The following is a 72,089-nucleotide window of genomic DNA, read 5'->3' as shown; positions in this document are numbered from 1 at the left end:
ACTTGCAACTAGCACCTGGCAACACCACAAGTATATGCTTGCCGGTGGATTTCATTTTTGTTAGTCTATCATCATTAAATTACAATATAACATGTGAGTGTGTGTGTATGTGTGTATAGTCTTCTCTAGTTGTTTTTTTAAAGTACATTTTCTCTAACAGATATCTTCTCACCACTTCCCTCCTTTTCTGCTGGAGAAAAGCACTTTAAAAATAACAAACTGGATAACACCAAAGCAATTTAAAAATACACAGAGACAGCTACTATATGCAATTTGGCAACACTTAGTCAAAATTTATTCCTTATGGCCAATAAAATCAGTAATTAGCATCAGTAGTTTGTTAGGGAGTGAGGCCTAAGAAGGCACCATCTTTGCTGCTTTTAGTGACTGGGTTCCATCTGAAGCCTTGGAGTCATCACTGTGATCACCTTGGTGCCAGTGTGCCTCCCGTGGTGCCCTCAAAAGGTCTCCTCAAAATCCTCAGTGCACAAGAGACTGTTCTTCCTCCTCAGTTCCTGTTTACACTGACTTGCCCTCTCTTACATTGAACCCAGTGCCGGATTTACTTATAAGCTACACAAGCTATAACTTATGGCCCCACTCTCTTGGGCCCCCCAAAAAAAATTTAAGGAAAAAAAGTGGTTGTACATTTCCAAAATATAAGATAAAAAAACAAATAAAACAAAACCAACATACAGCAACAGTTTTGTGTTGTGTAGGCTCCTATGATGTAAGTAATGGGCCCCAACGCCCTAAAATATCACTGGTTTGCTCATTTCTATATACAGTGGACCCTCCGGATATGAATTAAATTTGTTCCAGAGGGCCGTCTTCATCCTGAAAAGTCTGTAGGCAGAGGCACCACTTCTGCGCATACGCGCGCGGCGAAGCCCAGAAGTATACACTTCCGGGTTTGCCGCGTTTGTAACCTGAAAGTTACGTATCCAGAGTGGTACATAATACATTCTGCATGGACTGGTTGCAGGGCAACATGTGCAAATGGCTTGAGATACCTATTAGGTCCATAAATTGCCATATAGCATATATTCAACAAAAAAACAGTGACAATTTGTTGTTGACAAAGGACAGCTGGACATATAAAGGGGCCCATTACCTTCAGTACCTGAGGGCCTCATCAAACCTAAATCTGGCCCTGATTGAACCCTCAGGTATGTCCACATTTCATTGGCTGCCAGGACCAGATACCCTCCATCCATTTCATTCTGAAGAGAGGAGAGCTGCTAAAGGGTTGGTGCATTTCATACCCTGCAACAATTTGAAGCCAAAATATGGAATGCCATCTTCCTGGAAAACCCCTTCCAATTTTTTATCGTAAGAGCACGGAGGCCATGATCTCATATGAGTGGGACCTATGGCACATTCACTAAATTCCAAATCTGGGCACTGGCTTCCAAATATTGGTGCATTTTGGAGGAGAGTTTTTTGGGAAATAATTTTTATTTTTTTTTAAACTGAATTGCAGAGAATAACTAAAATGAGACAACTGGGCAGAGGGCAGGGAAATTATTTACACTCTGAAGCACTTGCTATACCCACCCACCCACCACTTTTTTCCTGAGTGCTCAAAACATTCCCTATATTGTCTCAGTAATCTTACTTAGGTGATCATATAATAGTCCTGCAGTAAAACAACGGGGGGAAGAAGAGGAAAAGGAGCTAATACATAAATAATGGCCAGCCAGCAAGTTTGTGGCTAAAGTATGATTTAATTGGGGACACTCTGGTTTCTAGCACACACTCTCAACCATACCTCTATACTAGCCCATTGAAGGCAATGGAAACTGGTGGAACCCAACCTCAAAATCTCATCTGTGAGTAAATCCTATTGAAAGCAACGAAACCCACTTAGAAATAATTTTACTACAGACTGAGGCCTTGACATCTCTGCAAACACGTACAGAGTGTTAACCCTTTTAAAAGAAACATGAAAATGAATCCCGTGGAAAAAGGGGGAGAGGGAAACAGAACCGCATATTACATGAATATATTTATAGCACTCGACTGCGAGGCCTTTAAGAGGCCTGCGTTGTTCTTGTCATTACAGATGCAATCAGAAGCAAAGTGAAGGATTGTTGAGGATGATTAAGGGTGTTTTATTTTAGATTGATAACTGTAAAGATGGGGCTAAGGAGTGGGAGGGAGAGCAGGGAATCATTGTGTGTGCTTGCTTGACATCACTGACTTAACGTTTGCATTTTCGACCCTCTCCTGCCTAATAACATCATGTAGTAAAATAAAGGGTCCGTTCTGGAGGTAATTGTTATGTGGGGGAATATAAACAAGCCCCATTCTGCTGTATATTTACCATGGCGCATATTTACGAGTGGGGCTTAATTAAAAGTCGGGAACACTGGAGCTATTTTTTAACTAGATGCCTATTATCTGGTGTCAAATGCTTGGTTTTAATCACGCATTTTATATCATCGTGACCCAGATCACTGCCTGTGACATACGAGATAGCGTGTTGCCTTTCCAGAGAAGACGTAGCTGAGCTTGATGGATGTTTTCTCATTCCTAACCTCATTACTACTGGCTTCCCATCCATCTAATAAAATGCTATGATAGAGAGTGGGAAGGTGCTATAAATCATAATATTCCAGCCGCTTCCAGCAGATTCATTAGAAATGCTGACTATATATCTCGCAAACAGAAAGTCAACACACAAAGTAGGTTGCTGTGGCTGCTTGCCTGTGCCAGAGTCACCCTCCCTGCCTCCAATTGAGTTTGGATTTGTTTTTTAATGGTAAAGATGCTATTTAATGAAGTTCTGGGTGATGGGCTACTTTGACCTGATTAACCCAGTAAATTGCCAGGAAACTGTTGGTTTTAAGCTGTGTTACAGCCTGTTATTATCTTAGTTTACCATAGAAACAATATCATTGTTACCTGAAACCTCCCTACCACCACCCGCTGCCTCGTGGGACATTTCCTATTCCCCCTCTTTATCAAGAAAGGAAGAAAGAAAAAAAGAAAGAAACTTATTTCCCATTGAACATTGTCAGGGTAGTAGCAGGGCTTATGGGTAAAGGGAAGCTTTCAGTTGTGCTCCCTTTGTTCTGTGAAGTCAAAAGCAAAGAGCCTATCAAAGGGTAAAGTATTCCAGACCTGTGTCTGAAGCTGGAGGACCAAGCCAGCTGTGATGCCTGAAGCACAGCCTCTAAATCAGCTCCGGGGTCAAGTCGTGTTTCCTCTCTTGGGTTTGCTTTGGAGGAGCGGGGGAGTGTTCACATGCTATAAAAAGGTAACAAGAGCTGTGATCTTTAGAAAAGGTAGAGGTCAAAAGGGGAAGATGGAACATAAAGAAGAGAGAAAAACGAGAAGCAAGAGCTCTCTCTTGCTCTCTCCACCCCGCTCCACACTGCAAAATGCAATGGCCTATGAGTGATACCATCCCAGGTGTTTTTAGAAGACTCCATGCTTCTGCTCGCGTTGCACAAAGCTGCTGGATGAACAGTTGCTGACTGGGAAACTTAATCAGCCCTGCGAAATTGAAAAGTCAACAGCTTTAGAAAGAATATCCCCCGAAATAGAGGAAGCCCTTGGCCTCTTACTCTGGCACCCAGAGAACCTGGATGGTCCAATCTTCCATTTATTATATGTTATTACATTTCACATGTACACTGCAAAACATCATAATTTTTTCTTTGGTTTTCTTCAACTCCCCCCCCCCCGTTTTCCATGGTGTTTTTATTTTCTCCCCCTTATCTTCTGTCTCTTTTATCATAACCACCATACAATAATCTCTAATTCCTTCCGTTGCTCATAGTTCAAATCCTGCTCACAAATTCATCATATTATAATATTTCTTTAAATATTTAGAAAAAGGTTTCCATTGTTCCACAAAGCAATCCTTGCGAGGTTCTCTTATTTTTGCTGTTGTTTTGCCAGTTCCACATAGTCCATCACTTTATTTATCCATTCTTCTTTGGGGGGTACGGACTTCTTCTTCCTTCCATTTTTGTGCATAGAAAATCCTAGCTGCTGTCATTAAATACATAAACTGTTTAATCATCTTTTTTAGAACTTCTGTCCCTATAATTCCTAAGAGAAAAGCTTCACGGGTTTTTTCTGTTGTTTTTTGAACATCTTTTTTATCTCACCATATATCATATCCCCAAATACCCTCGCTTTCTTACAAGTCCACCACCTGGATGTGTCCAGTCAAGGTTTTGGTGCCCCATATCAATGCTCCACCTGGACAAGTGAAAAATGCCAATCTCACAGGCTGCACCATGTGGCTGACTGCCCATTTAAATGGGGCTCTTGGGTACTAACTACACTAATAGCAGGGCAAAGAACCCTGCTGGTATCCTAATGTGTGTAACACCTGGGGCTCAGTTGAAACATGAAACCAGGGCTTCAAATGCCACATTGGGAGGCATGTTCAGATTCACCCCAGAAGTAAGCTTATACTGAGCCTTGGTGTCTACTTTTGAGACTGTTCCAGGACCAGGACCCTTGTGAATGTACGACTTTCTGGGAAATGCTGAGAGCAGGCTGTCTTTGCTTCTCTCTCTCTCTCTCTCTCTCTGTGTGTGTGTGTTTGTGTTTCTGTGCCTCAGTTCCTAATTCTAAGTCTGTGATAGGGATGTGGCAATGCAGAAGACTTTAAACACATGCTATACTGCTCTTGGGACGCGGGTGGCGCTGTGGGTAAAAGCCTCAGCGCCTAGGGTTTGCCGATCGAAAGGTCGGTGGTTCGAATCCCCGCGGCGGGGTGCGCTCCCGTTGCTCGGTCCCAGCGCCTGCCAACCTAGCAGTTCAAAAGCACCCCCGGGCGCAAGTAGATAAATAGGGACCGCTTACTGGCGGGAAGGTAAACGGCGTTTCCGTGTGCTGCGCTGGCTTGCCAGATGTAGCTTTGTCACGCTGGCCACGTAACCCGGAAGTGTCTCCGGACAGCACTGGCCCCCGGCCTCTTGAGTGAGATGGGCGCACAACCCTAGAGTCTGTCAAGACTGGCCCGTACGGGCAGGGGTACCTTTACTTTTACCTTTATACTGCTCTTAAGCTACTCTGTACTCTTTATCTGAAGCTACTTTGTACCTCGGAGCATGTGATTTGGGAGAAGAGAACTGAGGACATTTTAATTAAGCCGAACACAAGAAAGAAGACCTGCCAGTTAAGGATTTCCTAGATAATCATGGCCAGCTGTGTGAATGTGCTTCAATATGTCTCAATTCCCCTTTAATAGGAAGTGCCCCCATACCGTTTCTTACTGGATAGTGTAACTATTGGGCAGCTCTTTGTCAGGAACTCTATCTGGTAGCTGTGAGCTGTGAGCTTACTTGCCTGGTGCACTCTCTGGTGTGCTTGCTTGCCCCACTGAATGTCTTCAGACTTCTCATTTCCATCTGTTTTGGGCAACCATTCTTTAAGGCTTATGATGTCAGGTGATAGACAGGTGGGCAGCCCTACTCTCCTGCCAAAGTTGGCCTGTGGAGTAAGGACTCAGCCTGCTGGATGGACCCAATTCCCCATCTCTCCTTTAAGTTCAGGCACAGTGGTATCTCTTGACTATTTGGCATTGGGATGCAGAAGCTATTTGGAGTTTGGAGAAGAGTGGGGAAGACTATCTTATGTCTGAAGCAGTGCTTTTCTTCTAGAAAAAAAAGATGCTGGTAGAGTAAGTGCCACACTTTTAACTAGTGCTTTTCTTCTAGAAAAATATATATGTCAGTACTATGCACCCTTGAGTACCCCTAGAAGAAAGCATTGGTATTAAAGCTGTGGGCCATATGGGGGGTAAAATCTAAGATACGGCTTTGGCGATAACATCTCTTCTCTTCGATATAGAACTACATGTTTTAACACACCATTTCTGTCAAAAGCAAGATGAGAAGCAGTCCTTGCTATGGTAATCACTATGATAATTGGTAATACGGTATAATCAAATCCTTCAAGGAAACATTCTAGTGATGATATGGTTCATAATAAGCTCTGTTCTTGCTGCATATGCAGAGAGGCTGTGACAAGCTATATTTTCCATATTGGGCTGTCAGATCCAGCATCCCAAAATATTATTTGCATATATTTGCATGTTATCTATTTAGCGTTTGTGCAAACTGCTCTTTCTCACTGAATAGTTTTCACATTTTTAAATTTGCAATATGTTTGTGTGTAAGAATAAATGTGGTGAGAAACTTTACACGAAAGTCTTATGACACTATGGCAGGATTGTAGATTTGGGCCACAAACCAGAGAGCAACCTTAGAGACAACAGTGGTTCCTTGGGCACACAGTGAGACTTTGAAATTTCTTCTTGAACAAGGAGCCTTCGTCCTCACTCCTTGTTGCAATGGAAATTGCACTCAAAGTTTGTCAAAAATTGGCTTCCCAAACCTAGCTGCTGACGAGAAAGAAATCAAATCAGATGCTCCATTGGGCATATGGAGTTTGTTGCATGGTCTGGATTGTGGTCATTATCTAATTCACAAACTTGTGCTGTGTTTATAGACGTGTGTGTGTGTGTGTGTGTGTGTGTGTAAAAGCAGAACTGGGTAACCTGTGGTCCTCGAGAAGTTGCCAGGCTACAACTCGCATCAACTCTGACCATTGGCTATGCTGGCTGGTGTTGATGGGATTCAGAGCCCAGTGACATCTAGAGGGCCACAGGTAAGCTACTCCTGCCATAAAGGAACAAATGTCAGTTATATTTAAGCATATAAATCTTGGCTGCAATGAACAGACTATTTACTCCAGAGTATCCTAAGGAATGGGATGCAGGTGGTGCTGTGGTCTAAACCACAGAGTCTAGGGCTTGCCGATCAGAAGGTCTGCGGTTCGAATCCCCGCAACTGGGTGAGCTCCTGTTGTTCAATCCCGGCTCCTGCCCACCTAGCAGTTCAAAAGCACACCCAAAAAGTGCAAGTAGATAAATAGGTACCGCTGTGGCGGGAAGGTAAACGGCATTTCTGTGTGCTGCTCTGGTTGGCCAGAAGCGGCTTTGTCATGCTCGCCCCATGAGCCGGAAGCTGTCTGCGGACAAACGCCAGCTCCCTCGGCCAGTAAAGTGAGATGAGCGCCGCAACCCCAGAGTCATCCGCGACGGGACCTAACGGTTAGGGGTCCCTTTACCTTTATCCTAAGGAATGTAAATGGTGCTCCTGTGCACTTAAGTCAAGGATGGGTTGCAGCTTTGAAAATACAAATCCAGTTGAATTAAGACTGTATTGCATAAGTTGGATAACTTGGGAAGCAATGGATTACATCTGTAGATTGTGGCCATTTTCCCTGTCTGAAGGCAGTCCAAGCCATTAGGGTACATGAGTCTTGGCCCTGCCCAAGCATTTTCCTGTTACTTAGCCACCACAATACATTTCTCAGATTTGGGGAAATGACTTTTGGGGCCACAGCTAAAGTGCCTACTGTATGTATGACTAGTGGCAGGCTGTTGGGTAAGCCTCCTCAGGGCTGATTATTAGCACAAACATCTCATTCATCAACTGGATAGGCTGGTCATGGCTGGTTGCAGTGTACTGAAAGAGATCTTTAAAAACTATAGATAATTTCTACATCATGAGATGTATGGAAGAGAGAGCGCTTCTCTTCTATGTTTGCAGAATGAAAATGAAATCAGTTGTAAAAGGCCAGGCAGAAAAGCTTCTACTGAGGCTGCATTGTATTCCAATTTCCTGGTTGTGGCAGAGATTTATTAAAAAATAAAAACCTGTTGCATTAAAATAGTATTTTGCATAAACTGTAAGATATGGGTGTCTCTGGAAACATGACATGTTATGAGCTTTTAGGGTGATGTGCAGTATTCTAGAGTGTAGTATCATGACCAGCAACCATATAATATATTCTAAAAGATTCAATAGTGTATTAAAATAAAGTAACACCAGGTACAACCCATTAGTGGTTATCGTTTGTCCATAAAAATATCTGCTAAGTACTTGTTTGATACTGTTAGTTTGATTCAAAGTGCGGGCGAATACAGTGTGCCAAGAATGCTTTACTGTTTAAAAAGCGTGCTTTAAAAAGTGAGGAAGTTGGGTTTATTGAATACGAAGTATACTGTACAGTTTTGCTGAATTTCTTAACCAAGAGTTGAAAATGGATTTTTGTATATTTAACAACAAAAATGTGTAATAAGGCAAAGATTTGGAACCTTTTCCAGTCCAAGCTATCCAATCTCTTCTGGGGACCACATGCCACTGATGGACAGGGCCAGAGATAAAAGTGGTTGTGTCCAGACCTACCTTTCAGGCAATGCAAAAGTACACGCACACTCCCATTCTGGAGAAATCCAGGAAAGCAAGGGGGCAGTATTACAACTCAAGGACGCATCAGAGCCAGGCAAAAGCATTTGATGAGGGGAAAGGGAGTCTGTATGACCTAGAATGCTGGGTTAGGTTCATAGCTTTGGTCCTTAAATAAAGTGAACAAACTGAAAGTTTTGTTCACGAGGGCTGCCTGAACCCCTGGATAAGTTTTTGGGAGGGGCGTATGTAGCTGTTTACCATGACGTGATTGAAATACTAAAAGAAGAAGCTTTATAACATAGGGGAACAACTTGAGAAATTCCAGGTACCTTCTGACACACATTTCACTTTCATGTCCATCATTACTCACAGGCTGTCAGGGACTGGGCAGGGAGGAGGAAGAGGATAGATTTACAACAGGGCTTTGAGGGAGGTTGCAGCTCAGCGGTAGATGAGGGGGAAAGCTGGGAAATCATGGGAGAGCCAGGACAACACCCAGCTGCCACGTTGTCATTAGAAAGCATCCCAGACCCTCCATCTCCCAGAACCTGGCAAGCCTTAAAAGTAGGAGAGCAAAGAACTCAAAGACAGAGGGCACGTAGCAACACCCATAGAAGTGGCAAATGAGGACGTGGAGATTCACTCGGGACAATGCCATTATCCAAGAGGCTGGGTTCTATAGCCTCTCTCTGTAAATAATGAAATAAAAAAAGGACAGTAAAAAATTTTTCCCTTGTCTTTATACTTTCCTGGGCAACCAGCCGGGAGCCGCTGACAGCATCCTGACAGGCTGTAGGGACAGCTCACATTTGACAGGTGAGCCTTGTGACGTGGTGGCAATACTTAAGAGTTCCATGGTGTTTTTAGCTAAAAGAGTTAATCTGGGACCCAGATTCAAATCCCCAAGTTGGAACCCTTGTGAAGCTCACTGGGTAACTTGTGTCTCTCATTTTAACCTACTTTACATGACTCTTGTGACAGAAACAGAGAAATGTTGAATGCCACTCTTGAGTATGCTGGGGAAAGGTGGGAGATAAAATAGGGTTACCAGTTTTTTTTCAATGAATCTGGATCCGGGGACACCTCCCCCCCTTTTTTTTTTTGAAGCTGAGTAGCAACAGATAGTCAGTAGTGGTGATGGTGAGGCAAAAAACCCTGGGCCCAAGCACACATACATATTGTATAAAGGTACAAAGCCCTTCTTTCGCACCCTGTGAAACATAAATACACAGAGTTTTTTAAAAACTGGGCAACGGCCGCCTGCCCGCGACTCCTGAGCCTCCCCCGATCAGTCAAAACAAAGGGGGAAGGGGGCAGGAGATCACACAAGATATATCATATGCACACAAGACACATCATATGGGGACTTCCGGCGAGGAAAATGGCGGGTGCCACGGCAGCGAGCAGCTCCTGAAGCCAGCCAGAGCCAACTGTGCTACCAGGCTGGCTCCGGGCTGCTGAGGCTGCCGCCACCATGTTTCCTGGGGACAGATTTGCAAATCTGGGGACATTCCGGGGACGGAATTTGTCCGGGGACAGATTTGCAAATCCGGGGACTGTGCCCAGGAACCGGGGACATCTGGTAACCCTAAGTTAAAACATGTGATAATTAGACTGGGGTAACAACAAATATGCCTGTTGTCTTTGTCCATGGAGTTTTCTTGGCAGGGATACTAGAGTGGCTTGCCGGTTCCTGCTCCAGGTGGATGGGAAAGATGTTGGGAAAGATTGAGGGCACAAGGAGAAGGGGACGACAGAGGATGAGATGGTTGGACAGTGTTCTTGAAGCTACCAGGATGAGTGTGACCAAACTGCGGGAGGCAGTGGAAGACAGAAGTCCACTGAATGCACACCGACACTCTACCTCAGTATCATCCTACCCACCCATAAGTTCTTGTGCTTCAGCCACATGGTATAAGAGGCTAATATGAAATTGAGTTTGGGAATCAGTCTTTGAGGGATTTAGGGAGGGGAAGGGTTTGCTTTTCAAAGATCTGAGCATATGGGTAATCAGAATTCTCCTTATTTGCATGCTTTCCCCATTCACTCCTGCCCTGTAAATTTCCCCTGAGTTCCTCAGGCTTTGTTTCCTTATAACTTTTTATGTCCCTGCTAGGAATTTCTACTCCAGAAAGCACCAGGGATTTCCTCTGAATTCACCAAACTGGGATCTTTTGATACAGTTCCTCTATAGCAGAGGTCAGCAAACATTTTCAGCAGGGGGCTGGTCCACAGTGCCTCAGACCTTGTGGGGGGCTGGACTATTTTTTGGGGGGGGGGGAGAATGATGCAAGAGCACTAGGAGCCCTGATGGCTGCTTACCTGTGCTTTGTGAGCAGTAGGGGCTGGCGGCGGCGGAGGAGGAACGATGAGTGGCACGCGAAAGGGCTCCAGAGAGGGGCTGCTTAAAATGGTGGCCGCTTGAGTGCTGCTGCTGCTGCTGGCACCAACAAAGCCCAGCCCCCTTCCTCCTCTAGGCAGGGCAGGGAGAAGCCAGGAGGAGGGAGGGAGAAGGCGCCACCGCCGTGTGAGGGAGAGGGAATGAACGTGCATGCTGGTGATCCATGTGGTGATTCCTGAACCGTCCGTGGGCCGGATCCCAAAGGCAATTGGGCCTGATCCAGCCTGCGGGCCTTAGTTTGCTGACACGTGCTCTATAGCATAAGCGCTGACTGTCAATTTGATCAATTACTTAGATGATCTTGATCTTCCAGGTGATAACAGCACAAATGTCGGCAAAATCTGCCCAGCCACAGCATTGCAAGCTCTCTTTGCCCATTGCAGGACTTGTTTTGGATGTGCAAAGCCAGAAAATAAGCTCTTCTGAAACTCTTCCATTTTTCAGGAGCACTGGAACCCCTTCTGACTACTCATCTCTTCTAAACCCGATTCCTTACCAAATGCAAAAGTGACAGCACGAGGATCGTCCAGCACTATTGACAACCTGGAAGGGTGTTCAAGTGCACCTTCAAAGTGGCTTTAATGACCTGTAGCCAAAAGGGTCCCCTCGTCACTTCCAGCTTGGAGAAGTGAAATCCATTATCTGAATACAGCTCTGATTACCGTATTTTTCACCCCATAGGACGCACTTTTTCCCCTCCAAAAATTAAGGGGAAATGTGTGTGCATCCTATGGGGCGAATGCAGGCTTTCGCTGAAGCCTGGAGAGCGAGAGGCGTCACTGAAGCCTGGAGAGTGCGAGGCTTCAGGAAGCTATCCGCAAGCCTTGCAAGCCCGGCGGGAGTGCTTCGGGCGAGTGTCCGCAAGGCTTGGGGAGGCAGCTGCGGCTGGGGGGGGGGATAATTTTTTTTATTCATCCCCCCCCAAAAAACCGAGGTGCATCCTATGGGCCGGTGCGCCCTATAGGACGAAAAATACGGTAGTTGCTTGTGATGGTGATGTATTAGACACATGCATTCCCAGCTGTATCCATGGAAAACTACAATGTCTTGCTGGCTCCTTCTGTGTGACCTATTGGTTCTTGCTATACATCCCTTTCAACAATCTCCATCCATAGCATTTTAACGCCTGGAAAGTTCTGGAAGCACCATTTCAAGTTCCACTTGATTTGACTGTTGATCCACTCACAGATTATTCTCAACAACAAGATAGATTACAATACAATGATGTCTGAGAATTGTCTTTTGAGAGATGAGTGGGAAGACTTGAGACAACTGCAAGCAATATGTACTTACCAAACTGATCAATGCACCCCAGGCTGCTGATTCCCAGACCCTCTCCTCAAAGCTCTTCTGGGTCTTCCATCTCCTCCAAACCCTTCATGGCAGAATTGACTGGAATATAATCGTTGTGGTCAGTTTTTTCTCAGGCAAGATTCTTTTATCAGACAACCATACCCTGCCCTCCAGCCAAGACAGAGATTAGCAACATTTAAGACAGGTGAAATTAATAATGCCCCCCTTTTCATTCCTATGGCATCTCCTCAAATGCCTCTTCAAACTAATCCTCATAGAGAGAGAGAGCTCACTTGCCTTTCACTGAGAATGTGAAAGAAGGTTTTTTTTGTTTTGTTTTTATCTAAGAGGCAAGTTTGAAAGTAAAGCTATAAATCTCTAGAAATAATAATTTAAAATGGCAGGACTTCCTCAGTCATAATTGGTGGATCGAGCAACCAAAGAGCAAGAATATGAACCTCCTCTTTTATATATATATATATATATATATATATATATATATATATATATATATGTATGTATGTATTACCATTGCCTTTTTTAACAAGTATTTTCGTTTGTCACTTTCGGCCCCTTGCCAATTTACAAGTCATGCTGAAAACTTGCAACCAGCTGAGTGGTTAGATGTTAGAAGTTGGGTATATTCTCCCAAATGCTAGTTATAAATGGTTCCAAACCATTACCAGTGATAGATTGTATGCCTTTTGCTGTTGTGTGCTTTGAGAGACCAGCGAATGTAGCATTTGAGATTTTAATTTCCCTGCTATTAAGGCTTGTTAGTGTTATATATGCTTGTGTTGTCACTTGATGCACAATCATTTTTTATCACAAATTTATTGTAGGTTTAATCTCCAAGCATTTATATTTCATCACCCCTTTTCAGCTTTCCTTTTTATGACTGCATCCTGCTGGTTAATTGTGCCCTTAGATTGTCTGTACATCATTAAAATATGGCAATTAGGTGTGCTTAGTCTTGCTATATATGACTGTATTATACTCTCAGCTAAATTGCAGTGCCACCCACCTCTACAGGTGTTTAAAACTAGCATTAAAAGGAGAATACTGTACTAAAATGCGTATATGTAATCTACCAAATTTCTTCTCGGTGACCCACACACCTGCTCTGGAGCTTTGCGATATATAATCAAAAGAGTGCAGGTGCTGGCATGATGAACAGAGCCTTTCCATTTAGTGTATTCGCTGTTCTAATTCAGGAATGATGTACAGTGGCTGTGGTTGAAAAGATCTCTCTCTAATTATGGTGATTTCTTTGTGCTGTATTGAAGATTCGCCTTTTCATTATTTACACTCTTCTGTCTGGCTGTAATATTTCTGTCTGCCAATGACAATTACATTGCTCTTGACTGGAGCAGTTCAGCGGTGTGTGATATCTCTGAGAAGTCAGGCTGTATCACATGTCAGAAGCAAACATATTAATGTTTGAGTTGAGAAGTGCAAGTGATGTAACAAGATTAGATAGCACCAATATAAAAGACCAACTCTCAACCAACGAATAACCAAGAAACAGCTAGATGACAACTGTCAATTATTTATAGGTGCTGTCCAATGTTTTATTAATAGCTTGGAGTCTGTGCTTTCCTTGCGTCAAAACACGTGGTCTCTCTCTCCAACTCTCCCATGTTTACTGCTTGATTTAAAAGAAGCAGCCTTGTTTTCAAGATACTTTGATCTCAGTTGCCATTGAACAATCATTCAGAAGAGTGCGCCCAAATCAGCTAACATTTAATCCCTTTCAGAACAGCAAAACCCATTCAGCTAGGTAAGATTTGCTAGTTTTAGATAACTTCATTTATACCATCTTTTTCATTTCTTTTCCTTCTCAAGACTAGACAACAAGCGACAAACAACAATAAATAATAAGGATTTGGTGCTTTCAGTGATCTGTGTCACAATTAGCAATAGTTCAGCAGGTGGAATGGCTTGCAAAATAGCACAAATCCTTTGACAAATGACTGGATTTACATTCTGCCATCATAAGAATACAGACAGCATCAGCTTCTTGCCTTGCTCTTCCTAGGGCATGGAAGGAGGTGGGTCTTTCTGTGGCTACCCACCTCATCTAATAAGTGGAACCCTGCACCAGCTGGTCCTAGGTAAAGGTAAAGGGACCCCTGACCGTTAGGTCCAGTCGCAGATGACTCTGGGGTTGTGGCGCTCATCTCGCTTTATTGGCCGAGGAAGCCGGCGTACAGTTTCTGGGTCATGTGGCCAGCAGTGAACCGGGTCATGTGCTCATGGTGAACCAGAGCAGCATGCGAAATGCCGTTTACTTTCCTGCTGGAGCGGTACCTATTTTTCTACTTGCACCTTGACGTGCTTTTGAACTGCTAGGTTGGCAGGAGCTGGGATCGAGCAACGGGAGCTCACGCCGTCACAGGAATTCAAACTGTCGACCTTCTGATCGGCAAGCCCTAGGCTCTGTGATTTAGACCACAGCGCCACCCATGTCCTAGGTTCTGCTTATTAGACGAGGTGGGTGGGTCACAGCCAATCATGCTGCATTGTTGTCAGGACCCGAATCCTCTTTTATCATAGAATCGGAGAGTTGGAATGGACCCCGAAAGGTCTTCAACCTCCTGCAATGCAGGAATCTCAACTAAAGTATCCATGACAGATGGTGACTCAACCTCTGCTTAAAACCCTCCAATGAAGGAGAGTCCCCCACCTCCCGAGGGAGTCTGTTCCACTGTGAAATAGCTTCCCTTGATCTTGACACTATACTTCTGTTGCATTAGCTATTTTTGCTGCTGCATTACTCATGTTAAGCTTGTGGTCCGCTAAGATCCCTAGATCCTTTTTGCATGTACTACTAGTAAGCCTCCTGCCAACCTAGCAGTTTGAAATCACGTCAAAGTGCAAGTAGATAAATAGGTACCACTCTGGCGGGAAGGTAAACAGCGTTTCCGTGCGCTGCTCTGGTTCGCCAGAAGCGGCTTAGTCATGCTTACCACATGACCCGGAAGCTGTATGCTGGCTCCCTCGGCCAATAAAGCGAGATGAGCGCCGCAACCCCAGAGTTGTCCGCGACTGGACCTAATGGTCCCTTTACCTTTACCTTTACTAGTAAGCCAGATGCCCTCCATCTTATATCAGTGCATCTGGTTCTTCCTGCCTAAGTGCAAAACCTTATATTTGTCCCTATTAAAATTCATTTTGTGAGTTTGTGCCCAGTTCTCCAATCTGTTAAGGTCATCATGAGTCCCAATTCTATTGTCTGCAGCTTTAGCTACCCCTCCCAGTTTAGTGTCATCTGCAAATTTGATGTGCATCCCCTCAGTTCCTTTGTCCAAGTAATTTATAAAGACGTTGAACAACAATGGGGCCAGGACAGAACCCTGCAGCACCCCATTTGTCACTTTCCCCCCAGGATGACGAGGTACCATTAATGAGTAGTCTTTGGGTTCAGTCAGTCAACCAACCAACCAACTATAAATCCACCTAACAGTTACCTTGTTCAGTGCACATTTTATCAGTTCCTCGCAAGAATATCATGGGGGACTTTGTCGAATGCCTTACTGAAGTCAAGATACACGGGTGTTACCTGCAAGATTTTTGGGTTCTCTGCCTACCATGGTGAAAGAAGGGCATTGTACCTTACCTGGCAGAGATGATTTGATACATTCTTCTCCAACTTACTTATTGAGCCTGTGGAATCACACATATTTTCTTCAGAAAAAAATGTATTGGAGATGATTGAATTATAATAATAAATGGAATTGAACCACTGTAACTGTAGCTATCATGTATTCCTAATTTTTAAAGTAGTACTCAGTTTGTGGTTTGAAAATTAAAGACAGCTGCTTATATTTAATTAATGAAACCATGTTTTTTTACAGAAAGAAATCCCACAAAATTCAGCTGGATGTTCAAGAGCAATTAACTTAATCTAAATACTTCAAATAATTATGGGCAAAACAAACAAATTACAAAAAAACAACAACACATCCGAGGGGGGGATTCTTTAATATCTTTAGTGAATAAACGTAGCTTCCCACTTGAAATGTGAAGATTTAGACATTTTTCTAGCCATTTCTTTTATAAGTTGTACTCAATTATTCAAACAACAACAACATACTATGCCCTTTTAAAATGTTGGTGGCTTTTTCTGGGAAGGAAGTTATTGAGCGGTTGTTTTTATTTTGATTATATATTTTTTGGTTTTATATTTTGATTTTGTTCTGTGAACCGCCTTGAGACCTCTGAGTATAGGGTGGTCTGTAAATTCAATTAGCAGCAGCAGCAACAACAACAACAACACATGATAAGACACCTCTCTAAAATATACTTTCTGCTAAGCACTAGGGAGAGTGTTGTTAGGGAAGAGTGAATCTGTCTATTTTGGTTTTACTCAGTTTCACATTTTTAAAATCTTAAGGTCAGTTCTCCACATTTTCACATCAGTTTGTGATTTTTATTTTTTTTAAGTTCTTAGGAAAACCCACCTGCATTCAAGTGCAAATTTCTCCTGATATACACACTGATTTATGCAATTTGGACCAACACACACATTTTTGTAAATCAAGTTTCCTCAATATAAGGCATTTTGGTAGTTTATCACTTATATATACAGTACATTTTTTTATGCACACATCGCAGTATACATTATTTGACTGTAGAACTGCACTGCAAAATCAAGAGAAGTGCAAATTTCTATGGAGGGCTGTGTTTCGGTTTGCACTGTTTTTTAAGTAGATTTGCCTTTAAATGCTACCTGAATCAATTTTTCCTCCCATCTCTAAGTGTTGCACCCCATCTTTACTGTCTGTAACCCCCCCCCCCATGAGTTTTAATAGGCCAGGCAGCAGCAGTAGCAGGGCCAATGGCATAGCCAAGGGGTGCGTGACACTCAACAAAGCAGAGAAGTACTGAGCAAAGCAGCTGTAGCCTCCATCTTTATGTTTCTAGGCCCAAAAGCAGCATACGTACGCCATGGCCTGAGGTATTCTGGAATAGAGGCTCCTGCAGAAGCTGAAGAAGAGTGGTTCTTCTTGTCAGAGTGCAGGGCTAATTTTTAAAAAGGACATTTTTTTCCTGCATGCAAAGCTGGTAAAGGTAAAGGGACCCCTGACCATTAGGTCCAGTTGTGACTGACTCTGGGGTTGCGGCACTCATCTCGCTTTATTGGCCGAGGGAGCCGGCATACAGCTTCCAGGTCATGTGGCTAGCATGACTAAGCCACTTCTGGCGAACCAGAGCAGTGCACAGAAACACCGTTTACCTTCTCGTCACAGCGGTACCTATTTATCTACTTGCACTTTGACGTGCTTTCGAACTGCTAGGTTGGCAGGAGCAGGGACCGAGCAACGGGAGCTCACCCCGTCGCGGGGATTCGAACCGCCGACCTTCTGATCAGCAAGTCCTAGGCTCTGTGGTTTAACCCACAGCGCCACCCGTGTCCCAAGATGCAAAGCTGGTACTCTACCACTGATTTACTTTTCTATTTTCCTTCCTGGTATTGAATGACATCTGACAGCTAACCTCTCCCTCTCCCACCTGTTGTACAAACCAGCAATTTCTGGATTGAATGTCTGTGTGAACAAGAAATCATTTCTGGGAAAAGAGAATGATGAAAGTGAAATGGTCACTGCTTGGCCCCAGCTCAGCTCAGGAGCTGGAATGCTCTGACATATGCAGGTCAGAGTCACAGCATGTACCATCTGCCTGCCACTCCCATCAACATTATCTCAGCGAGTGAGATGAGATGGTTGCATCAGCCAGCAGACCAGGTACACAATGGCAGGGTTTGCAGGTAGGTCCTGCAAAACTTTGTGTACTCAGCCTAGGCGTAGTCCTGGCTCCCAGAAGCTGTGTCATTGCTCCGTGCTGCTGGCATAAGTACTAAATAATTTGTGAACTAACTTCTCTAATTAGGATTAGCATTAGTTCATAATTCTGCACAGAATTTTGCTTAATCGGTTGCCATTAATTTGATTTTAATTAATTTTTATAATGAAATATTTTTAGAATGTGTGATTATTTGATTGTTTGATTATTTGATTATTGTTAGCCACCCTGAGCCCGGCTTTGGCTGGGGAGGGCGGGATATAAATAAAATTTATTATTATTATTAGTGACATGACCAATAAATAAATCAAGAAATTGACTGGGTAATTCAAGAATAAATCATTCTGTGAAATCACCTTATCCTGACTTCATTTCTCGAGACCTTTCCACCAATTTTGCAATGGGTTTACTTGGATGTAAGTGCCACTGTACTTATGGGGCTTATGTTTGATTAGATATGCAAGAACTGCACTCAATGTCCCCACCCCCAAAGAAAACACACCTGTGTGGGATGTTTTTTAAACTTTTGAATATATAATTTAAGGATTTTTTCAAGACATTGTTAAATATTTGTTTAAAATAATAAAAAATGGGGTTGCATAAAATGGAACTTTGATTCTTTACATTTTGTACAAGCCTCCATCAGTCACTACTTTTCTTTTGTAAGGGTGATTAAGTGCCATGCTTCTCAAATAAAATGAGCTGGCGCAGGAATGATCCACCCACTCTGTAAAAGTGTGTTTTTTTCCCTGTGGACATTCAACTGCTGTCCAAAATAGCAGCAGTCTCTCCAGTCAATGGCAAAGGAAGCAGCCAATTCCTCAAAATTCAAAAGGCACTGTAGAACAGGAATTTATTTGAGAAGCAAAATGGTGGCCACCCCAGTTCTTGGGGTCCTAAAATCATTTTACCTTACCAAAGATAAATATTTCTGAAATGAAACAGCTAATTTCAAGTTGACTGGAACGCCTGAGAAACGACCCTTGTCAAGTTTGTCCAGTCCTTATTAGGATATCTATGGTTTGAGAGGATATACCGCTATCCTAATTAAATTACTTTATTCTGTTTTATGAAGGCTGAAAGAACATGATTCCTTTTTTAAAAACAGCATGGATCTCTTTCCAATGCTTCATACAACAATGAAAGCCCATCCATTTTCAGACTGCACCATGTTTACTTCAATAAGGAAGAAAGGAAAGAAAGGAAGGAAAATATGTGCCACATATTAATAAGGCAATGTTCTTTAGAACTCTTTTATAACATTGTTCCTACACAACCTTTTCCTGATGCAATCTGCATCCCATTGAGGACAATGGCATACGTCCCATGCATTTCAATTGACCTGTATTGCACCTTTTGTGTTTGCTACCTGTGAGAAACACATATGCACTTAATCGTATGCTTTTTAAAATTGTGGTTTATATGGAAAGTGGACAGTATTGGCAGTTTAGAAGTGGCCGGCGACCATTACACTAAATGGCATTAATGATTCTGGCATGATAAGCTAGGAAAGCAAAATAAATATACTTAATGCAGACTGAATCTCTGTGACTCTAATTGCCAAAGCATGGTGAGTCCTTTCAAATAATAAGTCCTTAAATAATGAATTGATATGGAAGAGAATAATGACGCCCAGGTGTGAAACCTTAACCTGAGAGCTGAGCCACATTCTCAATGACATAATTGCCACTATTACCATTTTCAAGGTTTTGAGTCGCGGAAATTGGACTGAAAAGTAAGAAAGAAAATACTCAGATATAGAAGTGAATGTTAAAGCAGGCGTATAGAACAAAGTCCAGACAATCTACTTGTTCATGGAAACCTTTAAAGGCATTTTAGCAAATCTGTACAAATTGAAATAGATTGCAAGTTCTGACTCCCCCCCCCCCCATAGCTCTCACAAAAGCAAGCGGTAGGAACACCCATAAGTAGAATCAAAGGCAGATTCCTGCTACCGTGCCCTTTAAGTAAGCTGAGGTTGGGGTAGAAATGTTGTGTAAAAAGGAAGGAAATAACATTTTGGGGTTATAGGTGTTTTTTAATAAAATGCTTCCTTTACTGATTTTTTAAAATTTTTTTAAATAGAAATTACAAATAAAACCAACAAAACATATTTTAGTACTGCTGACCACTGATGAATTCTGAGAGGGCAGAAGCTTCAAGGCACTTGGGCCAAGCAGGGCCTATAAACCCTGCTGTCATAGCATTGCAAAACAGCCAAAATTACATTATGTTGGGCCTTTTATAAGTGTTCATTACTGGTGGCTCATTTCATTGTCTTAAGCTGTATTTCTAATCACTTTGACCATGGCTTGTCCAAAGCATTGTGCTGCCTGGATTGGTCCAGAAACCCCCCTCCTTCCTCCTCTCCCTCCTTCCTCTGTCAGCATGGTGTAGTGGTTAAGAGCAATAGACTCGTAATCTGGTGAACTGGGTTCGCTTCCCTGCTCCTCCACATGCAGCTGCTGGGTGACCTTGGGCTAGTCACACTTCTCTGAAGTCTCTCAGCCTCACTCACCTCAAAGAGTGTTTGTTGTGGGGGAGGAAGGGAAAGGAGATTGTTAGCCATTTTGAGATTCCTTAAGGGGAGTGAAAGACGGGATATCAAGTCCAAACTCCTCCTCCTCCTCTTCTTCTTCGACCCTTCCTCCTCCTTCTCCTCCTGCTACTTTCTTCACCCTCAAGCTCTCTCACTTCTTGCTCCATATTCCTCCATTCTGCAGGCTAGCTGGTCATTGGCCAAGCAACAATGTTGTGGGCACTCTCAGCTTCACACTGGCACCGTGGTCAGTGAGGTCGCCTAGAGATTGCCTGTGCCACTCTGCACAGTGCAACTTTCCCTCAGACTTCAAGGGAATTTTGAATTGTATTTTATTTTAAAGTCAATTGACCACAGCACGTGCACTTTCTGGACAACATCACTCGCAATGAGAAAGGGCCCTTTCTTCAGAGGGAAGCTGGACATGCCCACACTGCTGCCACAATCAGGCAAATGGGAGCCATGAGCAGCGTTGGGTGGTCTGCCAGCCCTGCGAGCGGCATATGTAAAGGTGGCACACAATCTGGTAAAAGGTAATGGTAAAGGACCCCTAGACGGTTAAGTCCAGGCAAAGGCGACTGTGGGGTTGCAGCACTCGTCTCGCTTTCAGGCCGAGGAAGCCGGCGTTTGTCCATAGACCGCTTTCCGGGTCATGTGGCCAGCAGGACTAAACCGCTTCTGGCGCAATGGGACACCATGACAGAAGCCAGAGCGCATGGAAACACCGATTACCATATTTTTCGCTCTATAAGACGCACCTAGTTTTTAGAGGAGGAAAACAAGAAAAAAAAATCTGAACGAAACAGTGGATGTATGATTTTTGTGGTTCATGCTGTGGCCACAGACATGATATGTGATTTGACCGTGAGTTTGGGGTAGCCCAATGCAAAAATCCTGAGGATCCATGTGGATACTTGCTTTGTAACCACTTTTTTGTGCCACTGCAGCTACACGAAACAGTGGGTGCGTGATTTTTTGGTGCAGGCTGTAGCCATGGATATGCTATGTGATCTGATGGTGTATTTGGGGTAACCCAGTGCAAAAATCCTGAGGATCCATGTGCTTTTACCTCCCTGCTCCCAGGCAGCCTCCTTTATCGCTGGAGTCCCTTATCTCCTCTCCTGGTCGCTTGCTGATAAGCTGCTCAGCGGCTTTGTTTCAACACCCCCTTCTCTCTTTCAAAAAAAGAGAGCACGACCTGCTTTTTGCCCATGGGCAATTCGGCTCCAGGGACCATGCATTTGCTCCATAAGACACACAGACATTTCCCCTTACTTTTTAGGAGGGAAAAGGTGCATCTTATGGAGCGAAAAATGTGGTACCTTCCCGTCACTGTGGTACCTATTTATCTACTTACACTAGCGTGGTTTCGAACTGCTAGGTTGGCAGGAGCCGGGACAGAGTGACAGGAGCTCACGCCATTACAGGGATTCGAACAGCTGAACCTCTGATTGGCAAGCCCAAGAGGCTCAGTGGTTTAGACCACAGTACCACCCGCGTCCCTACACAATCTGGTGCACCTCCCTAGTCCCCACCTAAGTGGTGTGGTTCATCATGGCCCATGATAGGGCCGGTCCTACTTTGAATGGTAATCCTCAAATCGGTCACACTGGAGCACTCTAGCTGAAGTAAAATTAAAATTAAAAATGAACACTCTGTGAACGGCCATGCGAAACTGCTTTTATGGGCACAGTGTTAATTGAGTGTGTTCCATTAATCAACATGAGGCCAATGTCTGTTAGCAGCCCAAGCCGCCTTTGATAACTACATTTAAAATGTCTCTACCCTATTCCAATGCATGCTAAGAGAAAGCACTATTCCAGAAACAAGTGTTGGCACAGTTATAGTGCTTATTGGATTTTGTTCTTGTTACTAGAATGGTATCTTTTGCTGCAGGCTGAGTTTGCCTTCTTGTGCTTTTTTCTGATTCCAGAGTGAAATCTGGAGGTGCGGCCAGCAGTTTTGCTCTACATACTTATTTTAAAAGCAGCTCCTGTGGCATGCGGTTATTATAATCTTGGGGTCTCCATAGTTAAGCTTTTATTTGTGTGGGTGAACAGAAAATGATTGGAATACTTAGAAAATTAGCTTCCAGTTTTATTTACATTTTATTTTAATATGCACGCACACACACACACACGTCTCCACCATCAAATAAAGCTCTAGATTGCCTCTGATACATAATTCTGGTCATATGTTTGTTTGGTTCACCTCTTGACACTTAACACTGAATGATGACCCACAAGGAGTCAGTTTGAAATAATGTGCTATAATGTGATAAAGATATATGTTTAATATCCATAAAATGATTTGGTTAGATTGCATTGTATTTAAAATGCTATGCAGATATGTTTGCATTAGGCAAGAGAGGTTTGTCTCTAGCAGTCGTGGCAAAGAAATGCTGGGTGCTTCCATTTGAGGGTTTCGACTAATTGATGATTCATCCCAGAAACCCAAGCAGGAACTCAGAATCTTTGACTGTCCTTGAAGCTCCATATGTTTCCATAGGAAATCTGGGCCTTTTTTGTAAGAAAAAGCAAAGCTCAACAACTTTGGGGTGTCCAGGTTTTTACTTTTTGAAATATGGGAACTCTATTGCTGTCTGAGAGCAATGTCTTACTTTGTATTTTGTGATTCAGTGTTAAGTGTCCAGAAGGGAGCCAAACAAACATTCTGTAATGTTTATTTGTAACTATTTTTAGACTGTTTTGCAGTAAAGCTTTGAAACTCATTCTTGTGGTGGAGAGCAAATTCATTTCTACTCTACACAAGGTCCAGATCATGCAGTTCATTTGCAGAAACTCTAATAATATAATCATAGAATTGTGGAGTTGCAAGGCACCCCGAGGATCATCTACTGTAGTCCAACCCCTTGCAATGCAGGAATCTCAGCGAAATTTCATCTGCAAAGAGCACAAAATCATACCTTCTTCTTCAATTAGAATGCCGTTTCTGTGTATGATAGGAAATCATTTGCAGGATTGATTTGTGATATGCATGTGTGATAATAGCACAGTAGCACCAGGTTCATAGGACCGTGGAAGCCTAAAGTGTAATCATGCTTTGTAATTGGTTATCTAATGTTTACCTTGAAATAGCTCCAGCTGAGATCGATCAAACTTACTCTTGTGTAAGTGAGCAAAGTCAGTCCATCAATTAATCTTGACTGTTTCAACGATGGGTCACAATGGAGAACAAATAATTAAAGGAGTGGTAATAGTTTTTTTTTGCTTTGGGGTACTGTGCTGCTTTTATTGTAATTATCTATATGCTTTTAATAGATACATGTGTACTTTTAATTTAATCAATATTTAATTGTTTTTTTAATTATTGGATTTTTTTCTATATTTTTATCTGTCACATATTTTTATATATATCACATATTTTTATCTGTAATCTGCCTTGAGTTACTGTCAGGGGGGAAAAGTGGGGTATAAACAACAACAGCAGCAGCAAAGTAATATATATACACAATAACAATAAAATCAAAATGATTCATCATACAACTGAAAAGGTTTAAAACTGGCTTGAACTTTTGAAGCTGCCACTGCCAACAGGACTCTCTTATTATGAGAAGCCAGCAGGAAATAAAGGTCACCTCACATGAGTTGGATCAGGGCCAGCTTTGACATCTCCTGTATGTTTACGATTTGCCATTTAGGTTCCACTTCCACATTCTCATAACAGAGGGTAAAATCCAGCACTGGAATAAGCACTTTGGTGGAAGGGATTCCCCCTCCACTCTGCAGCCCTTCTGGAGCAAATTTGGGTGGGTCGTACAGGGGCTGCAGAGGAGAGAAGGGTAAGTGGGCTCATGCATCTCTGGATGTTGCCCAGAGGCAATAATGGCTCTCATTCCTGCTAGGAACAACATGGCCACCAGCTAAATAGTGCTTTGTGGGTTGGTAACAATTGTCTCATGGTGTAGAGGAAGAATCACCATTTTGATGCCCTTGAGATGTTGAGGGATCCATCAGTCCCAGCCAGCAGGCCAAAGGGTGAGGGGTTAAGGGAGTTGCAGTTCAACAATATCTGGAGGGCCACTGGTTTCCTAGATTTAACATCAGTTAAAGTTTCTTTTTCAGCTCAATCCATTCCTTTAGGCAATTTTACAGATGTTTAAGTGAAATGCAGAATGTCTCATTACAGTTTACTTCCTTTGATTCTAAATTTCTTTCTCTTAAACATCTGTAGTCTCTTTCCCATATTACTATTAAAAAAACCTCCTATTAACTGAAGAGGTCTACAGTTGCTCTATAAAATGACCAATACCTCTTCTTTTTTTAAAGTCATGTTGTCATTACCTTGGTTCCATTTAACAACTCCAGCTGATTATGTATTGCAGACATATTAAGGGACTTGGAGGGACACAAGAGCCTATTTTCAATGTTGAATTGTTCTCAAGTAGTAGAATGCTGGGCACTCAGTACTACTTCTAAGCACCTTTTGCCACCTCACTTACAAGCCCCTCTTCAAAGCAATTTATACATACAGCTAGGCTGTTTGAAGACACATTGCTTGAGGGAATAATAGTGTGATCTATAGCTGTCCACTCAGAAGAAAGTCCCACTGACCTCCATGGGGTGTAGGACAGTATAGATTTGCTGCCTTGGGAATTTTCTCTAGCTTTATTGTATTTTTTATTCAGGGCACCCCCACCCAGTATAAAATTGACTCAGAAATAAAATTGTGGAAGCCAGTGTGTGTACCCAGCTCACCGAGTAACTTTGGGCAAATCATTGTCTCTCATCCTAGCCTACTTCTGAAGATGGCTGTGATGGTAAAATGTAAAGATTGAGAACCTTGCAGTCCTTGGAGGAAATGCGGGGTAAAAAATGATGCTGCTAATTAACTTACTGGCACAGGGGTGCCAAAACTTTTTTCAAAGAGGGCCAGATTTGATGAAGTGAACATGTGTGAAGGCCGACCAAAGTTGCTGATCTTTTTTATGGATTGAAGTTGTTGACCTTTTTTTAGGATTTTACCCCAGGAAGGAACTGCCTGTAGGGGCTGGATTAAACTGACTGACGGGCCAGATTAGGCCCCCCAAATGGACTTTGGACATGCCTGAACTAGCAGAAGCTGCTAGATTGGCTATACAGTACTTGCACAGCTCCTAATGGGAAACTGCTAGCATAAGGACACAAGAAAAGCCCCGCTGGTTGAGATCAAGGGCCTATGTAGTCCAACATTGCGATTCCACAGTGGCCAAACAAGATGCCTGCCACAAGCAGGACATGAAAGCAACAACAACTACTCTGCTCATGTTCACAGCTATATCCTTTATGACTAGTAGTTTATCTTCCATGGATTGGTCTAATCTCATTCTTAAACCATCCGAAGTGGAGACCATCACTTCTCCTTGTGGTGGAGAATTCCATAATTTAGCTATGCACTGCACAGAGAGGTTCTTCTTCTCACCTGTCCGAAATCTCCCACCATTCCATTTCATTGGATGACTCCAGGTTCTAGGATTATGAGAGAAAGGGAGAAAAACTTCCCCATCTCTTCTCCACACTAAACTTAATTGTATTCACTCCTGTCATGTTCCCCTTTACCATTTTTCTAAACTATAAAGCCCAAAACAATGTAACTTTTCCTCATAGAGGAGTTGGTCTAGCTCTTTGGCAAATTTGTTTGCCCTTTTCTACACCATTTCAGCTCTATAATAGCCTCTTTTTTGAAGTGTGGTGACCAGAACAGTACAAATTGTCCCAAAATGTGGTCACGCCATAAATCTGTGCAATAAGCCCACAATTTGTGTGCATTTAAATTGTACGCACTCAGCAAAAATTAAAAAGAAAGGAGGCAGAAAGTGGGTGGGCATCTGGGAGAAAATATTTTGCAATCCTACTCACCATTGCACCTAATGTGTTTTGTCTATATGCAATTTTGGCTTTAGGCATGATCCCGAGAACGTAACACCCACATAAGTTGAGGACTTCCTGTGTAAGGAATAATGATCCAAAACACAAATTCAGTTGTATGCATGCAGTGTATCAAATACAAGGTTTGAATTATGTTTAAAAACGAACCACATGTGTTCACATACACACACAAAGGGAGTGTGTATGTGGAAGTACATAGTTTGTCCCCAATTTTTTTCTCAGGGTACAGGGTAACTACAGCAATCTTATGCACAATTACTTTCAGAGAGGTTTTACTTGAAGCCAACAAGACTGGCTTGTGCACAACTATGTCAAAATTAGAACAATTTTATCTTGTGCCAGACATCACACTCGGGTGCCAGTATAGACAGCTTTCATGCTAGCAGCAGTTAGTTCCTGGAAGAGTTCATGCACTGGCATGAAAACACTGTGTTCTGGGTCCCACAATGCTCTCTTGGCTGTGATGGGGGCAAGTCATTATGTAGAGGCCATAATATCTAATGAAGGGTAGATTTCCTGCAGCGAAAGCTGAATTTAGTGATTTCATATGTTCTAATATTTACAAGATTTCAAAGAAATGTGGCTTTAGGAAGGGAACAAGGATGTAGAAAATCCTGGTTTTATTTATTATATTAGCTGAGAGTGGACTTTAGGTAACACCCCACCAGAAATATTTGCATTTGTGTCCCTCAGGTTGGATTCACTGCAGGCCAAAGGCTGTTATATGTTGACAGTCAGTATGAAAGGATGTTGATTTTGACTTAACTAAAGGGGAAAAAATCCTCAGCCAATTAATGGCCTAGGAACTAGTGGAAACATGACAGGAAGTTTTCAGTAGAGAAGGCTAGAAAGTGTACGTGAGGAAGTGTTAATTAACCTCAGTCTTAACTTGTTCCCTCTGAAAAAGTGGAGAAAACATACAAGAATATTTACATAGCAAGGACTCAAGATTGCTATTTGCTGGACATTTCCTAATTATTATTGCATTTTGATTTCCTTTGTACGAATTTTCCACTTGAGCCATATGAAAATATTGAATAGAATTGTAGTGGAGTCACTGGACAACAACTGTGGGGGGCGGATCTATATTGCCCTCATCTCCTGCTTCTGAACTTCTCATGTGGATCTGGTTGGCGCCTGTTGGAAATGGACTAGGTGGGGCTTTGGTCTGATCAAGGCAGGTTCCTCTTATTTTCTTATCTTACACTGCAATCTGAATCAGTGTGAAATTGAAGTTGTGAGTGTTGGGCATCTGGGTATGTATGTCATCACCACTGATCACATTGTACAGTATATTATCAGGGTTTGTTTTCGTTTTTTTAATGCAGTGCCATCTTAGGATACTATGTGCATGATACAACAAAAGAACTCTGCAAACAATTCTCTTGGCTGCAAGTAAAATTTGTCCTTTTAAGGCAACATGGGCCACAAAACCAAAACGCACCTGGAGTTGTAGTCAGTGAACTTTTACCCAGAGTAGACCAATTGAAATTAATGGGCATCATTAACTCAAGTCCATTAATTGCAATGGATATTCTCTGAGTAAAAGTCACTGGTCTGAGAAGCCTTTTCTAAGAGATTAACAATCAGTTCCTAAGTATATTCAATCAGAAGTGAGATCCATTGCTTCTTGAGGAACTCACTTTCATATACCTTAGAGTGATTGCCTTGGATATGATCCAGATATAGGCATCTAAAGAACACTCTAGGCATGATTAGGAATTCAAAAGAGTGAATGTGGATGATCACACTGGAGGTGGAAATCAGCTTTGTACAAAAGCCTTCATTCCATTAGTGTAAGCATTTCAGATCTACACAGTGGGAGGAGAGGAGGGGAAGTCCCATTACACTAGCAGGACTTGTCGCATTGGTTTCTGCCAGCACAACTTATTTGAATCAGGCCCCAGATGCTTTCCATATGGATGTACACCACCTGTAACTCTGCACCTGATCTGCATTTGCTGGAGAAAGGTGCCAGTCTCTTAGCTGCATCTTTCTTGAGTGATCACACTGATTATGTTTCTTTGAACATCTGTTGGAGTATGAAATTTTATTCCATCTTTAATCACATGTACCCATATGATGTCTAGAGGGCATGAATAAAGGCTTGAAAAGAGACGTAAATATCTTGAAAGCAATGTGACCAGGAAGACACGACCAGGCCAGAAGCAATTTTTTGGGGGGAATTTTGGTTTTGCTGATTAGTTTTAATAGGATGCCCCTTTCTGCTCTATTTTATACAATTAATCGTTCTCTGCTATTTCTCTTGAGAAATTCCAAATTATCATGGGTTATATTTCGGAAAATAAGCAAAAAGGAGAGGTCATGTATGGTGAGCTGTCATAAGTTAAGGTAAAGGTAAAGGACCCCTGGACAGTTAAGTCCAGTCAAAGGCGACTATGGGGTTGCGGCGCTCATCTCACTTTCTGACCAAGGAAGCCGGCATTTGTCCACAGACAGCTTTCCGGGTCATGGGGCCAGCAGGACTAAACCGCTTCTGATGCAATGAAGCCAGAAGCTGTCATGCAGGACTGTGTTTCAGCACAATGGGTCACATGTTATGCAGGTCTGGCTTATCTAAAGAAAAGTATGGTTATGGATGGGTAAAAGAAACAGACTGTGCAGAGGCTTTTTACTGTTTGAATTAGGTCTCTTAAAAAGCCACAGTATATGGTTTGTGAGGTCTGCTATAAAGCTCAAATACCTGAGCTGGTAATCTAATTATCTGCTGTGTTCCTGAGCCATGAGATTCTCAAGGGAGAAAGATACTGGGATTGTGGGGGTGGGGGGGATGAGAAAACAACATAAAGCCAGCCAATTAAACAGAATTTATAAACACTTTTATGAGGTTGCTTACTTGAATAGTAGTAGAGAAACAAAAAGCTGGTGGTGTGGCTGAAATGCAAAGTTCTCTCCTGGCCTGTGACTTTGTTTTGCCCCTCACTGCTAAGAACTGTGGTACACATGTGGACCCAATCAGATTCTGCTCTTACCATTACCCCTGAAGGTAGGAAAAATTTTGAAGACTGAAATTCATTATCTCTTCATAATGTGTGTGAGAGAGACAAGAAGACCTTATGGAATCCATGAATTATCTCTAGCGTAAGTACAAATAGAATTAGTCCCCAAGGATAAATGATTTGGCAAGGCATGGCGATCATTTCATTAAAGGCCATATTGCATTCCCACACAGCAAGAATAGGTCTATTAACTTCAAACGCAGAGGACCACATGGATTAAATTAGGCCACTCTTCATGCTACAGTTTCAGATTTCATAAAGTGCAGCTTGTGGTTATATCATGTGTTTTTGATCTTAAAAGGACTGGTTGATGACTTCCCAAACACTTCAGTATTGTACTACTAGGAGCCTTTGCCAGAGTTCAACCACAGCACTTTCAAGCCTCTTGTTAATGAGACACATTTCAGTCCTGGAGCCCTCTCCACATTTTACTTTCCAATAAACAAATATTTGTGGAGTGTTTGTGGGTGGTTTAACTGTGTCAGTGCCTTACCATTACTAGCATCCTGCAAAAGGGGGGAAGCAACTGTGTGGGTTCTGGCTTTTAAAATGGAAGTAATAGTAGTCACTCATGGGGTGGGGCGGTGGCAGCGGTCTGGGTTTTAATAGAACGGCACTACAGAAGCAGACGCAGGAACAAATAGTAGGCAGTAGAAGCTAGCAAGCTGGATTCAAAGGAAGGACCAGTTTGATCTGTCCCAGACATATAATTGGTTTCTGTTGGTTTCCTTTCCCTTTCTTCTGTGCAACAATGAGTGGTGGAAACTGTGGGTGGTATGGAAGGAACGCTGTTTAATCCTTCCATAGATTCTTCAGCATCATTTATAACACAATCCTCATAGTGTGTCATAGCTCTAGCAAATGAATGGCCAACTGTACAAAGAATGCCTTTGTCGCATAACATGGCATGTTAGCACTCCCAGGTTTTAAGTCACATTAAAAGGGCCCCTCCCCTCCCAACTGACTGTCAAAACTTCCTTTTAGCCTGGAATGTGTCACTTGTGAATGTCATTCATGCAAGTGAGAAAGTAGAAGAGGGGAATCTTTTTAAATCAAATGGGCATTCTAATCAATGTAAATTTCCAGAAGTGGAGGAATAATTTAGATAGCACTTCTATAAAAGTAGTCAAAAGCAACCGGAATATCCAACTTGTTGCTCTGAATTAATTGTGTTTTCAAACAGAAGCATGTCAGCTCAACTCTTTAACTGAACAAATCATGTAGTTCAAGAAGCCAAAGGCACTACTCTTAATGTATGGAATAAGTTAGGCATATCCTAGTGATACTGCCTCACCTCAAAAAGGATTTTGAAGAGCTGGGAAAGATTCAGAAAAGGGCCACCAAAATGATAGAGGAGATGAAGTGACTCCCGTATGAAGAAAGGTCACAGCTTTTGAGACTTTTTAGTTTAGAGAAAAGGCAAGTAAGAGGCAGCACGAGAGAAGCTTATAAAATTCTGTGTGGCATGAAAAAAGTGAATAGAGAACTCATGGGCATCTAATGTTGGAAGAAATTAAAGAAAGAACTTCTTCACACAGCACATAGTTAAACTATGAACTCGCTCCCACAGGATCCAGGGATGGTCACCAACTTAGAAGGCTTTCAAAGATGCTTGGGCAAAGTTAGGGAGGAAAAGGCGATCAACGTCCGCTAGCCATGGTGACTCAGCTCTGCCTCTCCAGCTGGAAGCAGTAATGCTGCTGAAAACCAGTTGCTCAAGCCCACTGCAGGGGGAACTATTCTTGACCTTGAATCCTGCCTGAGGGTCTTCCACAGGCATCTGGTTGGCAACTGTGAGAATAGGATGGAGGAGTAAATTGGACCATTAGCCTGATCCAGAAAGCTATATTGGTTATAAAGGTAAAGGCACCCCTGCCCGTACGGGCCAGTCGTGTCTGACTGTAGGGTTGCGCGCCCATCTCGCTTAAGAGGCCGGGGGCCAGTGCTGTCCGGAGACACTTCCGGGTCACGTGGCCAGCGTGATGAAGCTGCTCTGGCGAGCCAGCACCAGTGCAGCACACAGAAACGCCATTTACCTTCCCGCTATAAAGCGGTACCTATTTATCTACTAGCACTTAGGGGTGCTTTCAAACTGCTAGGTGGGCTGGAGCTGGGACCGAAAGACAGGACCTCACCCCGCCGAGGGGATTCGAACCGCCGACCATGCGATCGGCAAGCCCTAGGCACTGAGGTTTTACCCACAGCGCCACCCACGTCCCATATTGGTTATACATCTCTGCAATTAAAACTATGGCTCGCATTGTTGCTTATATTCTTGAGGGTTCATCAGTATCAAATGTATTAAAGTAAAGGTAAAGGGACCCCTGACTATTAGGTCCATTCATGGCCGACTCTGGGGTTGTGGCGCTCATCTCGCTTTATTGGCAGAGGGAGCTGGCGTACAGCTTCCGGGTCACGTGGCCAGCATGACTAAGCCACTTCTGGCAAACCAGAGCAGTGCACAGAAACACCGTTTACCTTCTCGTCACAGCGGTACCTATTTATCTACTTGCACTTTGACATGCTTTCAAACTGCTAGGTTGGCAGGAGCTGGGACCGAGCAACAGGAGCTCACCCCGTCATGGGGATGCGAACCGCCAACCTTCTGATCGGCAAGTCCTAGGCTCTGTGGTTTAACCCACAGTGCCACCTGTGTCCCCTATAAACTGTGTTCATGTCTGCATGCTGTATGTTTCAAATACTTAATTGAAGAAAAAAAGGTCATTTTGCTATTATAGTTTTAAGAGCTGGGTTGAGGTTGGGCCACATTGTACGTTTTGCAGACCGATGCTGTTTCTGACTTTGCATACCCTGGTCCATGCATTGAGTAACTGAGTAATGTGCAGCTCTAATTCTCTTGTCTAGTTCTATAAGAGGTGACAAAAAGTGTTACCATTTGATCACATCGCATTTAACCCTGTAAACACAGAACATTTCCCTGACTCTCCAAAAATCAGATGTGGAAACTGGCTCTGAGAGCTGAGAAGAATGCACACTTGCTCAGGAGCTTTGCATCCGCTTCGAGCCTCTTGATTTTCTTTTTATAGAAATCTATTTCATCACTGTGTAGTGAGGCTGGCTTAGCCGCCGTGCTTTTCTCAGTGTCCTTTCAGAACTTCAGATTTTCTTTGCTTTCTCACTGCATCATTAAAGAGTCAATTAGCAACCGGATTAATAGACTAGACATCCTAAGAAAAGGCTTCAGCAGGGTTGCAGTCTTATGAATAAAGGATCATTTACCCAGCTGAATGCTGACAGACATTCACTGACCTTGAGGTGTAGATTGAAGATAAGCAGTAAAATAATTAATTTGGCTCTACTAAAACCAGGGGGAAAAATTAATCCCTGAAAGGAAAGCTTAAGTGCTTGAGTAATAAAAGGCAAGTGCCTTCAAAAGATCTGATTTAATTGCAAGACCCTTTTGCATCCTCTAACAGCGTGTTCCTTATTTTGCCAGTGTCCGGTTGGCAGCTCTAGAGTTCTTCCACTTTTGTTGGCCCATGTTAGTTCCAACATACAGCTAGCTTATTGCAGTGTACATGAAAATACGCTCTTCCCTTTAACTCTGCTTTGTAATTGCTGTGCTGGATCAGACCAGCATCTTTCCCACAGTAGCCAAAAAGATGCATACAGGAAGTCAACAATCAGGGTATGACAAAATAGAACATAAGATGACTGTGCTGGACTAAGTCAATGGCCCATTTACTCTATGGTTACCAGACGTCCCCATTTCCCCGGGACAGTCCCCAGGTTTGCAAATCTGTCCCCGGAATGTCCCTGGATTTCATTTAATGTCCCCGGATGTATATTTTAAGTGCTGTAGATTTATCAGTAGGGAATGAATGTTGTGTGATTGGTTCAACGGCACAAGACACATCATATGGGGACTACTGGTGAGGCAAAATGGCGGATGCCACAGCAGCAAGCAGCTCCTGAAGCCCGCCAGAGCCAACTGCACTACCAGGCTGGCTCTGGGCTGCTGAGACTGCTGCTGCTGCCTCCACTGCCAAGGGGGAACTGGGGACACCCACCGTGTCAACTGGGGGAACCGCTGACCCCCCTGTGACCCAAATCGAGCCGGGAGCAAGAGCACCCGGCCACCCAGCTGACTGCCCAGTGGCGCTCCAGGGCCGACGCAGGGAGGAGGAGAGGAGAAGGAAGAGAGAGAAAGAGGAAGGAGAAAAAAGAGGGGAGCCCTGACCTTGCTGTGCCATTTGAATATGAGAGGGAGAAGAGCACTGGGAGGGCAAGGACACATGGCTGAGCCCAGGCCTGATCCGAGCCTACTCCACGGCAGCCAGCACTCCAAGAGAGCAGGTTGGGGCCCAGAGGAAGGCCACGCAACAGAGGAGACCACAAAAGAGAAGACATTACTTCTTAATTTTTTAATTTTTTTTAAAAGAACTTTTCTTTTCTCTTTTCAAAAACAAAAAGAAGTGCCCCTGGATTCTTTTTTTAAAATCTGGTGACTTTAATTCAGTCCAGCATCTTGTTCTCTCAGCGGCCTGTGGGAAGTCTGCAAGAAGTACTGGAGTGCAAAAGCACTTTCCTCTCCTGCAGCTTCCAGAAACTGGTATTCAGAAACATTTCTCCCTACAGTGACGGGAGGCAGACCTTGGCTTTCATGGCTGATAGCCACTGTTAGCCTTCTCCTCCCTGCACAGTATTTGTCTAATCCTCTTTTAAAGCCATCCAGGATTATGGCCACCACTGCTTTCTCATGTGAGGGAGTTCCATAGTTTAACTATGCACTGCGTAAATAAGTAGTTTCTTTTCTCTGCCCTGAATCTTCCAACATTCAGCTTTGCTGGATGTAAGATCCTTGGTCAACCTCTTTCAGCCTGTGGTTCAGATGCACACACTCACACTTTGTTTTCCCAGGGTGCCTGTGCAAAAGTCAAATTCAGTCAAATTAAAATGTTTCATTCTCAAGTTGCATGATTTTGCATGGGCTCCTGCAAAATAAGCATCAAAGTAAAGTTTATGTTGATAGGCTGCACAAAATCAAATAATTGGGACTTACCAGCAACATGGAAACATTGATCCCAGTCATAGATCCTTGTGGGTCTTGATGATTTTAAAATGGAATGACAACAAAACAATTAAAAAATCTGAGAGTACGTCTGTGTACACAAATTTGATCATGGTTTTTGAAGGGATCTGCTAACTGAACAGCAAAAAATAATGTATCCTGTGCATTCCAAGACTTCTATGAGACAAAACTATGAACCTCAGGCAGTCTGGAAATCATGGCTTACATAAGTTTTGGAGTTCAGTCAGTGGAGACAAATGTGATCTGTGATCTGATGATGATGGTATCTTCAGGATGCCCTCCCCTGCAGAACTCTGTGATCTGTTGGATACGTAGGTTCTGTAGCAATTTTTTACGTACTTTTTCGGTACTTAAATGTTATTGTGGGTTTTTTAAAAAAATATTATTACATTGGTAGGAATGTTGTTTTTAATGTTTTCGTGTCAGCCTTGCCCTACTATGGCTGCCACTCCTTCCACCCCCTCTCTGGCTCCTGTTGCCTCCTGCTCTGCCACCACCACATGCCCTGTCCCATCTGCCACTGGTGGAGAAGCAGCACTCCCATCAGTGCCTGTTCGGGGTAAGATCACACAAAAGAATTTGGGGTGCCCAAAATCGGCATCAATAGCAGCAGTGCTTCTACGTCCTTGGTGGAGGTATCAGGACAGGTGGGACAATGGGGGTGTTGCCTGAAGAGCTTAAGCTACCTAAAACAGTAGTTTCACCTGCCTCATGGCTGGACTGGTGATATTTGTTGTTATTGTTACTATTAAACCAAATCAAATTCAGCACTTGCACCTTCGACAGCTCTACCCATAGATTTGCATGTATCTGGTTTTGTTTTCTTGTTTCAGAATTTGGATCCACACTGCTTTAGATCTGTAGGTGCCAATTGTGCAGATCAAAAGAATGTGGTTAACTGGCTCCGCCAAGTGAGTGAGGGTGTACTAGGGTCCTAAATAAGGCCGAGACAGCTGGAACAAAATCTTTGGGGCAAAAGGGCATTGGTTCTTCATCAAGCTTCAGCACACTTTTCAAGCGGCGAATGAAGACAATTTGCTAGTTCCCACCCACTGAGATAAATGTCCATGCCCTAGGACAGAAGCAAAATATTACTGCCGCCCTGCGAGGAAGGAAGAGCCTTTTGAACCTTCAAGTGGATCTAGCGGAGCACCGGCGCTACATCTGACTTTCCAGGCAGGCCTTTCAATCAGCCCACCTTTGATCAACCCTTCAATTCGTGGCTTTATTTATTTGAGGCACAATATGACTAAGAGCCATAGAGGATTTCAGCACAGAAATGAAGTTGTTTGAAATGAGGAGCCTAAGAGTCAGCGGGCTTCATTCTACTGCATATTTTTACACAGTAAATTAAACTTGTGAGCCTCTGAGATTGGCTTCGTGCTGATGTTCCTGCCGTATGGAAAATCACATGCTTTCAATTTTTCCCCCTGCCGCTAACAGATGACAGTAATAAGAACTAAAATCACTCAAGTCAGCATATGAAAGGAAACAGTCTCCCTCTCCCCCCCCCCCATTTTTAAATAAAAAAGGCATCTCTTCAAACCATCTGCTGAGGTACAATAATGTTTTGTAACAGGACTTCTCTCTCTTTTTTCTTTGGAAAGCATTTTAAAAGGTATTATATGTCCCTGTCCTTTCTAGAAGTCAAAGAATGATTGCAGCTCACTGTCTGGTACAGAGCCGAGAGCTGCATAATTAATTTGGATGCTTCTTTTACATTTCATGTTTCAAATGCAACTGATGTGGGTTTCATTAAAGGGCCGATGCAAAGTAGGAAGATGAAGGACTTGCAAAGACTGGGAACACGATACAGCTATGTCACAAATATAATGAAGCTCAGATTATTATTTTTTTTAAAAAAAAGAATAATTACTTTCTGATTTAACTGCAATTTAATAACTTGTAATTAGATGGCTTTTGATATCCCACTTAGTGCCTTATTTTCCATTTAGCCCAAGCATCAGAGTTTCTTCTAGCTCCCTCCTGCTTCCGCCGCAATAATTGGCATATTAAACCTCAGCCCCATCCAATGGCTGGGGATTTTCACTTATTTGTTGCCAGGACAGCCTAAAGGTGGTTGAGTTTTTTCTTTTTCTTTTTTAGGAAAACCGAAAGTTGTTGAGCCTTTTTTCTTCTTCTTCAAAAATGCAAAAAAACACACGTGATTTTCCAATTGACTTGACAAAGATGCCACCTTTGTCTCCCCAGATGTCAATTCCGCCTTTGAGATCCCAGTAATGTCCGGGAAAATATGGATGTATGGCAGCCCTACTGGGGGTGAGAAAAGTCCCTATTTTTCATCTGAGGAATGTTGGAGTGTATGTACCCATAGAAGTTTCCATAGAAGGGAAGGGGGGGTCCAGGAGAGGGGGGCAGTTTCTGACTCCTGGAAGAGGCCATCATGCTGGGCTTGAAATGATTGCGGGAACGTCATTTCTGTAGCCTCAGTTCAGCTGAGCAGGCCACATACTTGTCCACATGGTGAGCATAACCAGAGCTGGAGAAGTCTGCTTGCTACTTTCTGCTTCATAGCACCCCTTTCTATCTCAGACATGAGAAAATCTCATGGAAAAAGTGATCATATAAACAGCTTCTCACAGGACTTTCCAACATTGGTCCTATCATTAGTGACAGTGAAAGGATTTTTTTTTTGAGGGGGGGAGGGAAACATAGTATGTGCCCATGGAATGGGATCACATCTTCCCTTGGCCACTCCACATACCCCCCCTCAATATATTCTGGTAGTTGGGAAAAAGGAGAGGACAGGAAAGACCCATTCTGCTAGTGCATGAGGTTGGATTCGCATATTTGTTGAGAAGGTCAAGAATATCTTGACATGCCCCATGACCTTTGCAGAAGTTAGTGGGCAAGATCTTTCTCCTCCCATCTGCACATGCTCACTGCATTGCTGCTAAGCTGAACACCCAGGAATCTGCCTTCCCATTCCCAATAACTTGGGGCTCTTATACATTTCACCCTAGGCAATGTAATTGCCATTTTTGTACCTTTAGCTCCACAACAAATATTGGAAACCTAATTCCCATTTAAATTCTGAATTTGTGGGAGATTTCATTTAAACTTGCCTTCTCCCTCCCTCCCTCCCTCCCTCCCTCCCTCCCTCTCTGTCTCTCTTTCTCTCTCTCTCTCTCTCTCTCTCTCTCTCTCTCTCTCTCTCTCACACACACACACTTACAGTGTTACCTCAGATTACATACACTTCAGGTTACAGATGTTTCAGGTTACAGACTCCACTAACCCAGAAATAGTACCTCAGGTTAAGAACTTTGCTTCAGGATGAGAACAGAAATCGTGCGGCAGCAGCGGGAGGCTCCATTAGTTAAAGTGGTGCTTCAGGTTAAGAACAGTTTCAGGTTAAGAACGGACCTCCAGAACAAATTAAGTTCTTAATCCAAGGTACCACTGTACTGAGATTTTAGAAAGTTTCTGGAACAGGTAAATGACAAGTAGCTTTGACTGCCAGGACACTGAACCTTTCTCTCCTCAGCTCTCTAACTGCTCCGTGGCTCTACACTCTCAGTCATAGGCCGTTCCACACTGAACTTGACATAAGGTCGCCAAGATGTCAGAAATAGGGTAGAAGTTGGTATGTTAAAAACCAGGGTGGGCAGGAGTTCTTTGAACACCCTGCTGTGTACTGGAGTGCAGGGCAAGCGTAACCACAAAACCACACTGTAGCTACAGCGACTGCTGTGCTAATCTTTTGAGAGGTGGAATAAATGTGGTGCTCTTTTGTATCCACTCCAAGGTCTCTCTCAATGTTAATGGGTTGATTTTGCTTAGTTTGGCTGGTGTGGCTCTTAAGACTCATGCTGGCAAAGTCAATTTCACTCGGCGAGACATTCAATCCCTAAGTCTCTCCTCTCCCTTGGTTTTGGAGACACTGCCGTCATTCAGTATTCATTCATAGTTTTTCAGGTTTGGGGGAAAGGGGGTCAGTTTTCAATAATTTATAGTGCTATTACACAATTAATGTTTTATGCCACAGCACTGCAGTAATAATATGATGAAAGCACTTTCAGCCAACCGCTCATCCTGGACTGAGAAAGAATTCAAAGAGTGAAAAGTTAAGTTGTATCACATATGCTTAACACTAGACTTCATTGAGATCCAACTTGACACCATACAGTCTTTTAAATGCCAGCTAATTGCACCATAATATTTATGAAGTATTAAGAACTGTACTAAAGTGTCACACTTCTTTAGAAGCTGTTATCTTTCATAAGCACATGGCTAAAACAGGAAGAACCACGAAAAAGAGCTTTTGGAAATTGATTCTGCATGTGTAATCTCAGCTCCCACCATAGCCATGACACTTTTAATATCTGACACCAAAGTGACCATCACTTTAGAGAAATGGCAAATTGCTCTTCTTTAAAGAGCATGAGCTCTAGTGTTAGGAGAGAGGGAGAAAAGCTTACAGTAAATGAATCAATTAGAAGCTAATTTGAAGCTTGACTATGCTCAGGGAGAACCCTAAAACCTTAAAAACACTGAGAAGGTTCAGTGCCTACAGGTTGCTAATTGACTGTTAAGAAGGAAACAAGGGTGGGATGGGGAATGCAGCATCCTGGACAGGAGAACTGAACACAGAAACATTTTCCTTCAGGTCCCATTTTTGTTCCTAAATTGGGGTTGAGGAACATCAGGCTTGGGGGTGAATGTGGCCCCCAAGGCGTCTGGCCAAAACCCTCCCTGGCTCGGCTTTGCAGTACAAGTGTTTTCGCTTGACTAGAATGTGTCCTTGGACCATGGTGAGACTTCCCGCTTGCCTCTCTGTGGGGTGTAGAAAGAGGTGCGTGAACAAATGTTGAAACTATTCCACTGTACAAAGGTAACATTTATGTTTGTTCTCCCACCCATTTTGGCCTCTGGTTCTGCCTGCCATTAGAATGTGGGCCTTGAGGAGGGGCTGCCTAAAAGGGAATGTGGTCACTGGGCTGAAAATGTTTCCTCACTCCTGTTGTAATGAGTCTCTCGTAAATTTTATTTATGAATTATTAATGTGGTTCAGAGAATTCATTTTTGCTAATTTGGTCCTTGAGACACGATACCAGCAAATGTTATGTTGCTCTGAAGGTCTCATGAGTGAAAAAGATGCATTATTGTGGCACAGCTGTGGACAGATAATCCACAACGGGAAGAAGAAAGTGTATACTGTGGTTAAGTCTCTGACTTCATTTGGCTTATCCAAACTTGAAAAAGTTCTTTGTCTTAGGGAAAGTGAGAATTCAAGCACCAGACTTCCAATAATACTTGCATTGAAATTTCTTCCATTCTAGATGACAGGTGCCACAGATTCCATAGCTGATACTGTCAGGTTTGTCCAATATATCAAAAAGGGGCAGCATTTCACTGAGGAGAGAAAAGATCTGTGATCTTGGGTCCTCTTCATAAAAAAGAAGCGGATCCCATCAAAATTGTTATTTGTATCAGGCAAGTGTAGATTTTGTGGTTGGTGGTTTGTGTATTTCTGAAAAGGGAAGTGAAACATGTGACCAAAATTGCAAAAGCATCACTAAAAGGATTATGGTCTTCTGTGCTGCCTTCAAGCTCGATTACGTTATTCAGAACTTAGCTTGAGTGCTGTGTTCACCTTAAGAAAGATATTGGCAAATTGGGGTGAGTCCATAATAGAGTGACAAGGAAGTTCTTGTGAACTTTCTTGTGAGAGGAGGTAGTTTGGCATGTTTAAGCCTGAAGAGGAAATGAGTAAAAGGTGATACACTAGCCATCTTCAAATATTTGAAAAGTTGTCACATAGATGTAGGCGGGGAGGGGGTGTTTCCTGTTTCTCAAGAGTAGGACCAGAGCCAGTGGTTCAAATTACAAGGAATATGAAAACTGTTTCAAACTGCTTAAGAGTGCAGCAGCAGAGTGCTTTAGAAGACAGTGGACTTCCATTCATTAGTGGTTTTACATAAGGGGTGGCTAGAAACCTAACAGGGATGCTGCAGCAGTGGATATCCTGCCTGGGCAGATGACCAATGAGGTTCCTGGTCATGCTGGCTGGAGCCAATGGGAATCATAGGCCAAAATATCTGGTAGGCATCAGGATGAGAAAAGTAAAGGCTGCCTTTGAGCAATGAAGCTTTATTGGAGTTGGGCAATATTGTTTTTGCACGCAAACTACAGTTTTAAACTTGTGTGTACATGACTGATAAGCTGAAAATCAACTCTTATATTTTGAGGGTCAAACTGCTAACCTGGTGCATTCAGATGAGATTTTCTAGACCAGCTTAAAAGGCAGCCCTTCGTAGACTCAAACACAACCATCGACCCAAGAAGTTATTACCAATATATGCAACGACAGTAATAAGACTCTTATACAATCAGCAGTCTAGTAACATGGTGGCATGGGAGTGTATAATAGAAAATTGACTCCCAACAGCTGCAGCTTGCATCTGAAGGACTGTTCGTGTGCATTTGTTTGTTTGTGTAGTCTTTCTGTACACAAAAGATGCAGAATATGTTGAACTGCAACTTCCATTTTTCCTGACTATGGTGGCCAGGGCTGATGAGAGGTGAAGTCCAACAACATCTGGAGGACCATAGGTTCTCCATCTCTCCTCTTATACCTTTGAAGATAAGGACAGCACAGAGCTGTAGGTCCTGCAGAAAAGAGCCATGCTTCCATACCATTGACATTGACTCTACTGCCTTGCTGAGTGAGAAAAGTATCAGGTCAAAAGAGTGCCAGTCTTTGGGCTGCATGTTGCTTTCATTTTGTCCAGTTGGTGGATGGAGAAATGTTTCGCTTGAAGCTCTCAGTGTTTCATTCAACCAAGCATTAAGGAGGCGCTCAACAACTTTTTCCATAACAGTTTATTACATCTTTAAATAATTTGTATTGGATGTACAGGGTAGTTTGTCTGAGCTTTCCTTCAGCAACTAGCTGGCTGGGGATTCCAGGTTTCAGTCATCTGTCTTCCATTAAGTATTTTAATATTGTGGGAAATTAACTTTTAAATCAATAGTCAGAATGAAAAAGAAGAATAATCCCTGTAGCCAGAGCAGAAGATGTCAGTATCTAATTTGTCATCTTCTTCTTCAACCTCCTCCATTTGGTTTTGATTTAGCTCTAGACCACAGAAACCAAAGTCAGCATCCCTGCACAGGAGCTGTTTCAAATTATGCACAGCAAGTTTTTAAGCACATTAGCAACAAGAACAAGCTGTCCTTATACTAACTGGCCCTGCTTTGTTCTTGATTGTGGAAAATCTCACTTTAACTGCCATCTAATTTGCTGCAGATTGCTACCGCACCAGCAGCTGCCTTGGCATACGATGAAACGTAATCAGAAACACAACTTTCCCCACTTATTATTAATGGTTCCAAGTGCAACAACAATAGCTGCAGAGGTTTGGGGTAAATGATCTTACCAACGATCTCAGGAGCCCAGCTTATTTTGCCCAATACAGTCCTTTAATACATGTAAAAAAACCACCCTATTGGGATTTTTTAAGATCATAAATAAGCACTTATATCAGGTGTTTTAACCCCAATCCAAGCACCAACACTGAAGAGGATGGCATCACTTTTCTAGCCCTGGTCAGTGACCACAAAACACACTTGGATCAAATTGCTCCCAGGGCTCAAAGAGATCTGAAACTGATTTAGGCATGAACAAATAGATTACAGTATAAGAAGAACCTTCCTTGCCCAGTGGGGCCCAGGAGTTACCTACTCAGAACTCAAAATAGATGTGCAAAGCCTGCAAGGAGCTGTGTTAATACAGTGGTACCTCGCAAGACGAATGCCTCGTAAGACGAAAAACTCGCAAGACGAAAGAGTTTTTCGTTTTTTGAGTTGCTTCGCAAGATGAATTTCCCTATGGGCTTGCTTCGCAAGACGAAAACGTCTTGCAAGTTTGTTTCCTTTTTTGAGCCTTTTTTGAGGTTTTTGAAGGGTTTGGTGATTTTTGAAGCTTTTCCAAAACTTCTTTTGCAGCCATTTGGTAAGTTAAACTTTTAAAACTTTTTTTGGGGGGGTTGGATTTTGGGTTGGAATCCGTGCTTCGCAAGAGGAAAATTCACAAGACGAAAAAACTCGCAGAACGAATTAATTTCATCTTGCGAGGTACCACTATACAGGAATACAGAAGTAGAGCAACATTTGAGAGGAAAGTAGCTCGGTGCAAATGTGGAAGTGAGTTAGTTATCCATGTTGTGTAGCATGCATATCCTGCTCAACATAGCTCAGTCGGTAAAGCATGAGACTTTCAGGGTGGTGGGTTCATGCCCCACATTGGGCAAAAGGTTCCTGCATGGCAGGGGGTGGACTAGATGACGCTCATGGTCCCTTCCAAGTCTATGATTCTATGAAACACTTTGCCAACAATTAATGAGAAAACAGTTGTTTATGTGGGAAGAGGAAGCAAAGAGGCAGGAGAAGGTGGTGTAAGGAGGAGCAATGCAGAAAGGAGACTAGGGTATGGAGAACATGAGTGTTGCAGCACATACGAGGCACAGCACAACATTTTGTTGTAGGTCCAATTTCTAAAATACAGGTAGCTCGCGTCTTGTGTACACGTAACTTGTGTACATTCAGCTTTACGTGCTTCGCAAAAAAAGTTTTTTAAAACATTACATAGGGAGCAGATAGGAGGTAGGCATCCAGGAAAAAAGACTCTGGTAATCTCACCCACCATTGAACCCAGTGTATTTTGACTATACACAATCATGGCTTTAGGCATTATATCCGGAAAATAACCCATGTAAGCTGAGAGTTACCTGTATACAGGTGCCATCCACTGCCCTTGTTCCATGAGGATTTATGCTTGCACAAAGGAACTTTCCCCCTCCCCAAATATGCTCCAAAGGGCTGGGAGAAACCCCAGAACAGATTTAGAGGTGGGAGGGAGAAGAGGAGAGATGGGGAAAGTTGCATTGTGCTAGTAGAAATGAGTGACAAAATGAGTGATTTAGTGCTACATTTGATACAAGCCATTAGTACATTATATTAAACCCAAAACTATTTCTTTTCTGATTTTTCAAAATTTTTTTAAACACTAGAACTTAGTATGAAACATATTAACTGCTACTTATATACTTTTTCTAAACTATTGGAATAATTGGCAGCTTCAGTGGTGGGATAATGGATGAGGGAAATTTGGTGACTACTGTAGAGGAAGAAATTTACACTAAACAAAAAAAGATTTAGGTCTTCTCAAACAGTTGAGGGTTTGTCATTTTTGGAACAATGGCAATGCTTAGTTCTATTTTGGTAGGAAATAACTGCGAGACAATGTAAGACAGGAAGTTCTGGCTGTTGTTTAAGTATTACTGTATGGCAATTGTTCGTTTCTGTGTTCTATGTAATTGTTGATACAATTTGAAGCAGAAACAGCAGTGCTGGGATTTCTATATTATTATCTTGCCAATATTAAATGCATATCCACAAACTTGTTTTCTGCAAAAAAATCTTTCCAAGATTTTGTAATAAGTGTCCAGCTTAAACCTTGAGTTTTACTCCTTGGTTCTGTATTGGCTTTTATTGTACTGGAAAGGAAACAGCAACATTGTTCTCCTCTGTGGAGCCTGGGAAAGATCTTTCAGGGCAAGCCGTACGGAGAAAGTTGTTTATGCAGGTGGCATGACGTTGGACACGATCTGTTTTGCCATAAAGCTACTCCAAAAACAACTCTGTCCAAATGTAAAATTAAGGCTACAGTTCTGACTGTACTTAATTGGGATTTAAATGTTGCTGAAATTAATACAAGTTGCTTCCAACTAAATATGGTTAGGATCAGGCATTACTTTTCTTTAGAAGGAAAGAGGCCCACTGCATATTCTAACACAACTAAATTTACTGCAGCTGCACTCAGTTTGAAATTGAAACAGAATATGTCCACAGACATACCCTCAAAACCTTGTTTGTACATAAAATATACAGGTTGTATGAAGACATTTTCTTACAAAAGCACACTTCCCATGGTTTGCAAGAAATGAGGGTTTTATGACTGTTGATATATATTCAGTCATCACAATCACTGCACAGAATTCAGCTCACTAAGTGCATTAGTCTCAGTGGTTTTAGTTATACCTACAGTAACTCCATCTAGATTATAAATCAATGGCAGAGATCCAAAGAGTTGCTTGAGGTCAGCTAGGACATGCCCAGTAGAATTATGGATTCCCCAATCCCCTTTGAACGGCAACTTTTGAAAGTTTCAAAAGCAGTTTGCTTTATGTCACAGAGCTTGTTCAAGAAACCATAAGGGCATTCAGAACTTGTTTTGTGAATCTTTGGATTTTGGCCAATACCTTATAATACACAATTATGTATGAAATTGCCTGTTACCCAACCAAAATCTGAGCAAGGTATTTAAAAACATTTTAGAAACCATTTTGTATGTGTGTATGCTTTCTGACAAGCACTAAGATGGAATTGTATATTATTTTGTGGAAGCCCGTAATGTAACTTGCAATCCCACTTTGGTTTTGGAATAATAATTTGTGGCTTTTTCAGCATACTTCTCCAACAGACAAGGGAAACCACATATGATTCTTGGAACTTCATGGTTTTTTCTCTTGATCCTCCCAACAGTTCCCAGAATAGCTCTATATGTCCATAAGTTTTACCAGGGAGGGTAAATGCCAGCTTTGGTGGGATGAGGCTATTTTCAGCAGAAGATTCACACACACCTGCAACTGAGGAGGCCACTTCATGCATCTGATACAGTGGACTGCAGCCCACAAAAGCTTAACGCCGTAATCAATTTGGTGCAGTACCACAAAACTCTTTGCCTTTGCAGCAAGAGACTACCTTCCTCTGGAAAATGTCTTTATCTTCTGCTTCCATTCCCAGGGCTGTCATCCAAGTAAGCAAGGGATAATTGCAGTCTTGAGTCAAAACAGATCCCATATGAGCAAAATAAACCCCTTGTGCAGATGCATACTGGATTTTCCCCCCTACCAAATTATATACAAGGAATACCATATCAGCACCAATTTGTAGTTTCATGTCAATGCAACATCCTGCTATGAAAAGCTAGCTAGACAATTAGGAACATTATAGGAAGATAACTTACGACAGTGGCTCCCAAACTCCCATCCACCATGGACCACTTGAAAATTGTCAAGAGTCTTGGAGGGCCAAGACTTAATGATTTTACTGCCTGTTGTAGCAATTGTAATGGGTAAATGCTGTATGGTTTTTAATTATATATTTAGTAGTGCTTTTATTTTTTAATATTGTATTTTTTTGCTTTACAATTTGAATTCCATAAAATACAATATTGAACACAATCATGCATAAATACCATACAAGAAATAAAAGAAGCAATAAAAATTAAGAGAAGCACTGAAAAAATCAACATGAACATTTAATATGCTGAACCCACTGTTGACAGCCACTGTTCTTAACAGGCAAACCATGAAACCCACAGTTTTGGAACTGGCCTTATGCCAAGTCAGACCGAAGATCCACCTAGCTTGTTTGTGTCTGCACTGATAGGCAGTAAATCTCTGTGGTTTCAGAAGAGAGGTTTTCCCCCACCATCCCTGTCTGGAGAAACCAACCTTTGGTGTGTGAGACTTTACCACAAAGCTATGGGTCTTTTCCAAAGGAAATTGATAACTGCTTACCAAGCTAATTTTACACTAGGGATTATAGGCAATAATCCTCATAAACTTCATTAATGGTCTATAGCTGATCATTATGTGCTGAGGTAAGAGAGGGGAAGAGATCAGGGTCCTCTTCCCTCCTGAAGACTAATCCTCTTCAACAAGATTCTCAGGGTGCACTTATTATATATTATATTAAACTCATCTACTCAATACTTCGTTGTTGTCTTCAGGGTTACACAATTGAAATGGAACTCTTACAATTTCTATGTTTAGGTCTTCAGCTCCAGTCAGCACAGCCATTCTGGTTTGGTCTTATGGGAGTTGTAGCCCAAAACATCTGGAGACCACCAGATTACAAAATGCTGCTCTATAATATACTTGCATGGAAGTATATGTTGCTGAAAGTATTGGCTTAGCCATTGACTTATAAATAGGCAATTAACTGAGAGGTCCACACAAACCCTATTGTGTATATCCCTAACTACCACCCCCCCACACTGTAATTGTGTCAGTTCTGTGAAGTGCTCTTAAATTATTATTATTATTATTATTATTATTATTATTATTTATCATTTATCATTTATACCCCGCCCATCTGGCTGGGTCCTCCCAGCCACTCTGGGCGGCTTCCAACAATTGACCTATTATACATTAAACCCTAACCTATTATACATTAAAAGCTTCCCTAAACAGGGCTGCCTTTAAAAGTTTGATAGTTATTTTTCTCTTTGACATCTTATGTGTATGATGAGGCCAGGATTCCCCCCACCCCCAATAGAAGGGCCCATATGCATGTATCTACTTGCATATAGAGCCACTTCACATGCCCAATGAACCCAAATCCAGCAGAAATAATTAACAATATGTATTTGTTTGTTTGTTTGTTGTTGTTGTTTAATCATTTAGTTGTGTCCGACTCTTCGTGACCCCATGAACCAGAGCACTCCAGGCCCTCCATCTTTCCCAACATCAGGGTCTTTTCCAGGGAGTCTTCTCTTCTCATGAGGTGGCCAAAGTATTGAAGCCTCAGCTTCAGGATCTGTCCTTCCAGTCAGCACTCAGGGCTGCTTTCCTTCAGAATGGATAAGTTTGATCTTCTTGCAGTCCATGGGACTCTCAAGAGTCTCCTCCAGACCATAATTCAAAAGCATCAATTCTTCGGCGATCAGCCTCACTTCCATACATCACTATTGGGAAAACCATAGGTTTAACTATATAGATGTTTGTTGGCATGTACCGTATTTTTTGCTCTATAAGACTCACTTTTCCCCTCCTAAAAAGTAAGGGGAAATGTGTGTACGTCTTATGGAGCAAATGCAGGCTGCGCAGCTATCCCAGAAGCCAGAACAGCAAGAGGGATTGCTGCTTTCACTGCGCAGCGATCCCTCTTGCTGTTCTGGCTTCTGAGATTCAGAATATATTTTTTTCTTGTTTTCCTCCTCCAAAAACTTGTGGTCCGGTGCGTCTTATAGAGCTCAAAATACGGTATTTATTAAGGTAAAGGTAAAGGTACCCCTGCCCGTACGGGCCAGTCTTGACAGACTCTGGGGTTGTGCGCCCATCTCACTTAAGAGGCCAGGTGACATCGCTGCTCTGGTGAGCCAGAGCCGCACACGGAAACGCCGTTTACCTTCCCGCTGGTAAGCGGTTCCTATTTATCTACTTGCACCCGGAGGTGCTTTCGAACTGCTAGGTTGGCAGGCGCTGGGACCGAGCAGCGGGAGCGCACCCCGCCGCAGGGATTCGAACCGCCGACCTTTCGATCGGCAAGTCCTAGGCGCTGAGGCTTTAACCCACAGCGCCACCTGCGTCCCTATGGTATTTATTAGTGTGCCACAATACCTCAAGGACTACCTCTCCCCAAATAAACTGAACCATAGCCTGTGATGATAATCTGAGGCCCTTCTTCATGGGCCTCCTCCATGTAAGGTCCGGAGGGTGGCAAAAATGAGAATGGGCCTTTTCTGCAGTGGCTCCCTGTTTGGGGAATGCTCTCCCTGGGGAGGGTTCCCTGGCATCTTCATTATACATCTTTAGGAGCCAGGCAAAAATGTTCTTCCTCAGCCAGGCCTTGGGCTGATTAATATTCTACGGCCTTTTAAAAGTGTTTATGGAAGAGGGGATTTTTGTTTTTCCCAGGTTTAAATATTTGTTTTGTGCTTTTATCCTGTATTTTTTATCCTGTGAACTGCCCTGAGGTCTTTGAATGAATGGAAGTATATAAATTATTATTATTACCAGCAGACTGTGGATCGTGAAGCCAGGAGAGATTTCTCAATCCAGTACCTGCTCTGCCCAAGTGCTAAGGACTTTGTGTGCATGCTTATTTCCACCTGCCCATATATACTAGAAGGAAAGGAGCTAATCTTAAGTTCTACCTTTACTGCATGCATTCCAGCATTGGCTGTCGCTGCCTGTGGATAAGTTCAGCAAACCATCTACAGTCCAGGCAAGCAAAGACGAATGCAATGTAACCTACAGCAACCCTACACTGGATAAATGTGGAAGCACCTCTGTACAAACAGGAATATCAATTTATATAAGTGACAATGAGTAATTGTGTAGAGCAGGCATGGCCAAACTTGGCCCTCTAGCTGTTTTGGGAATACAACTCCCATCATCCCTAGCTAACAGGACCAATGGTCAGGGATGATGGAAATTGTAGTCCCAAAACAGCTGGAGGGCCAAGTTTGGCCAGGCCTGGTGTAGAGCATGACACTAGTTGCACGCAACCACGTATTGTGTTTGATCATTTCTGGATCCAGGCTATTGTCTTCCAGGGTTATTTAAACAATATGAGGATTAATGTATTCAACATTACAGTGTCGCATGTGCAGGCCTACTCAAAAGTAAGTCCCATTAACTTCAAACCGCCAGGTCAGTTTGACTAGGTTTACAGCCTTAATGCTTAAATATAAAGCTAGCAGAATCTCTAAGAGTGCTACTCTCTCACTGATGGTTTCAGTCTTGTAAGATTTTTCTGTAGGTATATGAGGAAATGCTCCCCCCTTTTTTTTGCCAGAGCTTTTAGTACAAATAAAGGTGTGATGGTCTATTCAGCTTGGGAAATGAAATTTCTCAGCATCAGTTGATGGGGCCCAAAGGTAAAATAGAAAGAAAGCTGTGTTTTATAGTTGTTCGCGATAAACAACATAAATTATTATGATTAAAATGATAATTGCTGCATTACTGTGGGGAGTAGGGGAAGCTTTAGAAGTCAGCTTGGGGAAAAAAACACGATGAATAAATATGCAGCCATTCCAAGAAAACAGTATTTGTATAAATGTAGCATTAGGGTACAAATAATATGTACTGCAGGGGAGAACTTTGTTTTAATTTTCTATTTTGAACAAGTGGCACACTCAATAAACCAGTCAGCAAATTTGCTTTGCTGCTGTCGTTGTCAGGATACTGTAACAAGCAGATGGAGAGTTTAATGTAATTTGGTTAACTAATTTTAGCAGGTTTGGCTTTGAGCATTAACTTATTTTTACATTCTGTTTCTGCTATATTTGCAGGAGGTTGGCGTACATGAATAAAAATGAGAAGCTCTGCACACACTACAGCTGGTTTGATAATGCTGTTGGTGGTACACCATATAAGTCCAGTTGGAAAATTACCTTTCTGTTCCACAAAGAAACTTCTGCCTTGATTTCTGTTTGTGCAAGACTCAGAGGTTACAGCAAGACATCTTTGGTGCTGAAAAGGTTCAAAATAATTTGAGGTATGTACACGCTCTTCAGTGCGCACACAAATTACATCATTTCCATTAATTTCCAGAACTGAAATGAATGGAAATGAACTAATTTCAGTGTATCTACTCTGGGTATCAAACTAAGTTTAATACAAACCAAAGACCGTCCATGGGCTAAAAAGCAAAATGGTTTGGGGGCAGGTTATTTGAAGGATTGCTTGCAGCAATATGAACCTGTCTGCGCCTTAAGGTCAGCCTCACTCAGAGGCCCTGCACACAGCCCACAATAAAGATCAATGATATTGTCAGGCACTAGAGGCAGGGTCTTCTTGTTGGTGGCCTCATATTTGTGGAAGGTATGTAAATATTTGGCTCCATCATTAACGGCTTGAAAGTTAATTATTTTTATCTGTGTTTAGCTGTGCTGTCAAGCTGAGACTCATTACTGAGTACTCAACTTGCTGCTGGTTTAAATGGGTTTCTGCATCAATATTTCACTCTGGTTTTATATTGGTTCCTTTTTGCTTAATTGTTTTACATTGCTTTTTATTTTTTTAGTTGTGTTATTTTATTCCTCTAATTTGTAGGCCATGCTTCATCACTTCAACATCAGGTCTCTGTGTTCCAGTGGAACCCTGTTTGTGCTGAGGTTCCCAGTTGTGCAAAGTGCTCCTAAGCACATCCAACTGTACAGGTTCAGGGCCCTTTTACACTAATACTAAATGTGTGCAAGCTGGAGCATAGCTAATGGTCATGTGTATATCAGGCATGCGCAGTCCCTTTCCCCGTTAGTGAGCTGTTCTAGATCGTCACAATCCCAGGCTAATTAGTAGTATAGTACTGTTTGGGATTTAGATACTGGGTGGCCAGTGTCACAAATAGAGAATTTGCAACACCGGAAGGGAGGACAAAGGTGGGCATTGATTTATATAACATTTGCATATGGTGATTTTAGATTTGTGCTGAAAATCTTGAAATGATTACTATTGAAAGACAATAATCTCACCATATTGGGAAGACACCTGATGATTTATGGGCCTGCTCAAGTTTCCTGAACAGTTGCTGGTAACCATTGATGGGAGATAAACATTTTAAGGAAATAAAATATCACACCACAACTCTTGAGTAACTGATGTTGTTTGTATATAAGTAATTCTTTTAATTGCTTCTGTTTTTATATATGCAACTGTTTTACTTTTTATTGTATTGTGAAATTGCTTTGGGCTGCTCCATGGGAAGTGATTCATAAAATGAAATGAATAATAATATAATATGGAGAAGATACTAGCAGTGAAAACTTTGCAATTTCCTCATCCTGCCCCCACCCCGAACATGGAATTAAAAGTAGCAATGAGTAACAATGGACCATTGGGTCACGGTTCTGGAGGCGCGGTGGTAAACAGCTTTTACATGCTATGCCACCACTGTTGATAATGTACCATACATTTTGCCCCAGAAAGTCTGGCTAATTATTTTAAAGGACGATACTAGAAGTCAAGGTCTAATAGATATGGCAATTGAACTCTGCCAGACTTGCAAGATGCATTATTGATTATGCATGCACCCAGGATCTTCCAGTCTGCACATCAGTGAGGGTTTGTACTAAGTAACCTAACAACAGCTTCACATCTCTGCCGAATCCATTTAAAGCAGAAGCCGCTTATTCCAGCAATTAAAAATTTAGGTCATAGGGTTACCAAGATGAAAGGTATTTATTTAGTGCAGTGCTTTAAGACCTCTATTAAATATGGCATTCTCACAGTGACCCCTAGATTTAATTCATTAGCTAAGATAAGATCAGGACATTTTTATAGGACGATGTTTTCCCCACACATCAGTGTGCTAGATATTATGAACAAAAAAATGGAATAGCAAAAGAAATAAAGTGCTATTAGCAGCTTTCGAGCTGGGAAAAATGCCAGATTAGAGGGCACTAATGTCAATGGTTTATAAAAGAAAGAAGCCTCTACATTCATGTAAGCTATCTGTAACTTAATTTTATTAGAAATTCTTCCACTCAGGCTAAAGGATTCTCTGGCTAGGGAAGTGGTGGCACTAAAAAGAATCTCTGTAGCCATTAAATATCAGCAAGCTCTACCGTTGCACTGGTGTTGATCCATCACATTTTGAAACTGTTCCAAGAAATGTCACTTTTTTTTTTAGGAAGAAAGGTATTTCTAAGAAGGAGCTACCTCTGCCAGTGAGTGAATGATTCTGCTGAAAATGCTTTTCCTGGAAGATGCCACTCCTCTTCCCAAACTGCTTAAATTACTAATCACTTTGACTTCCTCAGCTGTACTTTTTCCATTGCACCTCCCTATTATTGCCATTTATCCTAGACCACAATGCATTTAACTATAGACAATTCACCTATGGTTTGATTCTGTGAGCTACGGTAACCTGTACAGCAGAAAATGTTTCCTTGGCTTCTGTTTCTTGGCCAAGATTTGCTCCTTAGCCAAGACATTCTGGGACAAGCTGATGATACTAGTCTGATCAACATTAGCATTATTTTATGGTACTGCAGCCTATTTCTTGCTCATCAGTAAGGATGAGAGGATCTGCTCATTTTGGTTTTTCTCTGTTTCTCATCTTAAGGTCAGTTCTCCACATTTTCACATCAGTTTGCAATTTTTAAAAACGTCCTCATGAAAATTCATCAGGATATTAATATGAGTTTCTTATGTTTTGTATGTTATTTGGTCTAATTATACATTTTTGCAAAGGAATTTCCCGTAATATAATGCATTTTTGTATGTTGTTTTCACTAATTTATGCATTTTTATGCCAACTTTATCCCAGTATATGCATTTTTGTAGACAAAATGCTAGAAAAGTGCATTGAAAATTTCGGAGAAGTGCAAATTTTAAAGGATTACTGTTTTAGTTCTCGTATTGCTTGGGGAAATGTGAATTAGATAGACTGTTCTTTAAAAGCAAACATGAGTCACATGGTCCCAACATGTAGTAATGCTACTAGTTCTAGCCCTTTAGCGCTTGGGTTTTTTTGGTCTCATTTTATTTATTTTATTGTCCTTGCGCTGTTGTGATTTTCATGTGAACCAACCATGTGCTATAATAACTATGGCATATTGTTATGAGTGGGAATGAGTCTGTGGGAATGAAGTTTGATCCTCCATTTTATTGTCAACAACTGGATAGCCACCTAGCAGGAGGGTTCTTTCCCTGAAACCTTCATTTTTCAAAATGGAGCTGGAGGGATATCGGTGATTTCTTCCTTCCTTGTTTGGGCATGTGTGTCCCCTTTAAAATGCATCCTATTCTGCACAGTTCTGTATGGTCATACATCACACATTGAAAATACTGCCTGCTCTGCAAATTGTGGTGAGTCGCGATTAATGTGCAACAGTCTTTGACCATGCATCATCTAGTTGGTTCAGTTGCAAGAAGTGAGTAAAAGAACACTGTAACACACCACTCTCTGTCCAACTCCAATCAATACCCTACTATTAAGCAAAAGGCAGAGATTTCAATTAGCTTTATTTAATGTGTATTTACTATATAATAGTTATGTGTTCAGCTTTAAGAAAAAAGGGGGCAAAGGCACACTAACTTTATATGCAAATGACTGCACAGGTGGGCATGTTGTTGTTGCTTAGTCATTTAGTCATGTCCGACTCTTCGTGACCCCATTGACCAGAGCACGCCAGGCACTCCTGTTTTCCACTGCCTCCTGCAGTTTGGTCAAACTCATGCTGGTAGCTTCAAGAACACTGTCCAACCATCTCGTCCTCTGTCATCCCCTTCTCCTTGGGCCCTCCATCTTTCCCAACATCCGAGTCTTTTCCAGGGAGTCTTCTCTTCTCATGAGGTGGCCAAAGTCTTGGAGCCTCAGCTTCAGGATCTGTCCTTCCAGTGAGCACTCAGGGCTGATTTCCTTAAGAATGGAGAGGTTTGATCTTCTTGCAGTCCATGGGACTCTCAAGAGTCTCCTCCAGCACCATAATTCAAAAGCATCAATTCAGGTGGGCATATGTTTACCTAAATCAAAGAAAGGAATTGACCTTTCAAACATCCCCCCACCAGCAGCCCAATTTGCAACTAATTACAGGGATGTGTAGCACAGCATTGCAAGATCAAGAAAGATAAGACAACACATATGATTTAAGAACCTCCCACTCTTTACTGCATTTCCCAATGGCATGCAGTATGAAACTGCATTATAAACAAGGAGATACAGCAGGCATAGGCAAACTCGGCGCTCCAGATGTTTTGAGACTTCAACTCCCATCATCCCTGACCACTGGTCCTGTTAGCTAAGGATGATGGGAGTCGTCCCAAAACATCTGGAGGGCCGAGTTTGCCTATGCCTGAGATACAGTATTGTAGCTCCCCGGAGCAGCAATTGCATTTGAGGAAAATACCGGCACAGCAATGTTTCACAAATGAAGGAGGCTTTGGTGTGGCTTGCACCATAGTCTATAGCTCATTCTCAGTGGTGTCCATGTTTAGGACATTTTGAATTTTGTTCAGTGAAAGCCAGTGCAGATGATCCTCTTATGCAATCAAATAATGTGTGAGAGGGCCCCATCTCCCACCAACACACCAGGCACTTATGTTCCCCACCACCCATGCAGTCAATGCACATGAGAAGGGGCTCTATCCACATAGCTGATTGGCTCAGGATCCCCTCTGTGTGGAGGAGCTTTGCACATGTGCATTACTATACATGTGGAGACCCTTCTCATGCACACCAAATGGATGAACTGTGGGAGGGTGTGGCTGCCAGACACATCAGTGATATGGGCTGTGTTAAGCCATATGGTCCCATAATTTTTCACCTCTTCATGTGTCCTTTATAATAGCAACAATTAAATTACTCTAATGAATTGACTCCTATGTGTGAGACTCTGTGAATCTCCTTTAGGTGAAGGAAATCACCAGATTGGCTTCATTTAGGTATAACACTAAACTATGGCTTTGCAATATGTGAATGAGCCTCAGGCATGTCAACTGGCCTCATTATATCCCAAACCAGACAAACTGTGGTCAGTCTTAATTATGGTTTAGGGATGCAAGCCAGCTTCAAACTATGGTTTGTCTTGGCTTATTTTCTTAAACCATAGCGAAGATTAACAACAGTTCTAGCTTGGGTCAAAATAATAACTTGTGGTTAAATTGAAAGCTTCCAGTTGCTTCCTCACAGCTATGCTGGAAAAGAAAGTCCGTTTTTACTGAATTTCAGACTGTGAGACTCAATGATATTTGATGTAGATCTGCACATACTTACTCTTTCCAGTTTTATGGACCTCACTGTAAGCTGCTGGAGAGGTTCCATGGCTGACATAGCATAGAATGAGCACATAACTATTCATTTATAGCAAAACCTCAGCTGGTTGTCACTATTTTAGTGCAGCATCTGAATCAGAAATTTAAATAATTTCAGTATGAACTATATTGGGGCAGGAGTAAATAATATTCTTGTTTATGAATCTGGGCCATCCTCGGCTGTAATTTTATTCTGCTTTTCATACCTTGCCCAAGACCCATCTTGAATCTACTGTAATAGCAAGACAGGAATCAGAGCATCAAAACATAGGCATCCCAGCATATTTTAGCAGGCTGGCTGAGGGTAAGAGCAGGAAAAACCAGAAAGGAAAACAGGCTTCAGAAATGACAGGCGTGATGTAATGCTGAAATTATAACGATTTGAAGTAGGCTCTGGGCGAATGAATCATGCAGCACGTGTGTGGCAACTGTTGTGGTCGCATTTGCCTAGACTGAGGCTCCGTGTGAAAAGATGAGTTTCCCTAAGCAGCAAAGGGAGCTGAATGAATGGAAGCCAAAAAATCAGTTTGCCATTTAAGTTCAGGAAGTAAACTACAGTTTGCATAATGTATTAGCAAGCACTGCGATACATTAGCAAAAATGAAAAGTGAGTGGCTATATACTTCTGGGAGGGAAAGAAATATATTTGTTGCTAAACATGCTGCTTAAATTTCAGGTGCTAGGAGGATTCAGAGAATTCCCTTGTCAGCACTTATTCGTGCCAGTATCACACACTAAATTGTGCTCTGATCTTTTCACTAAGGACGGTTCCCGTCTTCCAAGTCTGGGTGCGTAAGGGGTTTGCACCCTCACCCCCAATATTATTAAAAAGGATGTTGCATTTTAATATTCGTTTTAGAAAAAAAACAAAAATCCTTTCCACACGGCACTTATTTTCTCCCCATTGTCAATAGTGCAGGCTTAGGATGATGTATTAACATTCATTTGAAAATTTGATTATGAATTGAATACCATGAAGATCAGTGGACAAATCCCAGGCAAGGAGGTGCAAGGCTCAACCCACCACTCTCTCCCACACCCACCGCTGAAGACAATTGTCTCAACTTGCCTCATGAATGATCCAACCATGATGGGCAGCAAGACCTGAATCACCATTGCAAAATGACTTTATACCAGGCAGAGACAGTTCCTAAGATGTGGCACGTGTAATTAGAGAAATGGAAAAGATGCACCAGGCATGGTGTGTGTGTGTGTGTGTGTGTGTACACCCACAGAGAGCTCTCATGCACACAAATGTATAATTTTATCTTAAATAGAGGAACAGATGCAGGCGGGCAGGCAGGCAACATTATGCTGTCAGTTTCTAAGTGATACATATTGAATTAATTTAATAGACAATAGTGTGTCCTAATGTTTGAAGCCAACAAAATTCTTTTCTGTCTCCCAAATGTTTGATAAAAACTTTTTTGTGGTTAATTTCTAGCTCTTGGCTGCATTTCCTGCTAATTTCAAACATATGTCATATACAAAATATGTTAATTTTCAAAGCTCAAATCTGGCAGGAGGTGATTGTAAAGCTGGCATAGAGAAGGCTGGGACAAACAAAGAGAAGAGCTGAAAGTTGGCAGGATTCATTAACATACTGTATCTTTTTCAACCATTTCCATATACAGGAATGATGATGGGAAGGTAAATGGCCTGTGATAAAATTTCAGTGCTCCAAACGAAAAGCTCCTTGAATTTATGCAGTTACTGCAATTTACTTTTACACTACAAAAACTTACGAGTAATCAAAAACAGGAGGAGGAGGAAGAAGAAATCCACTGAAATTTCTAACAACCTAATCTTGGCAGTAAACAGAGTTTTCCTTTTTAGTTGGAGAGGAACATGAGCAACCATTTTAATGAGTTTTCCAGAGATTGTGGGCAGTTTCTCACGCCACAAAGATACCCGAGTACAATGTCTATGTGTTTTGCATTGGGTGTGAAGGGCATGGGCATGTGTAAATCACCTTTTTTAAAAGCATGGAAATGTGAGCCGGTTCCTTTCCTAATTGCCACATATGTAGAATCTTAAAGAGATCTTATACAGTGGTACCTCAGGTTAAGAACTTAATTCGTTCTGGAGGTCCGTTCTTAACATGAAACTGTTCTTAACCTGAAGGGCCACTTTAGCTAATGGGGCCTCCTGCCGCCACCACACAATTTCTGTTCTCATCCTGAAGCAAAGTTCTTAACTCGAGGTACTATTTCTGGGTTAGGGGAGTCTGTAACCTGAAGCATCTGTAACCCGAAGTGTCTGCAACCCGAGGTACCACTGTAGATGGTTTACCACCACCCCACACCCTAGTCCTTGACAAGGCAGCAACATATATGTAGTGCCAAAATGGCTCTTGAAAAAGTGTGACTAAACACGTTGCCAATTCATGCCTGGGGTGGCCGTGCTTACCTAGGCCTGCTTTTTACCATTGGCACAACTGAAAGTGAGAAATGTTTAAAGTCTTTTAATAGGGATCTCATTACAAATGTGCACGACACCACCTGAAAACTGCATCTTGTCAACAATTGTTTCATAAGTGACATGAAATGAGTTGCAGGAATTCTGCTTTGAACAGTCTTTCTCCACCTGGAATGCTCCATATATTTTGGACTCCCAGGTCCCCATTATTCCCACCCAGCATTGCCATTGGTCAGGATTGATGTCAGTCATAGTCCGGAAACACCAGGCGGTTGGGAAGGACACCAGACTGGGGAAAGCTGTCCTAAAATAACTTGGCTGTTATTATGCAAAGGGGCAGTCAGTTGTCATCATTTTGAAACAATGTTCTGTATGTTGACAGGCCAAGTAAAATGTATTCTAGGGAACAAATTTTGAGTATACCAATCTCTGCTACTTTTACAGAGAAAATATTAAGGTGTCTACTTTGTCTCCCATTATTGTAATAACGTCTTCTTTTTTATGTCCCATCCTGTAACATACACACTTGGTTTTATGTCCTTAACATTGTTCACGTCCTTAATTGTCATGTTGCATCAGCACCTTAATCCTATTGGACATGGGAATACCAGTTACCATAGGAACAAATTCATTTTCAGTGAACGAGCAGTGACAAACAACAAGTTTTACTGCCTACCATTATGGTTTCTTCCAAATACAGATTGGCAAGTTTTCTCCTGATTCATGATTTATACTTTAGCCTTGCCAAGCCAAACAAAATAAGCCAAAATAGCTCAGGGGGATGGATGTTGGATATACTTTGCTGTCCAAGGCACCACAATAGATATTTTTTGGGGAATGGCCCAAATTTGAAAGGGTCTTGGCAAAGGTTCTCGTATTGTACTTTGTGTGAATGGTGCTAGATGAGTTTGAAACAGCCCGACAATTAGGTTTAGTGGGAATTAATCCACAGAATGTGTTGGCAGTCATTGGAAATGTGGACCTAATTCCAATTTCTTTTTTTATGCATATGCAAGGAAAGTGCATTTTAACAGGCTACACTCCTCATTCATCTAAGAAGCTACCAATGCCAAATGTATAGTTGCCAGACCACAGTTTCAAATATACAGGATATGGTGAGGGCAAAGCCTCTGATCAAGAGGGCCACACAATTTGTTGAGCATATGCAATTGAGTTTTTGAGTCATTGCTGACCAAAATAAGCCTAACTGACAGGCTATCTCAGGAGCTTGAGAAAGCAGCCTCCAATGGACAAGAACCAGTGGGGGCTGGTTCATAAGGGCAAATGGGGCACTGTGCACCAACCTCAGCCTGCCCTCAGCCAGTCCCCACATGTCTGCCTTCTTACTTACAACCAATTGGGAGGTGGCTCTGCCTATCATTGGTTCTGCCTCCACCCACCATTGGTCTCTCTGCCTTCTGCCCTGCCAGTCTCAGTGGGCACCAGCCACCATGGTCAAGAACCTGCGGCCAGAAAGCCGGAGAAAGTGTGTCCTTGCAAAGCCTGGGTCACAGCCAACATGTCTACATGTCTACAACCTCATGAAGCTGTAGTGTGTTCGGAAACAAAATGCTTTCATTATAGTTCACAACATTATGATGCTAAGGAACAGTGGTGTGGAAATGTTAGACTCATGGTAAATCAGTGACTAGTAACCCAGCATCTGCCAGTTGCTTGGATTTTTCTACAAATTCTTGACTCGGATGACATTGATATGATCCAGCAAGCCATTCTCGGGAATCATTTAAAACAGATAATTTATGTCTTATCTGTTAAGAAATCCTGAGGAGGCACTCTTGTTTTGTTCATCTAAATGCATTGATGGACCACAGGACTCCAGGAAAAAAGGAGAGAAATCACAAGATTGATTTCAGAGCTCCCTGTTCTGGAATAAGGGGCAGCTCCTTAAATAAATAGAAAAATGTATTCTAGGTTTGTGTATTTGGATATATAAGAGCATCAGCTACTGTATGACCTGTTCATGATCCTCCCTTCTTTCTCTTTCTTTCTTTACATAATGACATTGTACAGCTTTACTGATCAAAGTCTTCATGCAACAACTACAGTAAAGCACTATTGCTGTTTGTTGCTACTGAACCAAACAACTGTTTCATAGTGTGTCTCAAAGTTGTTCCTTCCCAGGCCCAGTTTTCTGTGAGTGCAAAGTTCTGAGTTCTTGCGTCTACAGTTAAGCAGACTAAAAAAGTATAGATTATAGCCATACTTTGGGATGAATATACTTCAGCTTAAATATTTTCGGATTGCGCTCTGCAGCGACCCAGAAGTAACGGAGTGCATTAATTCTGGGTTTCGCCGCTTGTGCATGCGCAGACACTCAAAATGACATCACGCGCATGCGTGGAAGTGGCGAAACGCGACCCGTGCATGCGCAGATGTGCAGTCGCATCTTATGTTCGCTTCAGGATGCGAATGGGGCTCCGGAACGGATCCCGTTCGCATCCAGAGGTACCAATGTATTCTGTTTTGCCAGGGTATAACTTACCTTGCCAAGTGGGTCAGATGGCTAATAGATAAATGTTGGATGAAGGCATGCAGACACCTGCAAATGCTCAATCACTATTTGCCCCCACTATCAGGAGGCTAATTGATTAAGATGAGAACAACTGAAATGAGAACAACTGAAATGAGAGGCAAAATAACAAGCAAGTGCTTGTGTTTAGCCTCAAGATTTCAAATAACTATGTATCGAAAAATCAGTGCATCTTGAAATAGTCTGAGTCTGGGAGGCACCAGCTGTCAGAGAAATCCTTGCCTTCATATTGTTTGCATGTCAAGAGAGAGAAGAGAATTGCGGGGATTCTACTGAGCAAAAAGGTTACAGCAGTTAGTGTGTGTTATACGATGCGTTTCAGGCTTGAATGGCAACGAGAGAAGGCCCGGCCTTCTTGCATTTTGCTGCTCCCTTAGCTACTATTTTTTAGAAGGTTAAAGGTAAAGGTAAAGGTACCCCTGCCCGTACGGGCCAGTCTTGCCAGACTCTAGGGTTGTGCATTCACCTCACTCTATAGGCCGGGATCCAGCGCTGTCTGCAGACCCTTCCGGGTCACGTGGCCAGTGTGACAAGCTGCATCTGGTGAGCCAGCGCAGCACATGGAACGCCGTTTACCTTCCCGCTGGTAAGCGGTCCCTATTTATCTACTTGCACCCAGAGGTGCTTTCAAACTGCTAGGTTGGCAGGTGCTGGGACCGAACAACGGGAGCGCACCCTGCCACGGGGATTCGAACCGCCAACCATGCTTCTAAAGGTTAAGACGCGGGACGTGGGTGGCTGAGGTTTTACCCACAGTGCCACCCACGTCCCGCGTCTTAACCTTTAGAAGGTTAAGACCCTTCTAACCCTGCCCCCTTCAATTTAAGCCAGCATTCACCAACCTAAAGATGTTGGATCACAACTCCCATCAGCCCCAGCCATCACAACTGTGCCAGTTGAGACTGATGGGAGTCATAGTCCAGAACATCTGGAGGGTACCTGGTTGATGGCAATTACTGAGTAACTAAGTACTTGGTTACTTTTCCATTTTCATATAGCTGAGTCTTTGCCATCTCTGCTCTTTCTCACTGTGTATGCCAGCCCCTGAAAGTTCCTCTAACCCTTGACTTTTGTCCTTTAAAGGAAACATATGTGACGAGTGTTTGGCCTGAAATGGCAGTATTTGTCTTAAATGTCTGGTGTTTGCAAACCAAGGCGGCTCTGTTTCCTTTTTGTTCCATGGCACATGGTGAGAGCTTATCTACAGTTGAGAATTCATGGCCAACAGGACTTTCCTTGGGTCTCATAGATCAGAAGAAGAGCACATGTTTGCATCTACAATTCTGTAATATCATTTTCTATTAATAGAGCAGTTGTATCCGGGAGAGTTGTTTGCTGGTTGGGCATAAGATTGCTACTAAGCTTGACTGCAGTGGAGAAACATAATGGTAGCCTCAGAAGCAACTCACTGGTGGAGTGGAGTCACTATGCTAGCATCCTGGAAGGTGGGTCACTGCTGCATAGCTAGAAGATCGAAATGGCAGGGAGATTGCTGCAAGGAAGATGCACTGATGGAGCCAATCTGGTGTTCCTGCACAGCACTGACCTACTGAGGATGTTCACAGACATTCTGTTACCACTGATTCAGAGGCGTCAAATGGCAGCAGAACCATTATAGCAGCAGAACACTGTCAATGCAATGGTGCACTGGGTGCATGGCTAGGTATGGATGAATCTTTCGGTTCTTTTTAGTTCTTTTCATTCTTTCATTTTTCAGTGTGGCTCATCAGTTTACAATTTTTTTAAAAAAAACAACCTGCAGGAAAATTCATACTGGTTTTTGCAAAACGTTTGGCTAATATATACATTTTTCTAGGCACAGATCCACCCGTGATTTCTCCTAATATAATACATTAATTTCACTAATATGTGTGTACGTCTTAATCTAGATATTTTAATAACTTTTAGCTGGAGAATCTCATAGAAGTGCACGTGCCTATTTTGAAGAATTGCTGTGTTTTGGTTTGCATACTGGTCTGCGGAGGGAGAGTTGGTGCATTTGCATTAAAATGTGAACCAAACAAATGTCTTCCCCATCCTTAAGCATTGCTGAAGAGGAGCAGGGATCTGCTGGAATCTGCAAAGGACTCTGAGGTCAGTACACACAAACACACACACAGTATTAGTATCATGGGTGGCTTGGAAGCACTGTATTATATTTTTGATTCTATTCTGTTTATTCTGTTTTTGAAGCTGTCACCCTAAACAGCTGCTGTTATGTAAGCCACCTTGTGAGAATATTACTCAGAAAGGTGGTCTATAAATATTTTAAATTAAGTATAATGGCATTATGTTTGACCTATAAAAGAGGAGGTGTTAGCTAAACTCTCCTTTTGAAATTAATGGAGAGCTTGCGATCAGGGATGGGGCATCTCAGGCCCTGAGGCCAAATTCAGCCCTCCAAAAATATAAGTAATGCAGTAAAACATAATAAAACCATATTTTAAAATAGTTAATATCAGTAAAACTGCAACAACAAAAGTTTGGATTGAGTAACTGTAGCAAAAAGATGACCAAACTTTCCCAAGAGCATTAGGCAATAGAAATGTTTTTCTCTGGTGCTGAAATGATAGTAAAATTGGTGTCAAGTGTGCCTCCCTGGGGAAAGTGTTCCAAAGATAGGGCGCCATTACAGAGAAAGTCCATTTAGTCTCCACCATCTACACTTCTTTGGGAAATGGGACACAGAGAAGGGTCTCGGATGATGACTGAAGTGCCTGGGTTGGCTCCTATGGGAAGGAGCCGTTACATTAGCACTCAAATGGCTAAACTTCTATTTTGAAACCCCCCAAGTCCCTTCATTATGACCATACAAAATGCCACAAAATAGTGACCAAGCTTTTGGGTCCACCATAACATCATTAGGCTGGATATTACAGTTCCCAGTGATGTGCAGCGCTCAGATGGCATTGGGGGGGGAAGCTTCCATCCTCCTGCTGTACAATTGATTTCATTATTTTTTTAAAAAAAAATCCATCTCACTGCTTTGGCTAGCTCACTGGCTAGCCAATAAATATGAAATGAAGCTAAGTCTGTTTGACAGCTAAGCACAGTTCTGCAGCCTGCTGTTAACTCAGCTGCAGCCTGCTTGCTCCTCTGAAGCCACCAAACAGAATTGAGCCATCATTTTCTTCACACATAACTTTAATGAATATCAAAAGTGATAATGGTCAACGGGTGACTGAAACAATAGCTGACAATTTGTTTCCAATCGTATTTTGCCTGCTGGAGTTTGTAGCTGTTTGGCTCCTAAAATACATTCCCAATGATTACAAGGACTAAACCACTGGGAGACTTTTTCAGATCAATACTTACACTTTCCTGGCCATTCAGTTCCATCCATAGCCAGATATTGTTTTTAAAAGTTTTGGGTAGATTAGTAGGCACACTGGGTTTTCCATAGTTAGCTTTGGATAGGATTCCTTGTATCAATGATAGACCTTTCTCCACTGTGCAATGTTCTTTGCTGGCACCAAGTAATAGAGGGAATCCAGTGGTGCCTGATGGCGCAATCCTGTGTCTTGAGAGCTAACCTTCATGCATACACAGAGTGCTGGAAAACTGCAAAATAGTGTATTCATGGCGGGGAGGGGGCAATAAAAGGTCTGCTAGTGTGAAGTGTACTCCACCCACAATAGTCCATAACTGGTGCAGTGGAAAAGTGATGGACAAAGTCCAGTCAGTACAAACCTACCTGGCTTTGAGATCTTTGCGGGACATCCTTCTCTCAGTCCTGCCAACCTCACATGGCTGTTTGGTGAGGATGCAGGAGAGGACCTTCTCAGTGGCTGTTCCCAGACTTGTAACTCTCTACCTAGACTAGCTCTCTCCTTGTCCTTCTGTTGGCACGTGAAGACCATTTTATTCCAGTGGCCTTTGGGGAACTGACTATTTATAAGAAAAGGTATTTTACTAGTGCTGTGCTTTTGTTTCTACTGAATTTGTTTACTAGATTTTACAAACTTATTTTTAAATGCATCATTTTAATTTGAGTTTAATTACTTTTAAACTATTATCTTTTATATACTTTTTAGCTTTTTCTGTTTTATCCATGTTTCTTTTAATTTTTTGTGAGCCGCCTGGAATCCCAGTTCTGGGGCAAAGGTAGGATATAAATAAAGATAGTAATTAATTGTAATAATTAATACAAAATTTTAGCTAGAAAAGTCAGCTTCCAAAACAGTGGGCAGGGGTCATTCTCGAATATGGAGCAAATGTGTTTTCTTTGCTTCTGCATCTCACTGTCCCTTATGCACAGACAGTGAGGAATCAGGGATGGATGGGCTCATATGTTCTGGGAAATGGTGATTCTTCAGAACTTCTTAGCTGGGTTGAGAATTCTGGGGTAAGCTTCCTCCTGCCCTTGGGAGGATGTTACTAACCATTTATCAGTATGAGTTAGATCAGTGCCACAAGGGTCTTATCCATTCCAAAAGGCATAGAAGGTGAGTGTAGCCAAGAGGGCATCTCAGTTATTCAAGGCACACTTCAACTCCAGCATACAGTTTGGGAATCCCTGGAATAATCAGACTAAACGTACTGGTTCAGCAGATAACCCATTTATTTCAGGGATTGCTCTCGTGAACGTGAGCGTTTCATGCAAGAGGAGTATGGGGAAACTTCAAAAGCAAGAGTGTTCTTTCTACTAAATATATGACACATTGCTAATAAAATAGGGAAAGGCTATATGTATACTTTTGGCCCACAACTGAACTGCATTGCTGAAAATATAACCAGAGCATGATTTACTGCCCATGGAAATTATGACATTTATTTAAGTCTAGAACTTTACGCACAGTTGACTTGCACGGAGGCTTTTGATGCCTCTGCCAAGGTTATAGAAACAGTACTCTGAAGGTCCAATGGTTGTGAGGCGAAGCAGTTACTGTACCCATAAGTCTCGCTTTTCCTCCTAGCCGGTGTCACATTGCTGACAGTGTGAATACAACTTCTCGCTTGATTACTCAGGGAGTTGTCATTCACTTTCATGAAGAGAGGAATGGTTTCTCCCAAAAGGCTAGTGGCCATTGGCTCCTCATCTGGAGATCAAGATGTTCTCCAAATTCACAGAGGATTAATAACAGTAAGACAAGAATATCAATAGTAGCACATGACTAAGAAGGGAAGGAAACAGCCTCTTGCTGAGAGTGCCATGAAACCCTAGCCTGTTGGAAGCTACGAGTGAGTGGCAGGACCTGGTGTGATTTATGGAGTAATTTCAGAATGCCTGATGCAGCTATACATTTTCTCTAGAGAGCAACTGTAAGGCAAGATTTGAGACTTGGTGGGCTGAGGCTTCACTTACATTCTTGTTTGTAACAGGTGCCTGCTAAGTAGGCCGAAGAATAAGCTATTGAGGTTCAACAAGTTAACAGCAAAAAGGAAAAGCTGGTTGTTGATTAGGGGAAAAAATCCCTTGTCAATCAAGTGAGTAATTCCTGTTGCAGAGTTTCATCTTCAAGATCACAACAGCCATGGACTAAAACCCATGAGAAAAAACAATACTCCAAATATGTTTTACAAATACCTGTAGGAACTTTCTTCTAAGACAAATTGTGATTCCTTACATCTTGCTTCTTTAATAACGGCTCCATCCCAAATGACTATTAATATAAGGCAGATCTGGGTAACAGCAACAGTCATGTTTTCAAGAAAGGGGATCAACCATTGCTTCCCTATCTTTGAATCCTTGCTGTAACCTGATGCCTACAGCACCTGGCAGCGACTAACTCAGCCTGCAGTTAGTTCATCTTGCAACTTAGTTTAAATAGGAATATAGGAAGTTGCTTTATACTGAACCAGACCATTGGTCCATGTAGCTTGGTATTACCCACACGGACTGATAGCGGTTCTCCAGGGTTTCAGATAGGGCTCCTGGCCTACCTTAACGGCTACAAAAACCAGCCTAATCTTGCATAATCTGATGCCTGAAGCACTTAGCAGATACTATACTACATATCTTGGCCTAAATCAGACTTCTTGGTTCTCTGGTCTGTCAAAAGTGCTCTGGAGAACTCAGAATCTTGCCCAGTCTTCTGTGACATTCTGGCTGCCCAACTGTGAACTTTCTTCTCCTCATGATGGACCCTCACAACTGCCTTTGCTTTTTAAATAAAATACCACCATCAAATATTAAACCTCATTGGATGTCTTATATGGACATTGAGGAATAGCTGTTTTCTGTTGCTTTTCTCCCAGCATTGGATAACTAGTTGCTTCCATTTTTAGATTTTGTTGCTAAACAACATTGATATAAAATGAACTGGAGGCAAAGTCGTTAATGCTTAAATAAGAAAACCTTTGTGTGATTTAAGAAGAAGAAAACCCAGCAACCTCCGAGCTGCTGACTGGATAAACAAACTGCGAGTAGACATCGTTATGGAACTGTGATACAATGGCACATAATTATGAGAAAACAAGGATCTGAAGGCATAGCTATTTTCCTGAAAGCACAGCCAACATCTGGAGTAAATTAAACCTATCATTGCAAATTGTATAAATGAATGTAATAGACAGGTAGACATTTTTATGGAGAGTAAAGAGATTGAATGAAACAGTGACAAAGTGGGAGTATTGAATTAAGAAACAGTTGAAAGGCAGAAGGTCTGATAACGAGTCGTTTCCTGTGCAGGAATTCTTATCTTTATATGTCTGTCAAACCCCCAAGTACTGAATGGTTTTCAGGGAAAGTGGGTGTCAGCCAGGAAAATGAAACCAAATCTCAGTACTTGCAAAGAGCAACAAATATATTAATGGAAAGTTAGAAGGGTCACTGGCTATTAGTGATGGGAGCTAGATTTACATGTGCCACAGGCCTATCTGAGGTGCAAATAGGACTGGCAATTCAAGCTTCCTTTTTAGGATGTTCCTGTTGCCTTCCCTCTGTTTGAAAGGCTGCCCAGTCTCAGCTGCTGGGGATCACAAGTAGAGAGACTGTCACTGCACTCAGGCCCTAGTCCAACACTCTAACCGGGCATAGGCAAACTCGGCCCTCCAGATGTTTTGGGACTACAACTCCCATCATCCCTAGCTAACAGGACCAGAGGTCAGGGATGATGGGAGTTGTAGTCCCAAAACAGCTGGAGGGCCGAGTTTGCCTATGCCTGCTCTAACAACAGTGGCTCTTGTGATATGCACCCCAAGGGAACAGCAAGATGGCAGCAGAAAACTCTGGCTCCAGGGATGTTGTTGATGTTTCTCTGTGCCCATAGTCGGACCCCGATTTGCCTAGGGCTGGTACATTTGATTCATCTCGCATTCACTTCGTTGAAAGATGTGCCCAAAATTCCAAATGAAAAAGCTAGCATTTTAGCAGAAGATTGAGCTCATGGTGCCAAATAAGGTTTTGTAAATGGTTTGTTAATTGGTAGGAAAAATGCAAGTATTAAAAGACATTCAATCAGTTATACGTGAGACTCTTTTCAGAGCAGTATGAGAATATAAGCCTTGTTGCTTTTGCAAGATACTTAATAGATTCTGCTGGTAAACAAAATCTTTTAAAAGGAATATCTGCTATTTAAGTACAGCACTCCACTTTACTACACCATAAAGTACAGGAAATAAAATGGAATAAATGCAAACATGCATTTTGAGAATCTTCTGTAACTTCAAACTTTTGAATTTTCCATTGGGGTTTTAGAGCACATCAGTGGTATTGTGGGAGTTTGAACATGGAACCTCTGTATTGTTTTTGTGACCTGGAATTCCTACATTTCTCAGCTCCAGATGTTGTGGGCATGTGCTGAAACCAGTGCAAGATCTGTTTGAGATTAGTAGAGCTTGCATTATGTATTTCTGAGTATTGTCTCACTGAAAGAAGCTGCGTTTGAATGAGTAGTGCAGACAGTATTAGAAGTCAAAGCACAGTTCACAAGGGACCTTAATACAAGGCCATTGTTTGGGAAAAATATTTATATGATAGCATCTCACTTAAGTTGGAGCCAGGCATATCCAGCGACATAAGTGTAAGGATCTTCAGGTGACATATGGGAATAGCAAGTGTCTGCTACTCCTCCCTCTTGAACCCATGTTTGGGGAATGCTGTTTCCTCCCACTATGTTTTACCACTCTTTTGTAAGTGTACTCATTCATTGGTATGATTAAAAGTGTTAGTGCAGCGGCGAGGAAGCTGTAGATTTCCTGTTGTTGATTGGACTACAACTCGCCTGATCATTGGCTATGTTGGCTGGGGCTGATGGGAGATGGAGTCCAACAACATCTGGAGGGCCATCCCTGAGCAAATCACATGCACCCTTCCCAATTATTTTCATGGTAGTTTGGAACAGCTGATAACTGCAGTCATTTACCCACATTGCAGTCTTTACCCTTAACTGAACAGTTAAGGAATCCAGAAAGTGGCAGGTGTATAACTGGAGGGAAGCTGATGGAAGCCAGGCCACAACATCATCTACAGGCTATAGGGGATGGAGCAAGTTGAGATTGCAAGACCATCTCTCTCTTTCCCTCCCCTCTGCTGAAAAACCAGTACCGTTTGGCTTCTCCCCTTGAAATCTATCAATTCCAGCAGGTCTTTGCAAAAACTCTCAAAGAAATAGTGCCTATGTTTTCTTGTTTGCTTTATCCCTCCAAATAATTTTCTTTTTTGTGTCATGCTACCTTACATAGCACCCAACATTTGTGGATCGAGGGCGCGACCCCCGCTATGTGAAATAAACACACAAGGACACGTGATATAAGGTTAATGGGCAAGAAAAGGCCACAATTTTATTGATTACAGCAGTGAAAAGGTATTGGCTTAGGCATTGGATGACTATAGGAGGTGGGTTTATTCAACAGTAGGTGGAGCCTGTTGATGATAATCCAACTATAGGCTCACCCCTGATGTCACCGAGGGTCGTGCCATGGCCTCCCGCCAAGCAGGCATCGGACAGAATACACGACTGCCAGATTCCTTTAACGGAATAACCCACGGTAGATAGCATAGGCGATGGCCACACCTAGCCCTTGACACACATGAATCCAATGCCTAACCTACCCACCAATACCACAAAAGTTGTGACGATTGCTACGAGGTAGGTGAAAAAACCAAAAAGCCTAATGCCAAATGGAAAAATTCCTACCAGGCCCCCCAGACAACTGGGGCGACCAACCTAAGGTCCATAGCAAGGCCAAAAAACCTAGACCCTGAGCTAAATGGGAGTGGAGGGTGGGTGACTTGCTGCGGGACGACGGTGACTGAGGAGGAGGCGGAGCTGGAGCCGAAGCATTAAGCTGCTAAACACGCCCCCCGGAGACACCTGGTTGGCTGCCTCTGGTGGGCGTGGGCGCCAGCCAGGTGAGGAGGGGCGGGGGCTAAGGCCCCCGGCCAGGGGCGGAGCTCGGGCTCCCGCCCACAACCACTCCCCTCTCTTCCAGGGAGGAGAGTCTCTGACGAAAATAGGGACGTCCCATTCCATAATAATAATTTCACTATTTATACCCCACACATCTTACTCTGGGCAGCTTCCAACATATATATATATATATATATATATATAAAATAATGAAACACTGAACATTAAAAACCTTCACTATACAGGATTACCTTCAGACGGCTTGGTGGGCTGGATGATTCCATAACACTCCAACATTTCTCCAATGAAAATAGGGACATCCTAAGGAAAAGCGGGACATTCTGGGATCAAATCAGAAACGGGGACGGCTTCTTTGAATCAGGGACATCCCTGGAAAATAGGGACACTTGGAGGGTCTGACTCTGACCTCATCATGTCTGCTGACAAGCCCAATACTCTAGCCCAGAACTAGCCAACTTCTAGAAGGTGCCACATGAAAAACAGTTGTAGTAAACAATAAAACTTAACCCGATTGAGATGAAAATAAATATTTCTCACTGAATACAAAATTTCCTACAGCAGGGCAAGATTGCTTTATTTTCTCAGTGTTTGTCTAGTCTGCTGTTGTATGACCTGGTTTTGCTTTATTTTTTCAATGATTACAGGTCCTGTATGTCAGACGCTTAGAAAAGCAGGCTTGCAGAAAATATTAAATACAGTATAGTTATTAATTAAGCATGTTACGTAGTTTTTGTGTGCAAGATGTAACTCTAGATGGAGCAGTTCCCTTTATTTAAATATGCTTGTGCTCAGAAGACATGATTTCACTGAGTTAGTGCCTGTAAGACAGATGGCTTGCAGAAATATAACATCATTCTGTTGAAATACTCAGGTATGGGTTAGATTAAAAAGCTGATAAAAAGAGAGGAATAGAAGAGACCTACAGATATGCAAACTTTCCAAAGGTAGTCTGTAAAAATAGTCTTATTATAGATGTATTCAGGGAACAGCTTGCAGTATGGCATTGTCAAGTCATAATTCTCATTTAACAGTGTTTGTGACTGGATCAACAGTTAAGTGACATTTGGCATTTTAAACTGTGTAGGGGATTTGTTGTTTTGGTCTGTTACTATATTATGTAATTTTGTCTTTTCAAGTTGTTAACCACCCTGTGATCCTTGGATGAATGGCAGTATATAAATTTAAAGAATGAAATAAATAAATAAATTCAATGTGCTGGTTTTAACTTTTAAAGCCATTTGTGATTTGGCACTCAGTTCTTACGGATCATTTCCCCCCATATCAACCTGCTAGGGCAGGGGTCAGCAAACTTTTTCAGCAGGGGGCTGGTCTACTGTCCCTCAGACCTTGTGGGGGGCTGGACTATATTTTGGGGGAAAAGTAAAAATGAATGAATTCTATGCTCCACAAATAATCCAGAGATGCATTTTAAATAAAAGCACACATTCTACTCATGTAAAAAGACGCTGATTCCTGGGCCTTCCATGGGCTGGATTTAGAAGGCGATTGGGCCGGATCCAGCCCCCAGGCCTTAGTTTGCCTACCCATGTGCTAGGATGTTAAGATTTCCATTTAGCCCCTGCTCAGAGCATTGTCACTCTGAGATTAAGTGGAAAAGTGGAAACAGGATTCTGTTAACAAAGAGATGGAAGGCACACTTTTTTGGGGGTGGGGACTGTTTCCTACCACTGCATAAACAATAAACAAGGAAAGACAGAAATAGGGACCTGTGCTGTTATTGTTTTTAGTCCGTCTTTCTTTTCTTTTAATCAAATGCAACATTTCGGGTTTATAAGAGCAAATGGTGACCATTTACAGTGACTTCCCTAATGTCTTCTTCCAATTCATCTGGGTCATTTATCCTTTGAAGATATGTCAGAATGCCAGAGATATTTTAACAGGTCATGAGCAAAATGCTGCTCCTGTATTTGACATCTTGCATAAATTACAAACTACTGCAAGAAGGCATGTTAAAAGAGTATTGGAGGTACTTGAACCTGTATTCAGAAGTGTGCCTTTTAAATTTGGATAAACTTTATTGCTGATCTAGAGTGCTGAACGTGCCAGGCTGAACAAAGATTATTTGTGGCACTCTTGCAATCTGTCAGAAGTCAAAGGCATTAATTTATTAGAAGATTCCTAAATGCCATTTTTTGTAGATCCTACACATATCTATTCAGAAGTAAGTTCCCTTGAGTTCAGTGGGGTTTACTCCCTGGTAAAAGGGGGGAAAAAAGGTAAAGGACCCCTGACAGTTAATTCCAGTCACAAACAACTCTGGAGTTGCAGCGCTCATCTCACTTTACAGGCCGAGGGAGCTGGCGTTTGTCTGCAGACGGTTTTCCCGGGTCATGTGACCAGCATGACTAAGCTGCTTCTGGTGCAATGGAACACCGAAACCAGAGCAGCGCACGGAAACGGTGTTTACCTTCCCACCGGAGCAGTACCTGTTTATCTACTTGCACTATTTGGCGTCCTTTCGAACTGCTAGGTTGGCAGGAGCAGGGACCGAGCAACGGAAGCTCACCCCGTCATGGGGATTCGAACCGCCGGCCTTCTGATCGGCAAGCCCAAGTGGTTCAGTGGTTTAGACCACAGTGCCACCTGTGTCCCTTACTCCCTGGTAGGGATGGACAAATCCACCAATTTTGGCTTTTCAATGGGGAGAAGATGTACGCATCATGCAAAATGGAAAGTGATGCAGAGATTGGGGAACTTTTGCCCCTTTCTGCAAGGGGCGAGAGGAGATGTCATCATAACCAATCTCATTCTTAGTTCTGCATCAAGCGTAACGAGTGTGGTGCCCTTCCCATTGGTGAGAGCCAGTGTGGTGTAGTGGTTAAGAGTGGTAGTCTCGTAATCTGGGGAACTGGGTTCGAGTCTCCGCTCCTCCACATGCAACTGCTGGGTGACCTTGGGCCAGTCACACTTCTTTGAAGTCTCTCAGCCCCACTCACCTCACAGAGTGTTTGTTGTGGGGGAGGAAGGGAAAGGAGAATGTTAGCCGCT

The 72,089-nt window shown here is 42.4% G+C and overlaps 2 long non-coding RNA genes across 3 annotated transcripts; one reads left to right on the top strand and one right to left on the bottom strand.

Annotated features, from left to right (window-relative positions):
• Positions 1 to 11,811: 11,811 nt before the first annotated feature.
• On the bottom strand, positions 11,812 to 34,346 carry LOC309380753. The gene is made up of 3 exons (XR_014173109.1): positions 34,195 to 34,346; positions 26,122 to 26,208; positions 11,812 to 12,018 (listed from the first exon to the last, which is right to left on the bottom strand). It is a non-coding gene; the product is annotated as an uncharacterized lncRNA (long non-coding RNA).
• A 6,554-nt stretch (positions 34,347 to 40,900) lies between these two features.
• LOC309380764 lies at positions 40,901 to 51,966 on the top strand. Of its 2 annotated transcripts, none has more exons than XR_014173120.1 (3): positions 40,901 to 40,929; positions 49,334 to 49,539; positions 51,673 to 51,966. It is a non-coding gene; the product is annotated as an uncharacterized lncRNA (long non-coding RNA). The 2 variants fall into 2 exon arrangements; XR_014173121.1 differs by lacking the exon at positions 51,673 to 51,966 and adding an exon at positions 50,097 to 50,530.
• Positions 51,967 to 72,089: the final 20,123 nt, after the last annotated feature.

The sequence above is a fragment of the Podarcis melisellensis genome (genome assembly GCF_964234715.1).
Source record: "Podarcis melisellensis genome assembly, chromosome: 11".
In the NCBI taxonomy this organism is placed as follows: Eukaryota; Metazoa; Chordata; class Lepidosauria; order Squamata; family Lacertidae; genus Podarcis; species Podarcis melisellensis.
Note: the sequence above shows the minus strand (reverse complement) of the source record. Positions and strands in the feature narration are given on the sequence as shown.